General features: G+C 39.5%; 6 protein-coding genes across 7 annotated transcripts in view; 4 read left to right on the plus strand and 2 right to left on the minus strand.

Moving 5' to 3' along the window:
• The first annotated feature begins 1,280 nt into the window (after positions 1-1,280).
• CALHM6 (calcium homeostasis modulator family member 6) lies at positions 1,281-5,473 on the plus strand. The gene is made up of 2 exons (XM_068184314.1): positions 1,281-2,117; positions 3,969-5,473. Exons 1-2 carry the CDS (start codon positions 1,584-1,586, stop codon positions 4,383-4,385), a joined length of 951 nt encoding a protein of 316 aa, XP_068040415.1. The 5' UTR covers positions 1,281-1,583; the 3' UTR covers positions 4,386-5,473.
• A 1,545-nt stretch (positions 5,474-7,018) lies between these two features.
• Positions 7,019-24,514, minus strand: TRAPPC3L (trafficking protein particle complex subunit 3L). Its single transcript, XM_068184313.1, has 5 exons — positions 24,176-24,514; positions 22,487-22,584; positions 19,733-19,832; positions 9,000-9,185; positions 7,019-7,956 (listed from the first exon to the last, which is right to left on the minus strand). The coding sequence occupies exons 1-5, from the start codon at positions 24,215-24,217 to the stop codon at positions 7,837-7,839; spliced, it is 546 nt and encodes a 181-aa protein (XP_068040414.1). The 5' UTR covers positions 24,218-24,514; the 3' UTR covers positions 7,019-7,836.
• On the plus strand, positions 9,823-13,977 carry CALHM5 (calcium homeostasis modulator family member 5). Its single transcript, XM_068184312.1, has 2 exons — positions 9,823-10,417; positions 13,204-13,977. The coding sequence occupies exons 1-2, from the start codon at positions 9,878-9,880 to the stop codon at positions 13,591-13,593; spliced, it is 930 nt and encodes a 309-aa protein (XP_068040413.1). The 5' UTR covers positions 9,823-9,877; the 3' UTR covers positions 13,594-13,977.
• Positions 24,515-29,878: 5,364 nt separating the features above from the next.
• Positions 29,879-32,661, plus strand: CALHM4 (calcium homeostasis modulator family member 4). Its single transcript, XM_068184303.1, has 2 exons — positions 29,879-30,568; positions 31,340-32,661. The coding sequence occupies exons 1-2, from the start codon at positions 30,011-30,013 to the stop codon at positions 31,742-31,744; spliced, it is 963 nt and encodes a 320-aa protein (XP_068040404.1). The 5' UTR covers positions 29,879-30,010; the 3' UTR covers positions 31,745-32,661.
• A 2,938-nt stretch (positions 32,662-35,599) lies between these two features.
• RWDD1 (RWD domain containing 1) lies at positions 35,600-44,550 on the plus strand. Its single transcript, XM_068184304.1, has 7 exons — positions 35,600-35,756; positions 37,413-37,478; positions 38,698-38,828; positions 39,837-39,980; positions 40,963-41,095; positions 42,206-42,268; positions 44,006-44,550. Exons 1-7 carry the CDS (start codon positions 35,684-35,686, stop codon positions 44,116-44,118), a joined length of 723 nt encoding a protein of 240 aa, XP_068040405.1. The 5' UTR covers positions 35,600-35,683; the 3' UTR covers positions 44,119-44,550.
• Positions 44,551-48,216: 3,666 nt separating this feature from the next.
• ZUP1 (zinc finger containing ubiquitin peptidase 1) overlaps positions 48,217-51,470 on the minus strand; it is a 10,281-nt gene continuing 7,027 nt past the window's right edge. The window contains exons 5-9 of one of the 2 annotated variants that reach the window (XM_068184306.1): positions 51,189-51,377; positions 50,704-50,872; positions 49,913-50,064; positions 49,354-49,574; positions 48,217-48,322 (exon numbers count right to left, since the gene is read on the minus strand). In XM_068184306.1, coding sequence (XP_068040407.1) covers positions 48,275-48,322; positions 49,354-49,574; positions 49,913-50,064; positions 50,704-50,872; positions 51,189-51,377 — 779 coding nt within the window. In that variant the 3' untranslated portion in view covers positions 48,217-48,274. Of the gene's footprint in view, positions 48,323-48,573; positions 48,835-49,353; positions 49,575-49,912; positions 50,065-50,703; positions 50,873-51,188; positions 51,378-51,470 lie in introns of those variants that run through there. The other variant, XM_068184305.1, reaches the window with a different exon arrangement.

A 51,470-nucleotide genomic window follows, 5' to 3' on the forward strand; every position in this document is an offset into this window, starting at 1 on the left:
CTGAGGTTATATCTCAAGGACTGAAGGGCTTTTTATTATAATGCATATATTGTTAAAATATAAATTCATGGATGATTTAAAAAATTATAGAAATTATTTCAAGGAAATAGAAGACAAATGTCAGTATTCCCTTGTAGCAAACTGTGATTCAGTTGCATCTTCAATGCACTAGAAATCTGGTATACTTCCTGTTTCTTCTCATGTGAAAAATGATGCCTGAATCCTAGAGAACAGTTCAGATAGCAACATAGATAAAGAAAGGATACGAAGGTATACATCAGATGAGGAATGACTATATTAGGGTTTCCCCAGCCTGGGAAAGAGAGGGCTATGGTGAAGGTGTACAAGACCACAAGGTGATGGAGATGCCAAGGATCCATTCTTTTTTCTCTTTCCCTTCCAGATCTTGGAGACATCAAATGAGATAGTGTCAGGTTCTAATGAAGGTTAAGCACGCTTGCAATACAGTATTTTGGATGTCAGTAAGTCTGCATGGGTTAAAACAAAAGGCATTAGATACAAAGGAAATCCCTGAAATCACACAGGGTGTGAGGGCATTACCAAACTTCCTCTCCCTGTCCCTGTGCTCCCCACTCAGCTAGTGGCTGTAACTGACATGTGGCCAGACTAATCTTCAGTCTGACTAAGTCTTTCTGGTTTTACATCCTTTTTTGATTGCTATGTAATTGTATTGTACTGCTGCATAATAACAAGGGCTCCTGCAGGCCAAAGCAAGCATCTCATTTAGCAGCACGTTCTCTGCAGCAGCAGCAGCAGGTTGACACTGAGCATGGCACATCTGCTCTAAGCCCAGCAGCCACCTGAACCAGTGCTGCCTGCCCTGGAGCTTCTGTGCCAACCTCTCAGCTGCCCAAAGAGCTGAAATGGGAACTGTGAATTTTCAAATTCCTGACCTCCAAAACACCTTTTTTTTTTTTTAATGGAGTTTATCAGGCCTTGTCCAGCAAGACCCAAAGCCTCAGCAGTTTAAAAATTAAACAAACAACAAGGTCCAGCTGCCCTTCCCCTTGGCAAAGACAAATAAATCCATGATTTAATGTACTTTAAAGTAAAAAAAAAATGTAAGAGTTATATAATTTCCAACATAACTACTTAAAAAAAGATTGTATTGAAAAATTGACATGATTATAGTTGAATTTTCTTCCATAAGAGAACAAGCCATATTGTATAGCTAAAAATAAGGCAGGATAAAAATCTGTATATGGTTCTGGGTGTTTTTCTCACATTTTATTCACACTTTGAATCTGGTGATGAGGTTTAAGCCATTGCTAGTTACAATGCATGTGTGGACAAACACAAACTATTTTTATAGAAACAAATCTCTTCATTGTCTTGCTGTTGATAACTGGAGTGGTTTTCCAGTGTGGTTTCTGCTTGACTGTGCACTGACTGTTATTTCCTCTATGAAGGGATATTTCTGTGCCTCATTACAACACCACCACCAACAGAAACTGAAAGCTCTGCAAGCCTCTCTAGGCTGTGGGAGCTGAAGGAGACTTGTCTCTCCTTTTTCCTTTTCTGACGGAGATTTTGCTCTTCTCAAAGTAAGGACAGGCAGAAAAATGGATAGGTTACATAAGGCATTGGATTTCTGCATCCGCCACCAGACCACTCTGAGTTACAGCATTGTGTCCCTGCTGACGGCTGGCAGCGAGCACATCTTCTCATCTGTGGTGTTCAAGTGTCCCTGCAACTCTGGGAATATGCTGTATGGTTCTTCCTTCCTCTTAGCACCTGCCTTCGTCCTCTTGCTGCTCGGCTACATGGTGAGTGCCAGGACATGGCGCCTGTTTACAGGCACATGCTCTCCAGAGAAGCATCTCCAACGCAGTCCCCGGGGAACGTGTGCCAGCTTCTGCCAGCTGTTGGTGCTGATGACAGCCAAAGCCTCGGTGGCCCCGCTCACCTGGATAGCGGTGGCCCTGCTCGGATCCAACTTCTACGAGTGTGCGGCCAGCGGGAGCAACCTGACAGCGAGCTTCTTGTCTAAAGTTAATGGAAATTACAGCCAAGAAATGCTGTTCAAAATGCCCTGTGATAAGGAGTTATCAGCAAAGATATCAAGTGAATGGGTCAGCCTTCAGGCTCAGTCCCAGGTAAAGCTTCGCTGCTCTTCTCCTCACACTATAGGCTTCAACCCTGGCTGCTCAATGCACAGTGGTGCCTGCTGGGGACTGTAAACAGTCCTTCTCTCTTATGTTATATAATATCATGTACCAAAAGCAAATGGCTAGCCAAAATTCATTGGTAAAAAAACAGCAACAGAAAAGCAATAGGTGTATTTTTACAATACTTTCTGGTTTTGCATGTTTGCATGGTAATGGTTTGGCACTGCCATTTACAAAAGTTCATGGACTGGAAACCAGCCTAGAGAACGGGACTTTCCACAGCAAGTTTTCTTCTCAATTAACTTAGACGTGGTGTGAGTTCTTCTCTTCTCCACTTTTATGTCTCTGAATACCTCAAACTTCTGCAAATAGACATTAGTTGAGGGAAAGCTGAGATCACTAACAAAGAGGAAGCTGATGTCTCCTTGCAACAGAATGGTTGCAAGGAGATGTCTGGAAAGAGAAACAAATATGAACAGCTTGTTTGACTATAAATCTCAATGCTTGAAACTCTTAATAATTTTACACTTGTATTCTAGAAGAATAGTTAAAATATATATATGTCTTGTTACAGTTTCTTATGTTGAAGGCAAATTGCATGATCAAAATGGTAACACTTGTGGATTGTTTTCTGTTTGGTTCGTTGGTAGCATTCCAGTTTTATTTCTCCATTTGTGTGGATTTTGTCTTAACTCCAGTAGGAAAATCACGTTTTGCAACTTTTGCTCAGGAAAACATTAAGAGTTGGTTAGGTGAGTTAAGTTGATAAGAGTTTATAATTACTTGAATTTTTGTAAGTTCCTGTTTAGTACAAATACCTATTAAAACAAAAATGTGTTTATATTTGTTAAATACTTAGCATGCTGCTTCTCCAAGAACAAGGCTGGAAAGGGGCAAACTCTATATTGATTTTAGATAGGGTAAGAAAGGAGCAAAACCAAGGAAGACTGACTGACATTGCAGTGGAATCTAAAAGAAACATCCAGACAAACAAAAAAAAGTGTGAGTGCATTTTTATTACTGACCACTATTTTTAATATCCAATCTACTTTCAACAAAATTAAGAACCAAAAAGAACACAAACTTCTTTTCATTTAGCACTCAATACTTTATCATTAGAAGAAAAAAGTCATCCTGAGGTAAAAGAGCATGTTGCAAGATCTCTGCCTGGAACTTCCAGGTAAGTACCCCTGGGTAGAGGAGGGACCAGCATCTACTAGGATACTGGTTTTGATGGGACCTCTGAGACTTGTCTAAGGATATTAAAATCAGGTATAAAACAAGAATGAATTCTCATATTCAATAGCTAAATCTGTGTCCTGCCTACAAAACATACAGGACACAACCTTTCCTCTGCGTTGTGCAAAAACTAGCTGTTTTTGCAGGCTCAGACATCAGGGAGAGTAAATACATTCCATGAGAACCTAGCCAGCAGGAGCTCTGATTTGCAGCACAAAGCACACAGAGTGATTCTGCACTCTCTGTACCATAAATGTGACCACAACTGCAGAAACTGATGGTCACTATCTTGCCTTAAAACTTCAAAAAGCTGGATATAACTGAGTAAATAACTTCAGTCCGTCTTCTCTTTTTTTTGGTATTCATCCTTAATCTGACAAGATCAGCTGAGGGGTGCAGAAGTATGTAGGCTGTAGCATGAAGTGTGTAGGGTATGTTTGGCTGAATTGCATGCATGGGATCCCCTCTTTTGGCAGCAAGAAGACACATGCACTCCAGGGTGTCTTTGCTTGCAGTTTTCTTATTTTTTCAGAGTTATGTTCTATACTCGCACATAAGACCATGCAAAACCACCATTAACCTATATATTCTTTTTTCAAGCTGATAGGATGGTTCCTGATAGCCAGCATCATGACTGTGTCACTGATTTCAACATGTGTCACCCGCTGTTGCTCCCCAGTCAGCTATCTTCAGCTCAAGTTCTGGAAAATTTACTCAAAAAAAGAACATGAACTCTTTGAGATCAAAGCCAAAGAGCATGCAACCAAGCTAGCAGAAAGAAATACAAATTGCTTTTTTGAAGCCACTGACCCAGCACCATTTCATACTCCCAGCAATGAAGACTGGCAGAAGATTTCAATCTTGTATACCTTTAATTCACAAGAGCAGTACTACAGCATGATACACAAGTACGTGAGCACCAACAGAGGCAACAGCACCAAATTCAATGAAGAAGGCCAGGATCTCACTGTTTTAGCATTTGTGGATGAAACCCAGACAAGTGTTTCAGGGTTGTAATGAAACAAATCCATTGCAATGTTGGCAGTCTTTTTAGCTCTACTGTTACAAGAAGAGTCTTATTCTGTGCTCTTACTGAAATCTATGCAAACTGAAAGTGAAAGCTGATAGTTGTTACCCTCAGTAGATTTGCTTTTAAATACATTTTAATCCTTTTCCTTTAGTACATTTAAATGGGAGTTTTCTTATGTTGCTGTCCATTAAGAAGAGTTGTATGTAAAATAATCAGAATCCACAAAGATGTCAGCACATATTATGTCAAATTATTACCGACACCTTAAAAGCACTTGGCAGGTGGACTGACAGTACCAAACCTTATCAGAGACAAAAAAAAAGGAGTGGAAGATTTGATCAGAAATTCGGCTTAGTTTATTAGCTCTCTCTTTACAATGAAGCTTTCAGAGAAGCTTAGAGCAAGCTGTAGATTAAAAAATTTAGCTTGCCTTGAGGGGTTAGGCTCATGCATAACATGGCAGTGTAGGTGAAGTTTATATAATAACAAACATTAAAAGCATATTCATACATTTAAGGATATTAAAAATCTGCAATCCATATTAGCAAGTAGTAATATTCTTATCAAAGAAAATCTTATTATAAGAAATAAAGATACAAGTTTTGAATGAAGAATAATAAAGTTCACTTTTCTTCTGAAAAGCTGTTGTTTAAGAGAGCATTTTAGATCTGTAAGTCAGATTTTTGGTCTGGGCTGTCCATTTACTTCTCCCAGAAATTCTCTCTTTCTACACAATAAACTCAGAAATTATTCAGACAGACAGACAGGAATCCCAAGAAGTTATTTGTTACATTCATTTTGCAAGGAAGGAAGAAGGGAAGAGTCTATTCTAACTAGCTGAATATAACAAGTTTGGAAGCTTCTTTCTCACTATTAACTAAAAATATAACACATGAAGGCAAAACTAGATTTAATTCTGCTTGTAGAAAAGAATTTTTAAAAAATATTAATCACAGTCACTTACTTGATCAGTGCTCTTTTCCTTCCAAGAAACTTGATGATTATAGAGTAACATGCAGGCTGGGGGCTGACCTGTTAGAGAGCATCTCTGTAGAGAAGGACGTGGGTGTCTCAGTGGATGACTGTGAGCCAGTAGTGCTCTGGTGGCGAGGAGGGCCACTGGTGTCCTGTGGTGCATTGGGAAGAGTGTGGCCAGCAGGTCAAGGGAGGTGCTCCTCCCCCTCTGCTCAGCCCTGGTGAGGTCACATCTGAAGTGCTGTGTCCTGGTATGGGCTCCTCAGTACAAGAAGGACAAGGAGCTACTGGAGAGGGCCCAACAGAAGGGCCACAAAGGTGATTTGGGTCTGGAGCATCTCTCTTATGAGGGGAGACTGCAGGAGCTGGGCCTGTTTAGTCCCGAGAAGAGAGGATTGAGAGAGGATCTCATTAATGCATCTCAAAGGTGGGTGGCAAGAGGAGGGTCCCACACTCTTTTCAGCGGTGCCCAGCAACCACAGGAGGAGCAATGGCCACAATCTAAAGCACAAGAAGTTTCACCTCAGCATGAGAAGGGTGGCAGAGCACTGGCACAAGCTGCCCAGGGAGGTCATGGAGTCTCCCTCTCTGGAGACAATCCAGACCAACCTAGATGTGTTCCTGTGTCACCTGCTCTAGGTGACCCTGCCTTGTCAGGGGGGTTGGACTGGATGACCTTCAGAGGTCCCTTCCAACCCAAACAGTTCTGTAATTCTGTAAGAAAACAAGGACAGTATAGGTTATTTACTTTCAAGATAATAATAATTTTTAGAAAGGGAATGTTTGGATAGTGTTGCTAGAAAAAGTAAAAATGGCCATTGCCAATAAACAGCCTTTATTGTGGTCAGCCACATGTACATCTCAACCATCAAAAACCCCACTGAGGACTCTTCTCTTGCACAGGTAGTGAAATTCCACAATACATTTCAGCTCTAATTTTAAAAACAGTAATAATATTTTTTTTTTAAGTCAGGGAAATTTGTTACTGGTTGTAACATATTGTTACACATATATATTGCCACTTCTCACTGGTAGCAGGTAACAGCAGTTGGACTGAGACCAAGGCAGGGTAACAAATAATTTAGTTTTTGTTCCCTACAAAATTGCTCACTTAAAGCTCCATTCTGCTATGCCACCACTGTACCACACCATTAAGACAAACAAAAGGAGAGAGATTATCATGAGGACCATATAGGTCTAGTGAGAATGAACCCAAAGTAAAAGATGCCCCCACTTAGGAGGATGAAAATGTAAACAGACTGAGGGAAAAATAGGAGAAGAAGGTACAAAACACAGTGATAAAAGCAGAGTTAACTTGGGGCTACACTGAACTTAGTTGCTGGTATTCCAGTTTAAAACAAGCATTTTGGTGAGAAGAGGGTAAGCTGGCTTTGTGGGTAGAGTGCTGTGCTAGGACCTGTGGCTCTGTCCCCCCCTTATCCAGACATCTTGCGTTACACGAAACAACTTTAAACCTTTCCTATAACTTGGACTTCTCTGAGGCTGCTCCTTCTCTACTTCCCAGTCATGTTGTGGTAACAAGTTCACGGCTGTCATCAGGGCAACACACTGCCAAGAGGAAGATGTTCAACAGCTAGTGATGAAGGCCAGGTAAGAGCAGAAAACACAACCACCAAACCAGCTGTGTGGCAATCTCAGAATTTTAATTCAAGTTTCCTTAGGCAGGTACAGATCAACAATGGCTACACGTTAAATACATCATGCTTTGTTCAGTTTGGTCACGAGACCGGTGCTCTCGGAGAGAAGGCTGACATGAAAAAGCCCATAGCTTGGTGAGACACATGCATTGCTGCACTTGTCAGAGTGCTGCAGCCTGGCATGCGCACAGGACTGAACAGGAGTGACAGCAAAACCGTCACTGCATGTAGGGCCTGAAGAGCTGGAAAGAACATAATCAGCATCAATGAAGACCCATCCCTCCCTGGTTTCAAAGACAGCAGGATGTCCAATGTGGAGGACAATGAATGGCAAAGCATTACACATCAAAATGTGCACCTGTAAGCTAGACACTGCATACAGCAATCACAGCAGAGGAAACCTTTCTGGATAACCACACACAGCCAGGGAAATAAAATGCCTCTAGCAGCCATACTTTGAAACAATACTGACAAAATGGGAAAAGGTCATCAGCTTTACCTGAAAAAAGTTGATATACAGGTGAATATTTACCACACACTAAATACTGAGATAAAGCTTCCATTAAGCTCAAGAGCCTGGGTCTGTGAGAAGGAAGGGCAGATCTTTTTGATCTTTTTACTGATATCTGTGTCACGACATTTAACACTGCTCTCCCCTGCCCTGCCCTTCCTCTTTGCCCAGGTCTCTTCACCTTTCAACAAGGTGACTAGTGCAGCTGACTCAGCAAAGCCGTTTTTACCCTGTCGTCTTCTGAAACAAAAGGCACAAAATATCCCCCAGCAAGGGTTTCTCCCAGTATTTCTTTCATTTGTTCCTTCTGTGCTTTCTGTCTTCAGGCTTCCTTAAAAACGTAATTCCTATTTCTGTCACAGCATCACCCTTCAGCCTGTCTTGCAGGAAGGAAACTTCTGCTGCTAAGTGAACCTGGAAAGAATCAGGTCTGATCAGTTAAGCAAAGAAAAGCCCAGATTCCCACCCTCCTCCAGTATAATGAGCTTTTTCTCTCTCTCTTACCACAAGAGGACCCCCTTTCTCAGGTTTCATAGGAAACAGATATCTAGATTGTTTTAAAATAGCTTTCCCAACTAAGCTAATACAAAGGAAGTTTATAGACACTGGAATTTATAGAGCACATTACCCCTCTCCCCAGTGTTTCTGAGACCCTAAATTGCATACTTGATGATTTTGTGATCACAGAATTTCCTAGTCATGTACTAAGACTTATTATATAATACTTTTGTTAATTAGTATTGTATCAGATACTATAATTCTGAGACTGATGTATGTACATAACACCACAGGATTGAGTCTTTTGTCTCTTGAAATATAAGATGTATGCCAAATTTGATATTGACAAAAACATAAAGGAACCCAAAAGTAATCTTCCCAAAGAAGCTCTACAGGTCAGAAATTTTCAAATTATGCCCTTTATTTATTTATTTCTTTGCAAAAACCTTAAATTTAAGAACAAAATTTGGATTGCCATCTGGTACACTTCTGATGCTCTGGTTTTAACATTATAACCATCCACACTTTGTTCTCTCTTTCAGCAGGTACCACAGTAACCTGAGAATATTATTTATCTTGACATATTTGGAAAGAATCAGGGATGACTATTACCGGCTACAGCTGTGCAGGGAAGTGTGAAAGGCTTCAGGAACAGTGGAGGAACCCAACATGCCCCTCTTTCCCTCCACTTTAATTGTTACCTGGCTTCCTGATCCCACCTGGCTTTTGCACCCAAGTCAGCCACTGAACAGACTGAACAGCCAGGTAAGGACAATGTAGAGGTGAGATAATCCATGTGCTTCTCTACCTCAGGATCCAGGACCGGCCTTGCCCTCTTTTGTCTAGATATAGACATTTAACCCGAGAGGTTAAACAATACTGTATTTCCTACTTTTATCTGAACAAGTGATTTTGTTTTCCTATGCTTCTGTGAATTAACAAAGAATGTTAATTCTTACCATTTCCAAGGCACCTCGAATCACGCCACAGAGGAGGTTACAATAGCAAAGTGACGCTCGTTCCACTGGCAGCTCCTCCACAAAGTCCACTAGTGGGTTTTTGTCCAGGATTAAGGAGAATTCATTCCCTGTGGCACTATTGCAGCTCACACTAGGAGTGACCCCAAGGTACATCTTGAAAGCAACCTGCAAAAGAATGAAACTGCTGCTTAAATGTGTTGCGTGCAAACCAGAGGTGAAACTTCAGAAAGAAGCATCCTGTAGACAAATTTTAACCCAGGAAATAAGGGGGGAGAGCCAGACAGGCTAGAAATCAAAGTACATTTGTCTCTTTTGTGATCAGCTTGAGCTAGCAATGCAAATCTAGAGCTATGTGATGCTCCAGGAAAACACAGCACAGAGCTGTTCTTCTTTGAAGTTCCTACATTTACAACCCCACACAAAGTGGTTTTACTGTTATCACTCGTCTGCTTTCAGTCATGTCATACTCCCTTGGGACCATTAGCATCTATATTAGGTCATTCACTACCTCACCAGCAACTTTTATAATCACAGCTCAAGATCTCCCGCAACTCTGATCTCTCCACCTGCAGTCACCTCAAAAAACAAACAGCTCACAAGACTTCCAAGACTGCAAACTTGGTCACACAGAGTGCTGCTTGCTTTCTTTCCACTGCCGGCGAATGCTACTGTGAATGTGCCCCATCTGCCCTGCCAGCGCCATTCTGCAGCAGTGACATCACGGCGTTATCTCGGCAGGGCGTGGGCAGGCGGGAGAGCGCCGGGCTGCGCCTCCTCGGGAGAGCTCTGCCCCGCCGCACACCGCTGCCAACGGAGAGAAACTGTCTCGATTTTCACCTCCTTAGTGACTACCAGACATGGATGCATTCCAAACAATCCTGAAGTTCTTTATGAACCGGAAAACCGCTATAGGTTACAGTTTTATGGCGCTGCTGACAATGGGAGGTGAACGTGTGTTTTCTCTTGTTGCTTTCAGATGCCCTTGCAGCAGTGAAAGCTTCAGGTACGGTTTGGTATTTCTCTTCTCGCCAGCTCTTGTTTTGCTGGTTATTGGATACTTCTTGAACAGCAAGACCTGGAAACTCTTTACAGGCTGCTGGGTGAATCCCAGGAAAATATTCCCCAGAGGAAATATCTGCCATTTCTTTTACGTCTTTGGACAAATTACTTTAAATGCTCTGGTAGCCCCAGTGATGTGGCTTTCCGTGGCTTTGCTCAACGGGACTTTTTACGAATGTGCCATGAGTGGCTTGAAAAATCCTGCCTACTTACAAGCACTTTGCCACAGCAAATCGGAGAACTGCTTTGAAGAGCTACACCTGGTAGCCTGTGACAAAAGCTCGCTGCCCTTTTCAGAGAGTGATGAACTAAAAAGAACACTTCAAGCACAGTCCCAGGTAAGAAAAATGATAAACGAAGAGCATTATGCGGGTTGTACTGCTGCTGAGATTTATCTGTGGAAGATCCTGATGTCAGAAGTTTCCTTAAAACTGTTGGCTTCGTGTAAACAATGTTTTGGCAGCCTTGCAAAATACAGTCAATCCATCTTTTGGTTCAGTTTGAGCTGTTCCATATTTCTTAGGGGTCCTCACTGGTGGTGGGGTCAATAAGACCAGAAAACATAAAGCTTTCTTCCTGAATGGAGATTGCGCTAAGGAGAGAAAAAAAAAAACAAAAAAAAACAACCAAACAAACAAAAAAACCCCCCAACTGTTTAGGAGGCTGAATTAACAGATGTCACCCCATTAAAGGTGTCTGTCCTATTAAAAAATTCATGCCACACTCTCACACTTTAAATCGTTGTGATAACTGCAGGAAATCTTTAAGTCACTAACAGCAGAAAAATACTGGAAAATAAGGTTTCTGAAATAACTTTTGATTGCTTACATAATGCATTTCTATTTGTGTTTCTCATTTTCATGATGCCAAATGTAAGCATGTTTTTGTCCTGCTTGGAGGAAGTGTGAAACAATAAAGCAAGCAGATCATGCAAAGCTGAGATCTTGCTACATTCTACAGTGTTTGTGCAGTACAGTTTTGTTCTCTGCATTGTAATGCAAATAAATTCAGAGTCAAAAAAATCAAAACGGTGGAGAGAATTAAAAAAAAAGCTACAGAAAAGGGAAAGCACTCTGTGGAGCCAGCAGGTTTTTGTCAGGAATTGTATCCATCTGGAACAAAATTTCCTTTCCAGAAGCTGGTTTTATTTTCAAGTCCTCATGTAAATAAGACAAACACTGCACTGCTGACAAAGCAATTTGATAGTTTTAGAAAGCAAAAACAGACCGTGCTTAAGACTTCAAGTTGTATGTATAGGAAATACTGAAAGACCAGGGATTCAATTTTAGCATGAGAATATATGAGTTCATTTTCCAAGGTGCAAGAAAGTGAAACACTACTAAAAAGAGCAATTTCTCAAATACCCATAAAAATTGCTAGTCAGTACAAAGTGATTGGAAAAAATAAAGAAAAGTTCTAGCTATTCTTCCATACCAGTTCCTAAGAATAGTTGTTTGTCAAGCCTCTCTGTTTCACAGACTTCCCTGAAGACATTATCTATATTCCATCAGCTAAACACAAATTTTTACTGGTGGCTATTTTTTTAACATCAGTGCAAGAGTTCACATGGGAAAGGATGCAGCTCTCCATATCATCACCATTAGAGCATGGGAAATCAGTTCCAGTTCATACAAGCCTCTGAGCCCTGGAATATTTGTCCCACACTGGAGCTTTTTCCAGTGTTTGAAAAAAAGTTTAATTTTTTTTTTTTTAACACATTGCAGTGGATTAGTCAAGTAAAACCTTTGGCTAGGCCAGTGGCACAAGGCAGGAAAAATTGTGTCCACACTGCTGCTCTCCTTAGAGGAGAACATCCTACAGTAACCATTTCAAGAACCTTTTTCCATTCTCTCCCCTCGCTGAGGAAGTAATTATGGAAGTAGCTCTTTCTTTCAAAATGTTGCTGACAGAATTTTGTCCAAATCTGAAGCTGCTACAGAAAAAAAAAGTTGAGTAATGCTGGTTAATTATGTAGTTGTTCTGTTGGATGTTTTTTCCTAATAAAAAGAAGTCAGAAAACAAAACATCTAACAGTGGTCACAGTTTAAAAGGTTGGTTGATCTGGGATAAAAGTTACTTGCCCTTTTTGGTTTTGTAGTTCTTCATTATTCAAAATTAGTAATTCTTGTTGGGTAGTTGTATGTAATGCTTTCAGGAGTTAGAAAACACTTCACCCTTTACCAAAGAGACACCAAAAGGAGCAGTATTTAGAAGCCTCTATGCTGACAGACTTACTCTTTCTCTTCAGTCCTGTCTCGGTTTGAAAAAGACAGGTGTCTGCTAAGGAAGGCAGGAGCCTTCCTTGAAATGGAAAATGTAAACCCCCTCCCTCCGAATTATTATAATTTTGAAATTAAGGGGCTCTCAAGCAAAGATGTGGGAATGGGTATAACAGTTCTTTACTAAGAAAATTAAAAATACAAATGTAACAGTACAAAAAAGAAAACAAACCGCTGACAGAGTCAGAATACAATTTGACATCCTGTGGGTCAGGTTGTTGGTAGCAGTCTGATTGTGGCTGCAGTCCTGGAGTGACAGATGTGGTTCTGTTGAAGTTGTGATCCTGTAGAAGGGTGTAGGCTTCCTCTGAAGGCCTGCTGGTGGTGTAGATGGGCCTGGTCTTCCCCTGGGAATCCAGAGGAGAAAATAATTGCTCCCTTGGGGATCCAGTGGGAAAAGGCTGCTCCTCTGGGAATGCAGTGGGAAAAGGCAGACTGTGGTGTTCCAAATCTCAGATTATATCCAGGTAGAGGAATACTTGGCTATTCCCCCTGGGCAGAGCTTCTCACAATGGGATGATGTAATTTTAATCAGTCACGCAGTGAGACTCAATGGCCCATTAACAGAAGATATCTCCCAGAGGGTGGATTGTGGATTGGTTGTGGAAGAGATAAAGAAAAACTGTCCAATTAACAGAAGATAACTGACCCACCTTTAACAGATGGGAATAGAATACACATCCCCATTTCCAATCTAAGGCAAGTCCCCATATGGACTTCCCACTAACATCAAGGCCAGCACCAAATGGAAACAAAGTGTGGTCACTTTGTCAGACATTCGTGATTCAAGTAGCATTTTCACTTGGGTCTTTTTAACCTGAAATTGATTTCTTTTGCTTTCCCAGATTTTAGGCTGGTGTGTGATAGTTACCACAGCTCTCCTGTCCCTGCTAACCACTTGCTGTGCCAGCTGCCAGTCAAAAGTCAGCCACCTCCAGCTGATGTTCTGGAGAGTGTATGAGGGGACGGAGAAGGAGCAACTGGAGCAGATTTTCCAGCTGTATGCCACCAAGCTGAGTGAGCGAAACTTGAAGTGCTTTTTTGAAAACAAGGAACCAGAACCCATTTCCCTGCCAGCTTTCCAGGCATGGGAAGATGCTTCCCAGCTCTACTCTTTCAGCAGCAGCAAACAGCATTATAGCACAATTCACAGGCTAGTTGAAGAAGGCCAGAAAGGAATCAGTGAGGAAAGAGAGACAATGGTGGACTTTGCGGACAGAAGGGAAATACCATAGACCAAGTATATTTTCAGCTTTTTAATATCTTGTTATATGGCATACTTCTAGCTGGTTTCATCTCTATATTTTTTCACAATTTCCCACAATTTTTTCACTCTTTCTTCTTCATCATGTTTCCTCCCAGTTAGATATTTGCTCCAAAAGGATGGAATGAAATTATTTCTCTACACAAGTGAAAAGGCTGCAGTACTCCATGGCACGCAGAGTTCATGTCACTGGCTCAGCATCAAGAGCTGACAGCACAAAGAAAGGAATAATGGCTTCTACAAGAGGGTTTTAACAATATGCTGTGCAAAATGTGCTGTGGTGTGCTTGTCCTATGTAAATCTACAGATTGTCAACAAGTAAAGTCATTTGAAGTGTATGAATATAATAACAAGATACATGTGGCTTTCTGACAGCCCATAGAAAGTAAAGGTTTTCCATCCAGGTCATTTCCAGGCCAGTTGCAGATACAGCCTTGTTTTGAGGCACCAGTGGTCCCTCAAGGCTTCTCTTTGTATGGATATATCTTTCTCTTTGTATGGATATAAAGTTCTAGTTTTGAGTGAGTTTCAGGCACTGGATGCAGCCTGTAGTGCTATGTAATATTGTTGTTTCTGGGCTTGCAGCCAGTGTACAACAGAGGGCCTGGAAGGAAATTCCACTTTTTAAGACAAGAAAATATTTTTCTGGAAGACTTTCATATTTTGAATATCCTAGGAAAACTTTGTGTCTGGAGCAAGAAGAACCAGCAGGTGAGGCAACTGCACAGTCAGTACCTCGGACAAATGCATTTCACACCAGAGCCCTGTGCTTTACCTTACCCACTTGGAATTCATCACATGCCTTTCAGGGTATTCAGAGTATTTGCAAACGCTGTATAAAAGAACAGTTACTTTCCCTGGAGTGGCTGGGCAGGCTTTTGTGCAGCATTTTATTGCCAGTCTCTCCAAGTCTGCAAAGAATCATAGTTTTGCTGTGCTTGAATCATGCTCTTCTCAACAAACCAGGATATCCTGCCCAGCTGTTCTCATACACATTGGGCTTCTTCAGCAGGTAAAAGCATCTATATACAGACCATTACTCTTTATGAAATAAAACACAAGCGCTAATTCAACACTCAGCTCAGAATTTTCTCCTTATGTTTTCAAGAACTTGTGACCTTTGAGACAATGTTTTAAAGTTCTTTCATCCCAGATGACCCACTTAGCAGCACGCTTAAAACATGTTATATGTTTAAATGAGCTTGCTGCAGCTGAAAGCACAGATGCAACACTGCCAAAATGAAAGTCACAACAGCAGATGTCTGACAATGTGCCTGGCACATACACCAACCATTTTCTTCCCAGGATCCTCTCCTGGTATAACATCTACCTACTTCCAGGCTATATGACCCTTCCTAATTGTGAGAACTGCCCCAACATCTTCCATCCAGCCCCATTTCACCTCCTCCTTGCACACAAGGGGAGATAGCACACCCTCTGAGAGGACAGCCCCACTTCCTGGGCCAAACTTCCCTTTCCAAAACTGTCTCTCCACCTCTTCCCTCAGAAAATCAAGGCAAGTAGGGAAGCAATGGGGAGGACAGCAAGTAGGTTAATGAGTTGATCAAAGAAATATGGGAAACAAGTAGGTTGATGTAAAAGATAGGGCCTCCACTGTGATATAATAGCTGGGACACAGAGGCAAAAGCATAGCTGGTAGAGGGAAGGGTAGGAGGACAGAATGATCCCACTTAGAGCTTTTGGTATCCTCTTTTCCCTCAGAAGAAGGCTTAGGGCTCTGCACCTGAGTAGCCCAGGCCATCTGAAACAGCAGCACTTCCCAGCCCTATCTGCTTTATTGTGGAGGGGCAAATCCAAGATGAATTTCCCTCTCCTCCTCCTTGCCTGCTTCATGTTTGCAGGTAGCTCATGATGAGAATGTCTCCACCCCCAAGAGCAGCTGCTGAACACTTTGTGCTGCAATGTGTGCCTGGTAGGAGCCCATCTCTCACTGATCCTCATTCCTAGGGCTGTGTGACTCTTTTATCTTGCCAAAACGCCTGTGACTTAATGCAATTTCCATGTGGATCCTAGAATACTTCTATAAAAACAATCTGAAATAACAATCAGTTTGCCCTTATGTTTTCAAATGGAATGTGGGTTTGGCAAATTTTACTTAGTCCTTCAAGGGGCTATTGCAAAAGCTGTTTCCTATCAACATTGTTCCTGAATCCAGCTGCCATAGCAGCTCAGAAAGAGACAGGCTGTTGTCAACACTGTCCAAAACAAACTGGAGAGAGAAAAAAACACCCAACAAATAAAACCAAACAGCAAGATCAACATTTTCTGCTGGAAAATTTAGAGTTTGCATTAATTCTGATACCCATCAAAATATGAGTATACAAGAAAATAGAAAACTTATGTTTAATCCTCTGTGGTCCGTCCCTCAGTTTAGTCTTTAAATTCTCTTAGCTCTTCTTCCACATCTGCTGCTCCATCAAACTTGAAGCCTTTGTTATAAGAATAAAGACTTTTAAACCATGCTAAGCCCTCATATGCTCTCAATTTAGTTTCAGCTGTACTTTGCATTATGGTATGATGAATCTGTCCAAATTCTATTGTTAAAAATTCCTGTGTAAAAGAGAGCTTGCATGGAAACTATGCAAAAGAAGTAGCTGGTTTGCAATGGAGCACCAAATTGCAAAGTTATTAAGTGAAAATTGTGAAAATGTCTTGTCAGGAACAATAATTTAAATGCATAGATAAGCAAATAAATTAATATAAAAGTTTTTTTTTTTCTTAAAACCAGGCTATAACTGAACAGCAACTACTTTAAAACTACCATTTACAGCTTTTCAGAGGATAAAACAAAAGTCTTTTCAGTCTTTGAGACTCCAAAAGACTAGAAGGTAAAATGAAAGAGGTGGTTTAAAATTTGCATCACATAAATCTGTCTCGTTTTTATCCATGAAATGGAAGAAAAAAGAATATCTGTTTAGACATGTACATAGGCTTGCCAGCAAAATTATGCCCATATAAAGCAAAACCTCACTTTTGAAAATGTTATTTGCAACTCTATGACATTATATATTGCTTAATGAGAAAATAAGATCTATGCAGTCTGAATTAAAAATGTATCTCTGCCCTTTTTCAAAAACTCAGCATTCTATCTCTCTCAAGCAGCAAGAATAAAAATCATTAACATTTTGATGGTGCTCAAACACAGCCTAGAATTACTGAAATATTTAGGAAGCCACTACCTTTTCAGTCCCTCTACATACTACTGGGGACTTCTCACTTCCAAATTTTTTATGCATAAGTCATGACACCAAGTAAGTAAGTACAGACTGTAAAAAAAATGGAAATCATTATTTCAGACAGCATAATAGCAAGATCAATGAAGGACGAGAATTCATCTGCTTAAAAGGGGAAAGGCAGCCAAAATGATATTTCTGCTAGCATACTTTTCATTCTTAGTATTTTTCCAGTCAGTGTTTGGAAAGATGAAGATATATTAAAGGTCTTGGCATCTGTTGCTGACTTCAAACTTCTCTTCTGACCTTTTCTTTACTCTGCACAGTGCAGGACTTCAATGTCCTGTTTACTGTCTACCACAGTAGGCTGTATTATTTAGCACAGCAACCTGCTTATGCATTTCCCTCTCCCTACTGAGATCTAAAAACCAACATTTACTAGCTTCATAAATTCCGCCAGTTTCTGTCAGACCTTCAAACTGGCCCTAAGTCAATATACAGGGACCTTGTGTGGCAGCACCTTCCATGACAAGGGGAAGGACTTTTCCTGTCCTACAGCTCTAGACAGGGTGGTGGCATGGTTGGATTACCCCATCCTTTGTTATTCCCCCCACCCCCACCAATCGCCCAGGGAGCTCTCTTCAAAGAGCTCCAGAGATGTTAATTTCCTGCATTCACAGGGTACTGGGTGTCCACAATAAAGAACATCTCAGCCACTGCTTTTCAGGAACAGATGTGTCCTCAGGCACAGCAGTGTTTAATCCAGCAGCAGAGCCTGTGAACCAGCATCAGCTTGCTGTGGACCAGAGGGTGTGATTGGGCTGCTTCCAACTCTGGCGCACACAAATAGCTCCTAGTGCTAGAGAAGGCAATATAAACATTAGATCGTAAACCATAAGCTGTTTTTTGCAACTCATTTGATCAGATCAATTACATCAAGGTCCTTTGAGGAGAAATTGAATTAAAATTTTGATTTTGCAGGACTATAGAGGAAAATTATCAACCTAAAAGTAATCCTCATTTGTATTCAGATCCAAATTCAGAATCCCATCTTGGACATTTGTTCTTCAGCTGGGCTTTGTCCTTAATATCATTCCTCAATTGGTTTCCATTTTTTACCCGAATTTGCCAGAAAGCCTACTTTTACATGTCCTGTTTCATCTCTTTTTTAATTCAATCCCAACTGTAATCCTGCCAAGTCACAGGACCAACATGAGAAGACAGTGAACACCATGGGAACTCAGTGTAGAAGGGCTCACTTTGGCTCCGTGTCAAAACTTGTTGGCCCTTCTCCAGGCCAGTATAAATTAGCAGTAAAGCCCAGGCTTTGCAATCTGAACCAGTGGTGGAAGTTTTAAGCTCCCAGTCACTGCTTTAGGTGCACCTTTCCTCCAGTATTTATTTCTTAATCTGGGAAGCTGGCTTTGTAGTCCTCTTTTTTTTTTTTTTTTTTTTTTTTTAGCCTTTTGCTTCATCTCTTTCCATTTCCACAGGGAACATCCACAGCCTGATCTTACAGACTTCTTTATTTTCCAAAGAACTGAAGGATAATAGCTATGTTAACAGGAGGTTTGGCTTTAACTACTTGAATTGCTTAACTGTCTTAATTACTTTAATTTTGAACTGGTTTTACTCATCCTTAAACATCCTCTGAAGACTTAATGCAGTTAAGTATTTAAGCACTTTCTCCTGGCTGGGAACACTTCTGCTGAAGAGTTAAGGAGATCATGTAAACAGCTTCATGATTCTGAACTAAAAAGTTTAACAGAGTATTTGTAGCTCCTTACTGGGTCACTTTAGACATGTTTTGTTGGTATGTGTCTCAGACAAATGTGCTTGAAGATTATTTAAAAATTGTTTTGCCAAAGAAATGTGAAAATATTGTCCATATCAGATTTTGTCTCAGAAATGTTTTACTCCTACTACAGAACTCCTTTTTGTTTGCTAAAAATAGTCTTTTAAAGGGACAGTGTGTGTTTTAATGTTTGCTCTAATCTTTCCAAGTGATTTTTTACTTCTCTTAATAAGTCTCTTTGGAAGTGCAAGCTGCAGAGAAATAGTGTCTTTTTCCATTGTTAATTTCTCACTATACTTTGATGATGAATAGCATGTACTTAAGAATGAAGGTTCAACTGTAATAATGCATTGGTAAAGAAGGGAACTATGAGGAATAAGACCCAGAAAACCTGTTATCTGAAAATAAAGTACCAATATCACCTGAAGAAGAATGTAAAAGTGAACAAAAATGTGATTTTGCAGCCTGGTATCATTTTTTTAAATGAGGCAGTGTATTTTAAAACAGTGACTGAAATGCTGCTTATCTCATCAGTTTCATTCATCTGTCTTCACTATTTCCAATGGATCATCTACCCCAGCTCAGCTGCTTACCAGGAGGAACTTTGTTATGTATTCTTATTGAAATTACTCTTTGAAACTCCCTGGAATTCTAACTTGCCAATGGGGGCAAAAGTACATCTTTAGAGACCTGTGTCTTTCTTGTCTGACAGAAGTGTGAACAGCTACTCAATAAAAGGGAAATTTCCATCAAAGTAGGTGAAAGTACTTGCTCTGATTTTATCTTTTTGATTTTATAATTAGATTTGTGGGTAGTCAGGAAAATATTCCTCTCATTTTCCTTTCTTACAGTTCTTCTTTGCTACCACTGAGCTTTTTCATTTTGCACAAAATCCTGCAGCTTATTCTTAATATTACCATTCTAAAGTAAAAAGATATCTAAGAAAATTATGGCGATGATGAGAAGAGTCAAATGGCAGAAGTAAAAATATCAAAGTTTAACATCTGTATGAGACACTTAAGACTTATGCTCCTAGGAAGAGAAAAAAGGAAGGGAATATATGATTCTAAGCTAAGATCACTGAATCTGATGACGCTTTAGAAAATGCAAATCTTATTTACCTGTGCAATGATGTCTGCAGTTTCAGAGTAACTACGGCACTTTTTCACAGCTGAACGAGCCAAAAAGTCATCAATCAGCCTTATGCCAATGCTGTATCCCCTGAGGAGGAAACAAGGAAAGGCAACATTTAAAATAGGGAACTTCTTTCCACCTGCCATCTCCCTAATGCATGTCTCGCGCTTCCTCAGCAAAACAGCTGCATGATCCTAATTGAGGGACTTTCGTGACAACACATTTTGCTGGTCTACATTCTTATTTCTACCATATTTTACAGTACACTGGGGCTGCTGTTCATGTAGTCACTTAAGGAATCATACTTCTTTAAGCATGATAGTCCTGGCAAGGATGATATGAATTGTCTACACAGTTTGTACATTGTCTATATGTATAGACACCAATCCTGGGCACCCCCATTGCAGCATTCAGCTGCCATAGGAAATGCACTCACATCTGATCTCTTTCACTTTCTCCTCTTACCTCTTCACCTCATTTTTCATTCTTCTTTCACAATTACCTGTTTGTCTTTTTTTCTAACATGTTATCTCCCTTCATCTAACTAGCTGACGAAAAAAAGTCAAGAAGTTGTTAGTTAACGCATGTTACCGATAGGTCAGGCTTTATAAAGGCAACGCCTTGCAACATGGCTCCAGACTTTACTTAGGCTAAGTAGAAGGGAAATACGGGAAAGTGACTCAGCTGGAAGAAGGGTAGAGAAACATCAGAGATGAGAACATGAGAAATGTGAGACATGCTGCTTGACTGACGCATGTCCAAAGCATGTCCACATCGTGGTGTATGGTGGCTGGTTGACTTGGGCTTGTTGTGCCTTAAAACTATGAACTGTAAACTGGTAACAGGCTAACTGCTTAAAAAGGCTGGGTTTTTGGCACTAAGGGGCACTCCTTTGTACCTCCCTGGGTTCCCTGTGTCGCTCATTGCCACAACAAACCCAGAGGTTTTGTACACTGCACCTCCATTTTGTATTTAAAATACTACAATTATTTTAAAAAACAAACAAAAAGGGATGGAAGATAATGGAATTTTTATAAACCAAATATTCATTCCTAGCTCTCACACATTAACAAAGGCCAATAACTTCTTAGTGTGCAAAACAGCTGTGACTGCAAACATTTTCTGAAAAACTGAAAGACATCGACACAAACATCATGTAAGAATGGGTACTTAGCTCAGAAATGTTTTTAGGAAATTCCTCATTCCCAGTTATGTGGATATTGGCAGTGTCTGCTTTTTTGTTGGAGGCCCTACGCCCTCAGTGAAGCAGCCTGAACTCAGTGGAGTTTCTTACTGGTTTGTGTACAACATCTTTGGCTAGAAGACAAAGAGTGAGCTGATGATGAGGCAAAAAAAGTGGATTTGGCAGCGTGAAGATTAAAATTGCAGTATGTCATGTGTCTAGAAATCATTAAATATTTATCTATTGCCTAAGTATCAGTATCAATAACATTGGCAAATGTGTCATCATCATTTAGCAAGGTATGCATTAGTAACATACGAGACTACTTAGATACATTTCAACTTTTATGCCCTATATTTGTGAAGTCAAATTAATAATAGACTGGTAGGCAGCTACTTGGCAACTGTACAGTGAAAAACACCCTTCTCACTACAGACTATATATGTACATGGAGAGAGAGGTAAGTACATGGTCCCCACATGTCACAGGTCTGCTGAGATGTGAGGATTCTTTGTAAAGCTAGGCTGTTTCATAATCACAGAAGTAAAGAACACATTGTTTTAATGAAACCTGTCATTATATTATCAACTCTTCCTCAAAACAAAAAGATTTTATAGAAACAACTGCAAAAATGAAAACATAAGGAGGAAAATCTGTCTCCACATCTTCCAAAACTATTCTCTAGTAATTTCTACCATGGCATTATTGAAGCCTGTGCATATTTTAAATGTATGATTTTCACCAGAGCTGAATGAGAGATGAATTTAAAAACTATCTGAGGGATGTTATCCCTTATAAGTTTGTGAATAAATTACTTTTCTTTTTCCCAAACAATGATTTTTTTTTTTTTTTAGTTTACTCTCATGGATAGTTATTAGACTACAACTAGTTTGCAAACTTTCAGGTTAATAGTAAAGTGGTCAGGGTATTCTGTCCTCTGTGATTTTTGTAAAGTCATTTTGCATGTCCACTTTTCCCAGAAATATAAGCCTTACTGTTCTGACCAAGGCCTTACTATATGTTCTTGTTGACCAGATAAAAAGTTGTTTCTTGCTGATTCTCCATTGTATTGTTTTTTTTATGATAGTAATGCCTAGGAATCTCAGTTAGGATGACAGGGTTTGTAAACATTGGATCTTCATTTTCCAAGGAGGTTATCCATGTAAAAATCCACCTTCACTGATGTGCTATCTCACTTATTGCTGTATGGTCTTTTAAGGGTGAGAGGCTCATTTGCCCCTGACCCAGTGAGGGATATAGGATATAAAATTTAGATTATATTAATAATTAGCATAACTAAAAGATCAGCAACGAGCAAGCATAAGCTATGAAAACATTCCTCATGCTTTTCCTCAGAGAATTAAAAAGCTAATTGTTGATCTTAATTCACAAATTAGTGTTGTTTCTGTTGAGAGAATATTGAACCTTTTCCCTGTCTTCTCTGTAACCACAGACAGAATGCTGGAACTTGTGAGATAACAAACAAAAAGTTGAAAGGTAATATATATGTAAACAAGTACCATTATGGCTAAAACTGAACATTTAAAGCAGTACTTACATTCTATCTAAACAGGCATTGACATCTTCATCTTTTTCATAGTCCTTGCACAGCTGGGCTACCAAAGCCCCATATGTGAGTACAAAAAGTTCTCTGCTCTGTCAGAAAAGAAGAAAATCAAAAATGAAGAGAGCTAAAATCCAAATCTTCCATGTTTTTAAGCTGCTGCTCATTAAAAGCAAGTAAAAATATCATTTAAATTAATAAATAAATTTTTGTCCATGGATGCATAATCACTGAAATCCACATTTCAAGCATGACAGAGTCTATATTGATCCTCACTTGAGTTTGTAAGGGATTTTGGTTGTTAGATAAAAATTTAGCTCAAAATAATTAAAAAATACTATAAATCAGTACAAGATTAAAGAATAACAAGATGAAGGGGATGGTGAGGATTGCAGCCCCTTGCCTGAGGAACATGGAGAGCAGCTGAAGATGCCAAAGGTATATCTCTGCACTGGTCCTGCCACAAGCACTAATGAGGGGTCTTCAGGTGTGCAACAATTTGGAGGAGAGTTTCCTTCTCTCCCTGCCCTGTCAGATCACATCCATGCACTGCAGAACTGTCTGTATTTAGCAGGAGTAGCAGCTGTCCTTTAAGTGAGAGATTGGGTTGACTCTTACTAAGCTTCTTGGACAGGAATTAATTAAAGTGCTACAGCCCTGTGGCATGGGGTCAGACCAGAGGTGCTTTTTGTCTCTAGCATGTAGAAAAAAAAATAGTGAATACCACTAAAAACAACAGAACGAATCACACTAGCACAGTAAGAACAGCTAGGTGGAAAGATTTCTTCCTGCTCCCTTTGCATCAGAAGTTTGGAGTTTAATCAGTGTTGCTGTTTTAACAAGTCACTGTTCAAAATCTTAAGCAGAACCATTTTCCAAACTCATTTTAGTGATAACTCCTGTTTAAAATAATATTGTACCCTTGGCCCAATTCTCAGTAACAAGTTTTCAATGGAGTAAATGAATGTCATACAGGTCCTCTATTGTTTTGTTATTATTGTTCAGCAAAAAGTCTCATTTGCAACAAGAAAATTACCTCAGAGAAACTTCAGCATAATATATCAATGTAATCAAATTTATCAGCCACACTTGCAATCCACTGGAATACTTTTTGAGAGTGTAATTATATTATACTCTTCCATTTATTTTTCAGTGGAGACCTCTGTCCTCTTTTCAGAAATTGATACAATATTGTCTTAAAGCCTTCTGGAATTTTTCCACTGCCCAGTTCCTGTCAAAAATCACCATTCACCATAGAGAAAGCCCTAAGGCTCTAAACTCCTGAAGAAAGGTTTGTGTGGAATAGCACCATTCAAGCATAGAACAGAGATCTCCTTCTCTGTGTTTCATTGAATGACCATCTAACCACAGAGGTACATAAACTTACCTGGAATTTATATCTTAGACCATAAGCACTTGAAGCACTTAGACTTCTGCTTCTGAATAGATTGGAGTCTCGGAAACTTTGTGCCCCTCTTTCCCAAGCCTGTACAGAATCCCAGCATTAGGAATAGTAGCCATAAATGCTGCCTGCAGCTCTGCTCTTGTACCACCAACCTTACCCCTATCCTTTCAGTACTTTTAGATTGTTCAGAAATAGGAGTGTATAAAATGCATCAATAAAATAATAGGTTATTCTTACTCCATGCAAAATTTTAATAACACATTACAAAAATGTCTTACTATTTTGTGGTTCTCCTGCTTTCTTCCTGGTGACAGAGACATGCTGCTTGTGTAATTCCTGATATATTTGATTGTCAGTTTATATCTTTCTTCCTCAAGCAGCACAGTTTTATCTCAATCCTCTTTCTCTTCTCTTTTCTCCTCTCTGCTCTTCTGTCTTTTGCATGAGATGTGTTTGCTGCAGTCTGTAATGCTGCTGATGCTCCTTCTATTCTCTGTGTGCACCGAGCCCTTTGGGAGGAATTTGACTGGCAACAGATCTGCCACCGTCCACAACACAAATAATCACTCTGTCCATAGGAACGGTTTGTAATCAAATACACAGCTAGCACACATGGGAAGTCAAACAGGACAGGTCTTACACTTTTAGGGACAGTTGTTGTATTTTGTTGTTTTTATCAGACTGTGTTTGGAGAGCTAACAAAAACTTCCGCTCTAAGGAATAAAAACACAATTGCAAGATGCTGCTGTACAAGGAAAAAAAAAGATTGTTTTTAATCTAAAGAAGCTATAGTAGTCTGCCAACTCTGACTGCTGTAGTCTGGGGAGTTAATATCTGCCTAAGCTGGGGAAGTGTGGCTTTTACTGCTACCACCATGTTTGTGTAAAGCTGCCAGGGCAGATTGAGAGAACTCAGCTTCCCAGAGGAATAAATTCTGTACCTGTACAGCTGCCAGCTTGTGCAAATGGCACTTTCACTAACCATGTTCCTAGGGGGTATTCTATCATTCTTAACCTGTTATAGCCCCTATTTCTTTATATCCTTGCAATGAACATCCAGGCTTATTTCATCTGGTTTTGCCTGTGGTAAATTTGGCCTATGTGGTAGTTTTGATTTGCAATGAACTTCAACGATGGCCACTGGTGAATTTAGAAATTAATCAGGTAGTGGTCATTCCTAATAGGACTTACCTGCACATACATTCCAACTCTCAGGAAAGGAAGCAAAAATAAATGGCCTCCTCTGAATGTCATGCTGTTATTAAATTTCTATTAACTAATAGATCCAGTGCTAGAATAAAATTACAGATATTTACTACTACAGATACACAGAAGGCATTCAGATGTGATTCATTTGGGATACGGAAGATTAGTTTATTTTAAAAAATGGTCATTTAAAGTTATGACACAATTCAACCAGGAAAAATAGGGATTTTCAGCTTTTTCTGTGTAAAGCTCAGTCATCTTAACTGCTTTTATTTCTCATAGAATGAACTTGTATTGACAATTTTACAATGTAATCGCTTCTTCCATTTTTTTTTTCAGGTGCTTTTCTGATCCTGTAGAACCTTATTCCATTTTATAAGTGAAACAATTGTAGGTACTTCTCATACCTAAATTTTAATAAATCTTAAAAGCCAGGCATTACAATTCTCTAGATAGTTACTTGAATTTCTAAACTGAGTATGAGATGGGTTTTTTTCTCTGATTGTCTCCAACTGGTGACAAGCACCAAATATGCCCCACATTGCAAGAGTAATCCCATATTCCACAAGAAAGTGTACTGCATTACATTAAAAAAAAAACCCAACCTGTAAAAGATTATAATTAGCATAATTCAACTTTAGTGAACCCACCACAAAGCACTTAAGACTACTTATAAATGAGCACAATTCTACTTATCTGGTTTGGAATACATATGGATTAATTACTTCAGCCTGCATTATTAATATCATAATTACATGGGAACCCTGTGCACCAGACAGTGCAATGCGTGGCAAGGACACATCAACATTCTTTGAAAAATACAGACATGCCCACATGCACACAAGCAAATTCACACATATACTGCTATGTATTGAGTAGAATGTACTGCATTTCAAAAGGTTTGCAAATTATTGAGAAAATTAAGCTGAAATGGTGTGTCCAACTAAACTGGAGATTCAATGGCTCCAGTGAGGGAAACAAGTCCTTGGTGGATTGTCTTGCAGCCCTGTGAAAAGAGTAGAGGTAGGCACACATCTGGCACCTGTTTTAATCCTGAACATATACTTCTTAGAAGTAATCCAAGGCAAATTGAATAGTGAGAAAGTTAGAATCACCCTCCACTTTCCTTTCTGTACTGTTTTTCAGGAGAGAAATTTAGCCTTCAGACCCAAGGTCAGTCTTCACAGTACTTGAGCATTAGACTACAGCAGTTCTCTTAATTCCCATCAAACTAAAAAACAAAAACCAAATACAAAATATACCCCAAAGCTCAAAAGTACAAATAAAAGCATGCACCAGCACTCTGTCTCTTGCAACGGACTGGTTATTATGGGAAAGCTGATACCTGTAGAGGTAAGTACATGATAAGTGCAACATAAAACTAAATAATAAATTAGTTATTGCCTAATTATAAAGACTAAAAAAGAAAAATAGTGAAAAAAATTATTTGACCCAAAACAAGAATGCATAAACCACAAAAGGCAAGTGTCCAAATTAGTAAAATACAAGGTCAAGCTTTTGTTTGCTCTCCATTTTTCACATGGATAGACCTTGTATTAAATTTTCTCTGACAGAAAATAGAATTCTTTCAAATTAAAAGAAGGTAGGTCTTGAGGATTTGAAGCTATGTGAAAAAAAGAACTTGAACACAGATTTCTCATATCACACATGAATGCTTTTACTAGAAGTCTAGTGTGGCTCCTGTTCTCACCTGGCAGATCACAGGACATGGACAGTGCTCCCCTCTAGTTCCACGGGAAATCTGGTACTTTCATACCATGCTTTCTAACATGTACAGGTGGACTTGACATCCATGCAAAATAGAACACAAAATACAGCTAGAGGAGCCACAGAACATCATCCTTTTGACTGCTAACTCAGTGATGGAAATATGTGTACGGGACTAGAGAGACCAGGATTCAGTCTCCTCCAAACTTCAGATGGAAAATAGAAGATCACTTCCTTCTTCCTCCCTATGTTTCCCTGGCCATAAGGTAACAAAATCCTGGTCTTTTTTTTTGATCCAATAAATATCAAAATCATCTCCATGGCGAAACTAAGCGCAGCTGGTAGAACTATGGCAGGAAAGCTGAAGAAGTCAGCTTCTTTGCAGCACAATCACATCTCATCACTAATAATAACTGAGCTTGTGGAAGAAAGAGATGAGTTTTTACTAGATCAGGTGGAGAAGGGAGCTGAAACCAATCTCTCTATTCTGCCATGGTTGCTTTATTTCAATAAAAAGGAGAATAAAAGTTGTTTGCTGTGTATGGGAAGGTGAAATATCTATTCCAATAACCATGTTTTAAAAAAAATGACAAATGATTCTCACGCCTTAAAAAAAATATAAAAATCTCTCCTCATAAGTGAGATTACTGGCAGTGAGTTCAAGCTGACAGAGCCCAGCAATATGAAAAGCAAAACCATGACTAAGGTTTGTTCATGGATCCTATTTGCCTCAGATATCAGCTATAATCATCTTTTTGCCTCAAAGGTCAGCAAGCTGTCACCTCAGGTAATGGTATTTTGGATTGCATCCAGTCCTAACTCTTCCTTGGAATTGGATAAAGAGCTTAAATGTCTACCTTAGGACCCTGGGTTCCTCTGCAAAGGCAAGTTACTTAAAGGTTTGATGTGCCACCTACACTCTTAATTGAATCCAACCCTGCAATTTGTTCCATTATAGAATGACCCAGCAGGATCATTTACAGCAGAGCATGAAAACAAATGCCAAAGCATGAAAATGCAGAAGTGCAAAGCTGTTGTATTGATTGTATAAATTGCCTCATTCAACAGCCTTAGGCTGACTATTAATATTTCAGTGTTGGATACCACTTCAGTTTCACATCTAATGTGTTTCTTGAGTAAACAAGAGATGCTTGGGAGAGCTTTCTTCCCTTATAAACAAAATAAGACACAGATTCCAAAAGAAATCTCAGAAGGAATCAATCAGATATTTTAAAATTAACTGAGGCATAGCGGAAGATTCTTATAAAATTATTTTGTAATAGCCTGATAGGTTTATTCCACTGATTTTTTTAAAATATAATGTCACTAGTGCCAAAAAAAAAGTTACTGTAAATCCTGTGATACTGAAAGAAAATGAAGGTTTAAAACGGCAATATTCAGACAGCTCTGGGATTTCATTGTGCTGTTACTCTGTCTAAACAACTAAGAATGTAACAAGTTCCAGAAAAGCTGTGACAAAGTGCTGTTGGATGTTTCAGCATGTTTCTGTACTGCTTTTAATTTTGTGTAACAGTGTCACATTGTTTGAGAGCCAGTTACCTGCAAGGACCTCCTTCCCAGATGAGGACTGGGGATGAGACAGGCAGGCGTCCACCCTAACAGTGCACTGGAGGAATAGGGTCCTGCCTAGTGAACAGGCAAGGCATGTGTAACATGCCATCCCTGTGTACAACAGCTGAGAGAGTGTCGTCTCTGCCATCCAAGCTGACACCATGGGTGCTAAAACCACTGTTTGAGATCAAATTTATTATTAGCAACCTTCTCTGCAAGGGGAGAGAAGAAGATGTGCAGACACTATTATATCACACAACCAAGTCCACACATGCTGGAGACAGACATCTGTAATGGGAAGGCAAATTTCCCCATAAACTTTCTGGCTAACTTTTATTTTTTTTCTTTTCTTGGTAAGAATATTTATATGACAGACTGCCAGACTTTTCAGTCTTTAAACGCAAGTATTTGCATATTCAGATCAGCCTAGGTTATGCAATGCATAGAACTACTGGATAGCGTGACCATAGAAAAAGTGCAATCCAGAGATAATCATCAAGAGTGAAATGTTTTCAGTTTTTCAGACCCCTGTTTAAGGCTTGATTTGTGAGAGATGCTCAGAGCCCAGGTCATCTATCCCAATATCCAGAAGCCAGCTGTGGAAATGTTTAATGAAAAATTTTTATCTCTGTCCATGGAATAGGACTGACTATACTTGCAGAAAATCTTAGAACTCGTAATCACAAGCACACTATAAAAATACCAGCTGGCTTGACATTTTGTGACTAGCAGATTATATATATATTATAAAAAAAAAACCCACTGCAAAAAAACAAACAACAACCCTCCCCCCCCCCCCAAAAAAAAAAACAACAAAACAAAAAACCGAAAAAAAACCAAAAAACCAACATTCCAAAGGAAACATTCAGCACTGTCATGAAAAGAGACACACTGGCTTCTTGCCACCTACAGGTGAAACACTAAAATCCTCATGATCCAGCAGCTAACTACTTCTCAGACTCCAGTGCTTGGTCAATGAATTACCCCAGAATGGACATCAAATGCAAACAGCACTGAGATTCTAAACATTGTGCAACTTATGGAATATTTTATAAGTTTATTTTAAAGTGGAAGCATTTTTTTTAATCAGTCCATTTGTCAAGGATTTGTTTGGATGATCTTTTATGAAGAATAGCTGGAAGGCTCCTTTTTTTTTCCTAGTTTCATGCCATGTTTCTGCTAATTACTGTTGATTAGCAAACAGCTTGGCAATTAACCCTGACAGGTTAGCCATCAGTTTGGTAGCACTGCATGTCATCCAAAAGGTAGGGGGAATTTATTGTTACTTGCAGGCAATTAGCAATGGGCTGGCAGAGCTCACAACAGCCTAAAAGCTCAATTTTCCCAAACAGCTGAGATAAATTACTGAATCAATTAAAACACATCAGTGATGTCTGCAAGCATACTTAAAGCTAGCTCACAAGCCACTGGAAATTAGTGGGAAGAGAAAGACTAGTAGGGGGGTTTTGGGTGTTGTTTGGTGTTATTCAGTGTTATTAATTTTAAGCTGTTGCTGTTTATTCCACTCTGCCATTGATACTAGTTAAATGTAACTAAAAGCTAGTACTTACTTAAATCAAAAGAATCTGGTAAAGAATAGGATCTAAAATGACTTTCCTTCCAAAGTGGTTAACTTTTCTAAAAGGCAAAGAGGTTGTTATTGCCAATGCAATAATTGCAATATTGACAATTGGTGGGCAGCAACTTTTCTCTTTTTTCACATTCAGCTGTCCTTGTCATGTTGGACAGAACCTTATCTATGGGCTGGCTTTCCTAGGAGTGCCTGCACTGATTCTTCTGATTGTTGGCTATGCCCTGAACAACCAGACTTGGAGGCTGGTTATGGGTAAAAGGTCTCATTTTGAGAGGGAGACATCATCAAACTGGCTGCTGAAATGCAAATTAGTCTGCTTTGTCTTGTGCAGCATCACAGGGAGGGCACTGGTTGCTCCAGTCACGTGGCTTGCAGTCACCCTGATAAATGGCTCATATTATATCTGTGCTGTGAGCGAGTACGTCCCTGTGTATTATTACGGAGCTGCTCCTAACGTTACCACTAGTGAACGCAGTAGGATATTGGCTACATTTCCCTGCAGGCAGCTGGTGCCTCCAGAGCTGACCCGGGCAAGAGATGAAGTGATTCTCCTCCTCCGATACCAGTCACAAGTGAGTAACTTCTGTTGCCTGTAAACTTGATGGTAAGAGGTGAAGCTAATTCAGCAGGCATAAAACAAGATCAGTGTCCTCTGTCTTGAGTGCTAAATCTCTGTGTGTTTTGAAGCATGTTCTTTTCTTTTAAGTGGAATGGAATTTTAGGTATATAAATTACTATATCTGCTTGTCCCATTTGTTACCTGCTGCCTGAGGATATGTTCTTCCTTCTGTAGTATCTTGAAAAGTAATACCAAGTACAACAAATAGAAGTTTAAGAGCCAGGGAGGGTATGAAGTTTCTTCACTAAAGCAGAAGAAATGTGACTAAGAGGCCCAGGCTGTGAGAGCTTCATGTGAACTCATGTAAAATCTTGGGGTTTAGATCAGACTCAATTTTAAAAGTATGCATACTGGGTAAATAATAGGAGAAGCATTAAGTTGCCACTTCAGAGAAAATTTTTTTAAACAGGCTATAAGCTAATATAGTCTAGAACCTGCATGGCCTATCTTATAACAATAATAGCTGAGAAAGCAATAGTCTTAAAAGTGCACAACAGAACTTTCTTGAACTTGAAAGGAACAAGTGATTTTACTGTATGGCTGCCTCCAGTAGGCATGGACTGGGTTTGGTTGTAGCAGATGCTTTCCAGGCTTATACCTTGTTAATGCTATTATTTAGGAAAAGCAAGTAAAGTTCCTCTTATGGATTTTCTGGTGCTCAAAAGTTTCCACTGTGAGTATTTTCAGGTCTAACAGTTATTTTCATTTTTTTTCTTTTGGTAAGGTGGCTGGCTGGCTTTTGATTGCTGTGGTAGTCATCACTGTGTTCCTTTCTTACTGCCTGGCAAGCTGTTTCTCCCCGCTCAGCTTTCTACACTTCAGATACTGGAACAGCTATGTCCACAATGAGCAGGAGCTCTTTGATGAGGCAACAGAGCAGCACTCCAGGCTCTATGCCATGCAGAATGTAAAGAAGTTCTTCGGCTTTGTCCCAGGAAGTGAGAATGTAAAGGAAATTCGTATCCCATCTCTCAGGGAGTGGCAGGCCATTTCTGGACTGGCCTTTCTAAAACGAGTGGATGAGGAACACTATGATTACAGCCTCCTCCATGACTGGGCACTCAAGGAGCGTGCAAGTGGAAAGTATCTGAGGATTGATGAAGACCTTGGGATCATAACACAGCTCTGAAGATTCAAGACCCCACAATACTTCTCAGAAAAGCAGGAACCTGTCTAGCTCTATATCAGATCTGAGCTGTGCTAGAACTTTCCAATACAGTATTACATTGATGTATAAATTATTTGAGCAAGTGCATCTTGTTAGTGTAGTCCTTCAGCATCTGCTTACAGATGCCTTTACTGATGATATTTTGATTCCTGTGGGATGTGGTGATCTATGCCTAGGTAAGGGTGGGCTATTTCAAGCTTCAACTCTCTGCTTTCTAATAGTTGTGCTGAAAGGATAAGTACGTACTGAGAAAGTTATTTACAAATGCTGTTTTAGTTTTCTTTCAATTAAAAGGATTTTTAAGATGTAGATCTTGATTGGATCCTATCAATTGGTCCATTCTGTATGGAGCAAGGGCACCTATCCAGCTTTTCCTTAGTGACACCTAGAAGAAATTACTCATTTCTCCTCTTCTGCTTTTTTTAATTTTTTTGTATTATATAAGGAATCTACACTGAGCTAACTACTAGTTAAATCTGGGGCTACAGTAGCATGCAGGAAACATATGGGGAAGTTTTATCATCAAAGGCTGAGTTTAGATACAAGGATGAGAGAACTTTAAATTCTGATAAGGAGATAAAATCCCCACTGAGGCACATGGTGGGAGTGTGTAACAAATAGCAGCTATATGAACAAACACTTGACATATGGCAAACTGAGTTGAAATGTATTCTGGCTGAAAGAAATAGCAAGGTCAACTTGGAAATACTTCAAAATCTCCAAGGTGTTTGTGTGCTTGCCTACTGTACAAATAGCAAATGAGGATGGGAAAAATCTCAGTCTGTACAGTAGGGTTTGCTTTGCCTCTGTAAACATGTAATTTATACTGGGCCCATGAAAATTATTGTGATTAAAAACTACTGAATTTTGTGAAAGAAGGCTTAATGATGTTTTTGTGTTAAGTCACTTTGGTATGATGTGATATTGCTCATCTCATCTCTAACCCTCTGTGCAGATGCTTCTAAGTGGGAGGGAAATGCATGCCATAATTTTTTTAATGCTTCCTGTATTGTCCTGCCATGTATATATATATACATGTGGGCTCCAAAGCCGTATGCTACACTATAGGATGCTATCTGCTACTAACAAATGACCCCAGGGGCTTGAAGTGGAAAAATCTAATTATTTAGTACATTTTACTAGAAAATGCAGGAGTCAGAACTGCTCTGTCCCTCCCCTCCTCATTTGGATAGGGGAGAAAGACTATAAGGAAAGGCTCATGGGTTGAAATAAGGACAAGGAGAGCTCACTCAGCAATTACTGTCAAGGGCAAAACAGACTCCACTTGGAGAAATTAGTTTATTTTATTACCAATGAAATCAGAGTGGGATAATGAGAACTAAACCTAAATCTTAAAGTACCTTTCCCCACCACCTTCCTTCTTCCTGGGCTCAATTCCACTCATAAGTTTTCTACCTCTTTCTCTCCAGTGGTGCAGGGGGTGTGAGTGAATGGGGGTTGTCAGTTCATCACATGTTGTCTCTTCTGCTCCTTCCTCCTTGGAGGGAGGGCTCCACACACTCTCCCCCTGCTCCAGCATGGGATACTTCCTCCCAGGATGAAGTATCTGACTTCTCCCATGTGGGTCCTTTACAGAAGCTGCAGTTCTTCATTAACTGCTCCAGTGTGGGTTCCTTCTATGGGGTGCAGCCCTTCAGGAACCACCTGTTCCAGGCTAGGTCCTCTGCAGGGTCACCAACCCTGCCAGCAAACCTGTTGCAGTGTGGGCTCCTCTCTCCACAGGTCTTGCCAAGAGTCTGCTCCAGCACAGGCCCCTGGTGGGGTCACAGCCTCCTACAGGCACCCATCTGCTCTGGTGTGGGTTCCTCCAGGGGCTGCAGGTGGATGTTTCACCAGGGACCTCCCTGGGCTGTAGGGGCACAGCTGCCTCACCATGGTCTGCACCAGGGGCTGCAGGGGAATCTCTGCTCCAGAGCCTGTAGCACCTGCTTCCCTCCTTCCCCAGTGGGCTTGGAGTCTGCAGAGCTGTTCTGCTCACTCCTCTCTCTGACTGCAATTTCTTTTGCTCAGGATTCTGACTGGAATTTCTGTTGCTGCGTTTAGCGCCGTGGCCCTTCCTAAATCTGATATCCCAGAGGTGCTGCCACCATTGCTGCTGGTGCTCAGCCTTGGTCAGCAGCAGGTCTGTCTTGGAGCCGGCTGGCATCAGCTCTGTGGGACACAGGGGAAGCTTCTGGCAGCTTCTCACAGAAGGCACCCCTGGTAGTGCTCTTACTACCAAAATCTGGCCATGCAAACCTAATAAAAGGTAATGGGGCTGCATTGTTTATGTGAACTCCTTAGGAAATAAAGTAGTAAACACAATTTCTGGTTTAATTTTTAAAATATTTGTATTTTTTAATTTAAGATGGAATACTGTAATCTGGAACACATGCAACTGATTTGTGTATCTGAAAGCTTGGATAGAAAACCCCTATGCTGATGTCTGGATTCAAATGACAAAAACCTGCTGTCTTTAGTCCATTTGAATTCTTTCCACTTCTATTGTTTTACAGTACTACTGCAAAATGATGCAATATTTGCAGTTAAGAGTAAGCTGTCAAATTCTTTTTATATCTTGCTCACCTAAATTTTAAATTAGGCTTCATGGTTTCTGAATTTGTCCTGATTACTACTTGCCCTGTATTTTTCACAACAGTATGTAATTTAAAATACGGACTGGAAATACTATATGTCACTGTGAAGTCAGCTTGCCAATATACTAACAGACTATCACCTTGTTAGCATATATTAATCCATAGTACTACAGCTGTAGTATTTTAAGTTTTGGGGTATTTCCCTTTACTCCTCGGCTCTTTGAAACATGTCATGGATTGGTACTGAATGCACAGCTTTTAAATTAATTCATGATTACAGACAAATCTATGAGTTGGTACAGTTAAACAGTCAAACTGCGCCTGCTGAAATGAGTAATCTTCTACCCAAGAATCCACTTAGAATTCCAGTTTGCTCACTTGAAAATTATTTTATTTATGCCCACGGTAACTTTTCTGGAAACCTTGGGCTTATAAAATAGATCTGTGGGAAAATTGCCAGCCATGTGGCCAGGAACGGGATGCACCTTACAACCACTCTGTGTACCCATCAGGGTCTGCTGCTGTTTAACCCTCGACAGTCTTAAATTCATCCTGGCAGGCTCCCAATACCGTTATCCTTGACGACTCCTGTTCTGCACATACATCAGGGCAATGCCGCCGATGTGATGGGACTCCTGAAATCCCGGTGAACGTTTCCTGGGAAGTTTGCAGGCGCTGTTTAACTTAAGCTGCAAATCGCCAGCGCCATCTAATAAACTTCCAATTTCTGGCAGAAATAGCATTCAGCTGCCTTCACGGTACCCTTACGCAATACCTAGAGCATCGGGTTCGAATCCCCTTTAGTTTGCTGATCCCTGTAAATTTTCAAGGGAAGAACGTCCAAAAATGAACCATCCCATCGCAAGTCTGTGTCACACAGGGACTGCGGACCTCAGCTTTGCCAAGGCCGCCGCTCCCGGGAGGCGCGGGAAGCAGCGCGGGCGATGCCAGCCGGATCCCTCCTGCACGCCAGGTCCTCCGTCCTGCCTGGAGCTGAGCGGCAGGCAGCGGGTGCCGGAGCTGACGGAGCTGCGGGCACCGCGGCTGTGAAGGCGACCGGGAACCAGCCAGCCGGGCCGCCCGTGCGCGGCCTCCCGCCACGGCAGCTGCGCCGCCTCCGTCCCTCCCTCCGTCCCTCCCTCCCTGTGTCGATGCAGCCCAGCCCAGGGGCGGCATTCCCGCCTATCGCGAGCGCGAAGCACGCTAGGAAGGGCCGGGACGGGGCCGGGACGACGCAGGCGCGGGCGGGGGTGGCGGCAGCGTCGCGGTGCGGGCGGCCCATGGCCGAGGGCGGCGGGCCGCGATGACCGACTACAGCGAGGAGCAGCGCAACGAGCTGGAGGCGCTGGAGTCCATCTACCCGGACTCGTTCACGGGTGCGGGGCCGCGGCGGGGCCGCGCTGGCAGCCGGCGTGCGGGGGGCGGAGCGGGAGGCCGCGGCGGGGCTCGGCGGGTCCCGCGGGGGTTCCGAGCCGCGCGGCTTGGGTGGGTGCTCGGGATGTGCTTTGCGCTCCGTGGCCGGGAAGAGCAAAGCGCTTGATGGCCCTCGTGGCCCGGTCCGTGGGCGCTGCCCCTGCCGCGTTTAGCGCCTGGCACAGCAGCCAGCCCGGCGTGGGCAAGCCGGCCCCCTGTGCTGGAAGGATGCTCTTCGGAAGAGCCTTTCAAAAGATGCAGCCCTAGGAATTAGTTTGTGTGCCGACCGGTTTTCCTTTCCGGCAACAAGCTTGTCGCGATCCTGAGGCACGGGATGTTTTGGGGTGCTTAAAGGTGCTGTTTCCTCCGTAAATGTATTGCCAGTACCTGCCTCACTCCATTGCAGATGAAAAAAAAAAAAAAGGCAAGCTTTAATTCCCTGCATGTTATATTGCTGAAACTTTCATGTTGGGGATACAATGGTTCATCAGTTTTTCAGGATTTTCAGTTTACCATCAAACAATTTAGAGTGTCTACCGTGCTGCCTAATCCAACATGATTTTTGGCATTCTGTATCCAAGGAATGTTAACAGTGGAAACATCGAGGCATTTTTTATTTCCTTCCTGTACAGTATCTACTCTACCTGGAGTTCCACAGCATCTTACTTGGCAGTAACTTCACCACACAAACATTTGTCCAGTACAATTCCCTGTTGTTTCAATCTGAAAATTTTTTCAGGTCTTTGGTTTTATGTTAAAGATTACTTAAAAGTATATTAATTGATCTCTGGTAGCTGGGGATGCTGGCTATCTGATACTGATACGGAAGTCATATTCTTTCATACAGCCTTTACTCTGATGCTTACTCAGAGTTATTGTTCACTCATGTAATGTTTTTATGCCCAAGAGAAGAGAGGGGGATAAAGATCGTAGTAGTACATTAGCAGCTAGGCAAAATTCAGTTGATACTTAGAGAGCATGTACACTAAATTGGGCATAGGTTATAACAGACATGCAGAGCAGTCCTTACATGATGATGTGGTCTGCAACCCACAGTTGTGCAATGAGGCTTTTAGCCTGTGAAACACAGCTCACAGCTTTTCCTTTGTTGTGTTGTCTGTCTTCTAGCTGCCTGATTCACATACTTTCATTCTAGTACGTTGCTTGGTTAATAGCATTTCTTGCATTAAGCTGCTTTAAATATAGGTTCAGTCATTCTGTAAAAATAGTCCATGGTCAAGAGTGCACTGGATGCTCATCAGACACATTTAGTGCAGTAAAGCAAATTAGCTTTGGTGGCTTTCTGCACGCAATCAGTGCACTACCAGAAGTTGTGTGATTTGATTTGCCCTTTCTGGAACACTGAAACTTCCAGAAGAGAAAGTTTTCCAAAAGTGGTATTGTTTGATGTATGGTCTCATTCAAAGAGCACTCCAGGCATCACATTGTATGGAAAATAGCTCTTAATTGAAAAGTATTACCTTAATAAGTTAAAAAGGCCCTTAACACTATCAAGAGCTTGCTTTCTTTATAAGTCTTTAAGAAGTTCAGTTTCACTGATGTGAAGAAGTAATTGATTTAAGGACTCTCCCTGACTCTTGCTTTTTTTCTTTGAACAGTATTGTCAGAAAAGCCAACAACTTTCACAATCACTGTGACATCTGAAGCTGGAGAAAATGATGAAAGTAAGTTGATCATGTCTTACTCAGAAACGTCTCCTATATATGTTTAAATCTAATTCTATCACCAACAGCTATGTATACCTCCACTTAGATCCTTGTAGGGGCCTGGTACAGCAAACATTCCTTTGCAAATATAGTTCAAGGATTTGGGTGATCCTCATTTAGTTTGCAGAAACGTTATGCTGTCAATGTAGCACTGCTTTCTGCTGAATCTCAAAGGCTTTGTAGCATAGCTTCAAAAAGTATGGGTTGTCACCATCCTTACAGTGGCTTACAGACACATTGTGAGGGGATCTGTTTTCTGGCAGCTGTGTGTGTGCCAGCTATGTGGGAGATTTGAGTCTGTGTGCTGTGAATGTGCAGCCTTTAAGGAGCAGTTCCAGAGCAGAAGACTCTGGGTCCCAAGTCCCTGCGTATTTGTTAAATATCAACAATTGTGTGGTCATATTGTAAGCAAGCCTTACTGCAAGCAAGTTTGAAAGCTGCTGTTTGGGATACTATAACAGAAGGAATAAACTGGTGCTGCCTTATTTAGTTTTAAAGGAATAAGTCCTGCTTAGAGCAGGTGTCTGTGTTGTACAGACTGCTGTGCTGCTGAGAACTGTGAGTCTGGAACTAAAGGAAAGCTTCTCCCTGGTATTCTGGGAGGATGTGTAAAAGGAACTTGATTCTCTTTTGCCTTGCTTCCATGTTACCCTGGCTCTGGACAGCTTCAGATTGAATGCATTTTTCTTAGGCAGTTCTCTGCTTAATAATTTCTACTGGACATAGTATGTTGTTCCACAGTATGGAGCCCTGGAACCCAACACAGAGGTTGATACCTCAGCCAGGCACACAGGATCTGAGGTGTTAATATGCTGAGATTTTCTCTAGTTCTGTTATTACGACTCTTGCTGTGTTCCAGCTTTAAGTAGAATATGAGGGAGATGACTGCTCTAGTACCTGTCACAGAAGGTTTTTCAATCTTTCTAAAGACCTTTCAGACATGAGAAGGTTTTAATAGCTTGTGCAAGTGCAAACTTTATCATCTTAATTTCTTTGAACTCTTAGGTTATGTTTAAATCTGTTCATATTGTTTTAACAACTGTGTAAGAAGACTGTCCATTTGGGGCAAGAATATTTTATATTCTATAATCTTTAGACTGTTGATGCAGTAGGAAAACATACCATTTAAGTTATACAGAGTTATCACCATAAGAATATTTGTTTCTTTATCTTGTAGCTGTCCAAACAACCCTTAAATTTACCTATAGAGAAAAATACCCTGATGAAACTCCACTATATGAAATTGTCTCACAGGAGAATCTTGATGATAATGATGTCATGGACATAATAAAACTGCTAGAGCAGCAGGTAAGGAAAACAGAGTATCTTGGAGTAGCTTGATACCATTTCACACATTGGCTGAAATTTGTCTCTCAAATCAGTTGTTTTTGGAGGTATCTGCTACTGATCTGAAAACTGTTCCATACTATAGGGACTTACTTCGTGGTTTGAGTGTGGTGAATGACATCACTGAGGTAAGATACAGGGCTAATTCAGTGTGTGCAATAATTTAGAATAATGAAATGGAAGTGCACTAGGGCTTCCCTCTTTTTCTCTTCTAGCTTAAGGTGAATTTGTGTGTGTATATATATATATATATATATATATATGTATATAATTTGTGAAAATAAGCCACCTCAGTTTCATTTGGAAATATTAAAAAATGCCACATTGATTCTTGATTCTTTTTGATAACATAACTGTTTGAGGGTGGATCTCATCAACCTTTGGGATCAGTGAGAGTGCATTGTGAAGGAAAGAAGGAAGCACTTCTTTGGTCTCAGGAATTTCTGACAAGTCCTCACTGCCTTAAAATTGCCATAATATCTTTAATGGACATTTTTTTAATTTTCAGTTTACTTCATATAAACTTCCTTCCATCAGCTGATGTTTTCTGATTTTCCTGGGAAAGTGTCTCACTTCAAAGGAGCATGTAATAGAATTAAGGAATAAACTGTTCCAGGAGAAGAAAGGTTCTGAGTGACTTGTCTCTTATGATTTATGGTATTAAAATTTTAGAGTTGTGTTTCTACTGTAGGTTTTGTTTTATTCGTAAAAAAAAAAACCTTTCAGAAGATGTCTGTAATGTGTTAATAGCCTGATCACAGACATTCATCTTTGTGTTTTGCTGCACACCTATTTGCGGATCATTGACTGGATTAACTGGCTAGTGGAATTTGAAGTTTACAGCAAGCTTTTGAGACTGGTGCAGAATGTGTCAGCTGTGCCCTCTGCATTTGCACAACATCCTGCTTTCTATAAACATATTGATGCATTCGGGTTCTTCTGTTTGAAGTTGCCCTCTTTGTGTTGTAGGCAGAAGAAAATTTAGGAATGGTAATGATCTTCACTCTAGTCTCAGCAGTACAGGAGAAATTAAATGAAATAGTGGATCAGATAAAAACACGAAGAGAAGAAGAGAAGAAACAGAAAGAAAGAGAAGCAGAGGAAGAAGAGAAGGTATGTAAAATAATGTCTTAAATGAAAAAGACTTTCAGCTTCTTTAAAATACATTGGTTTGATGCAGGAGTAGTTCTCAGTTGCAGTGGGAAAGGAGCAGCTATCCTAAAGAGGATTTAATTGAAACATAAGATTGTTTAATGAACTTAAGTGATATTTTTTCCCCTTTTTTCTTATGCAGTCTTTTTGGAGTCTAACTGCATGTTCACAGTCTTCAAGCATTACTTCCTAAGGCAGGGATTTTTCCCAAATGAAATCAGATTTGGTGTAGACAGTGCTTTGCTGGAAGATGGGGGAGCAAGAGGGAATGGGGAGCAAAAAAGGCTAGAATATGTCATGCTGCACATGGGCTCCATGGTTTGAGGAATGCTGTTTTCCTTGGAAGACTGAGTGGATAGGGTGGAAGCAGTGGGACCAATCTTCAAGACTGCTTTGCCCTCCTGAAAATAGTTTCACCGTTCATGGATCGTGCTGTAATAAGTCCAACTAATGATTCCTCACTCACTTTCTGAGAAATAGCTGGAGGGTGATGGGACTTGGAAGGTTCTGTATTTCTGAAAATTGGAAAAGAAATGTCTGAGAATTTTTTTTTTCTGTTTCAGCAATACTAAAGGATTAATGTATTTTAATGGGCAGTATTTTGGTGTAGATTGCACTTAAGGGTTAATAAGAAGTGCTGCCTACTTATATATAAAATATACTAGTGGGGAGTTTTGAACTATTGCACTCTAGGTCCAAAAGGAGTATGCAGGGTTCTTCCTTGAGAGTTTCCACCTCAGTATAGTTCTCTAAGGGGACAGTCCCATACCAAAAACCACAACAATGTGTTCTTTATTTACTCTCGGAATTAAGATTAATTTCTCAGAATACTTCACAGCAAGCAGAGTTTCTGGACTGTTGTAATTTAAATAATTAAGAGAATGCTTATCTTCACCTGTAGCTTTTCAAGTCGTGTTTGCAGCCTTGTTTTCTATTCTTCCAGCAACGTTTTCATGGCACTCCTGTTACCATTGAGAATTTCCTTAATTGGAAAGCCAAGTTTGATGCAGAGCTTCTAGAAATAAAAAGGAAAAAAATGAAAGAAGAAGAACAAGCGGGCAAAAATAAGCTAAGCGGTATGTTTTAATACTGGTTGTGAAATTTCTGCAATGCTACCAGCCTATAATGACAAGTCTAAAAGTAATTTTTACACAGATTATAGGTCTTGGCATCCTGCTCCATAGTCTACATGGTTTAGTTTTGAACTGGTTCTCCTGTGATGCTGGATCTACTTTTGACCTGATTACCTGAAAAAACATAACCACTGTGGTCATGCTGTACCACTGTTCTGTTTTCTCCTCACTTCTGGCTAGTTTTGATGAATTTTGACAGAGATGGAAATTTTAGTGGTATTAAGCTTCATAAAAAGCTGTACAGGACAGGGGACATACTTGATTCCTCTCTGAAGGATATGCGTTTGGGAATCTGCAAAGATAACAGAAGTCAGGCTTCTAATTTTTCTGTTCTTTAAAGTATTGTTAGTATGTGGTGTCTGTTTTCCTCCATACAAATGTAGTTTATAAAAGCTTCCCTATAGAAAACCAAAACCAAGCTTATTCTTGGATGTCATTAGTGTAATTCCAGTATTACCATGGACACCAAGCAGTCTTGTTTGTGGAAGCTTGCATGAGCAATGCAGAGGGAAGACAGATGATGTATGTGGAAAGAGTCCTGAGCTTTTCTTCCTGTCCTTCCCAGTCAGAAAGGCTTCACTCTTCTGTGTTGTTGTCTTCAAAGCTGTGTGTGTGTATAGGAGCTGGTGATTTGTGTAGATCCAAGTTGCTTTTTGAATGGAAGAATATATGAAAAAAGGTGGAGGAGTCAGCTGATTTCCTTTCCAGTTCCCACAGAGGATTTCTTGTGGAATGCAAGATGAAGAGTAAATCAATAAGGACTGAACACAGGCTGTGGGGTGTAAATATTTTCTGCCCCTCATTATTAAAGTCTTAATAACATTACAGTGACCCATTTCACTTGTTGGCACGGATGAATCCTGGATGAATTAAAAAAAAAAAAAAAAGAATGGGGAGCTTACAGAAATGAGCAGTTAAAAACACAAAAGGCTGCTAGAATTGGTTGTTTTCTTGAAAAGACTAAAATATACATGCTGACTACTGTTGCCTTGGGTTGATAGTTGCTTCAGAACTGTACTTGCTTATATATATTGGTTTTTATTTTATTTCTAGGTAAACAGCTGTTTGAAATGGATCACAACCTCGACACCTCTGACATCCAGTTCTTGGAGGAAGGTAAATTCCTGTTTGATTCCACAACTGAAAATCAGTGGCTTAAAAAGGCCAAAATTCCTAAGCAAAATCTGTGTTATATTTCTGACTTAACATCTTTTATCAGAATCCCTTTTACATTGGAAGAACTTTCTGAGAAGTACTGCTTTGCAGAATGAACAGAAGTAATTTTAACTTTTCTCAAAAACAAAACCTTTTCAAGATGATGAAGTGTCTATATTTGCAGCCTTGTGCTTGAGGTGATCTTATTTACATTGCTTCTATTTAAATGATTGGACTGGGAGCAAAAGAAAAAAAAAAAAAAAAAGCAAAAACAAACTAAAAAACGTCAATTCAACCCTGATTTTTCTTTTTTTTTTCCCTAATAGCCAGCCTGATTTCAACCCCTGATTTCAAGCATAGGTCTTGAACTTTTGTCACTTTTTCTCTGAACCTCAACACCAATTATAAACATCTTGCACGTCAAAAAAATGTTATTTGCTTCTGTGCAGTGCAGTTCTTTTTCATGGTTACTGCAGATATGCCTGCCTAAAATACAGACCTGGTGCCAGATGAAAATTCTGTAAGCCTGTGCCAGAAAAATATTAAACTTGGAAAACTAGTTGGAGATAAAGCACATAAAAACATATATACTCACAGTAACTGTTTAATTTGCTGTACTGCTTTTTAGTATCCTAGTTTAAAATACCTGAGTTTTGAGGTAAAACAGTTCTTTAATACAGCTGCATTATCTACTGGAATCATAAAACACAGACAGAAGAGGGTCAAGATTATTCTCTGCAAGTAACAATTAAAAAAAATGTTTATGAATGTCAGTGCGTATAAACTTGAAATGGTAGTAATAGGGAAGTTTAGTTTCTTTTACAGGGAATAATTTAATCTTGTCTTCCTACAAAATACCTAACGTGAAGATGGTTTGTTGATAGCACATTTGGCTGCCTTAAGGGAGAAACAGACCTCTACCTGGGCTCTGGACCCAGATGATTTGGGATTAATGCAATAATTTGTAATCCTGTTGCTACTGGTGATTAAAACTCCCATTCTTATTGCTACTTGCATTGTGTCATAGATGCAACAGGTCACTAAGTCTGTTTTAATATTACAGTAGCATGTACTACTAATTTTTAGAGGATAATGGCATTTAGGTGCCTTCAAGTCCAGTGAAATAATAGAAACTATATTTGATGACCAGAAGATGTCACTGTTGATACATAAAAATAAAATAGCAGTCCTCAAGTTTTATCCTTAGGTCAGCAGCATCTCTTTCAGAAGAAAATGTGAAAGTAGCCAGAGCTTCATCTTGCTTGTAAAATTTAAATATGAAAGCAAATACATGTATGTCAGCATATGGTGTGTAAGGAATTTTTTATGAATCCTGTGCATTTATCTCACTAGGATAGTAGTAATTATTGCAACTGTGAGGTCCAGAGCTCCAGCTTTGGCTGTCCTGGGGAGATAGAATCTCTGCTTCCAGTAAATATAAATGTTAATTTCATCCTCCCAGTGAATTCTGAGGTTCTGTGTGACATTTCTCTTGATTGGGTTTTGATACAAAGAACAAGAACTTCAGCTGAAAAAAGATAAAATTTGGCATTTACTTTTCCATATCTATTTGATGTATAAAAGCCAAGTTAGCAGCTACCTACATTGAAGAACTAATACAAAAAAATCTTTTATGTTTTGTTGTTGTTAATGTTTTCCTTCTTGCATGAAAATAAAGTATCTTTCTATTCCTTACAGCTGGAAACAACGTGGAAGTTGATGAATCTTTATTCCAAGAAATGGATGATTTAGAGTTGGAGGATGAAGAGGATGACCCTGACTACAACACTGTTAATTTAGATAGTGATTAGACTTATTTGAACTGATTCTGTCATCAGTATGGACATATGTAAGAAGAGAGGGGCAGGCAGGAAAGCCACAGCATCTGTGGTTTTAGTAATGTGTATTGTTTTTCTTTTTTCTTTTTTTCCAAAGAAAAAAACCAACATATTTTAATTCCAGGAGAATGGTCTTCTGATGACTTTCACTATAAATAAATTTAATATTTCAAATGAAAAATTTGAGAAATATTGATATGTCTGAAAATGCTTTTCTATTTTCTCTAATTTTTTTCCTCCCTACTTCTGTAATTGTCCTTTGAAGAGATGTGGCAACATGCAAGATGGAAAAATGTTACAGCAAGTACTAAACACACCTGCATCTGAATGCTGAGCAGCTTTTCTGCTGTCTTCCACCTGGGATAAACATGGGCAGCTTTGGTGAATAAAAGGGATCACATACTATGCAGTTATTTATTTTTTTCTTTCTTTTTCCTGTGGAATTTTTTAATAATTCAAGTCAGTTCTGATGCCCCAATTTATCAGCTGTAGATAGACAGCACTAGTCACCTTTCTTGTATAGCCTTATTAAAGTCTAATGGAAACCATTTCATACAATTAGAATAAAATTTTTTGCCATAGTGATGAACAATATTTTCAAGATGGTGAATTCAGGTCAGTAGGGGAAAAAATCATAATGTGAAGCCTCTTGAAGCTTGGTTGGTTTGTTCAGAGAGGATTTGGGTTTTTTTTGAATGTGTGCCTCAATGAACTTCTATGAAAAATCAAAACTCACCTTAGGAAGATTAGTTTGCTTTTAGCAGCAGACTGTATTGAAACACTATGAGTGGAGCACACATTACAGCAGCAGGGTTTATAGAGTGCTCTATAGGTTTGAATGTAACTGGTGTAGTTTTAGAAGCATTGTGTTGGCAGCCTGTGAAGGTTAGCACAGAATGCAGTAAAGCTACACATCAACTTGGGCATGTTGCCCATCCTTCAGAGTTGTTTCTGGAGCTAACAGCTGTTAGACTCCTCCCTTACCACCTCCAAAAAGCTCAAACACTGCAAGAATTGCAGTGTTTAAACATGCTGTGTTTGAAACTGCAGCGCTAGAAGGATGATGGTGTCAAAAAACAGCTTTCCAAATAGAAAGGCACCTCAATGATTAAACACTGTGTGCTGAATTTTAAATACTGTTAGTAGACTGCCTTAATTGTGCCAGCTTCAATCTTTGAAGAGGGTTGCACTAAAGTTATCACATTACTTAGAGGAATAATAAATTTATGAATTTTAGTATTTGAAAACTCCATAGTCAAGATGAGAAGTTTAATTATGGAGAAGTTTAATTTAATGGTTATAAGATTCTCTGCTCATATTGCTTGAGAACATCTGTTTAGGATGACCTCCTTTAACCTTTTTTTTCATTCAAGGTAAATGAATTTCTAGTAGACAGAAATAAGTGTTCAAATACCCTGTAAATACTTTTATAAATTAACTATGTGCCTTTGTTCCTTCCATCGACCCTTTGATCTTTTTAATTTTGGCTACTAAGAACTCTAGATAAGCATCTAGGTTTCAATGATGTTTTATGTTTCAAAGCAATAAGCAGGATCTGTGCTCTAACACAGTTACCAGATACATTAAAAAAATTGTGAGCTAATGTGATATTAAATCTTGTCTTTTCCAAAGAGACAGTTGGATTGAAAGCTTCATAGTTACTACATCCAGCTTCCTGTGTAATTGCTAGGATGCTTTAAAATGCTCTTCAGCACTGAACTTAATTTATTTCTTGTATGTCTCAACTCAGCTGCATAAAACCCCATTTAATTCCTAAGTCTGCTTTCCATTTCCAGCTTTGTATGTTTAAAACTGGTGTTTTTTCATAAAAGGAGTGAATTGGAGCTCTCTAAATTTGGACCAAATCCAAGAATCGTGTGTAGTCTGTGCAAATGTGGTAATCAGAAAATTTTCAAAGTGGATCACTGATAAGTCATCTACATATGAAAGTTTCTCATGCATTATATTTCTAGAATAATGACATTTTCTAGTCTGTTTTCACACTAACATATTTATTGGTTTTCATGCAGAGAACGTATAGCTTAAAAATGTTAAAATTATGTAAAACAAGTTAAAATGTGAAAATGTGTTTTTGCTGTTAAATTTCAAAGCAGAGGAAATAGTAAGGGTTGAAGTGACAAAGAAATTGCATAAAGTCTGTTCCTCCAGGTCTTTGGAAGAAGTTGCAGCAACTCAGTCTGAACTGCAGATTTGTTTAGCTTTGTTAGCAATTAACATCTGTGAAATAAAAAGGGAATTTGAGAACAACCTTGGCTCTGTGTGTGTGTTAGTTTGCTGAAATGAACAGAGAGAAGGGGTCTTTTGCTGGAAAAAGTTTAGCTGGGATATTTAAATTTGCTTATCTATTTTGGACTAAATTTAAAACTAATTTGTATTAACTGATTAAAACCCCATTTATAAACTTTGACAGAATTACAGTAATTTAAAATCCTGGGGCTGACAACCTCTTTTGTATATTGTTTTTAATTGTCTCAGTCCAAAGCATGGAGGCAAGAGTGAGTTGCAACACTGCAGCTTGACCAGAGCGAATTTAGTTTTGATCAGGCTGAATGTTTTGAATAGTTGGTGCCAGAGCTCTGTTAAAATTCAGAGGATGGTGCCTACCACATCAAGATGCTGTGGGTAAAATCTCAAGCATGCTGCAAAGCCTAGGATTTTGCATCTAGATTATGACTGCATTATTGGCATCTCTCCTTTTCTTTCCTTCCTTGCATTTGTTTGACACCTGCATCACAGACCAGGGCTAACACGGGAGCTGAGAGTCCACCAATTCCCAGGAACTCTCTTCCCTAGTCTGAGCCCCTCTAGTGTCCTAAGTATTTAAACCTTTCACAGCTTAAAGGCCACTTCTACATACCTACTGAATGAATGTATTTTCATAACTATTTTTTTTTAATTTTATGTGTATTTCAGAAAAATCAGTGATTCATGGATTGTAATATCTGTACATGTTTACATGTTTCACTGCTTCCAAAAATGACAAGTTCTTATTGCCAGAGCACATGAAACATGAGAGAAAGCAGTTATTGGTAAGGCTCTTATACCTGTATTTAGGTGTCAGCACAGAAGGCAGTCTAAATGAAAGGGATGTATCTAAATTTACTCCAATTACAAAAGGTGAATGCCTGATACAGCTGGTAAAGCAAAAACACCCTGTGCTACCTGCAGCACACTTCACCATCCCTCCCAGCCTTCAGCTCCTCTCCTGGAGGGCCAGGGCTCTTACATTCAACCAGAGCAACACGTACTTAAGTACAGTAAAGTGCCTCAAACACCCAAGACACTTGTTTCAGCAGACAGCTCCAGTCTCCTAAATGGCATTTACCCTGCACAACAAAGGCACTAGTCAAAAAGCAGTGTCCTTTTGGGATATACATTATAAAACACACAAAACCCAGAAATTAAAAAAAAAAGATGAAGTGAAGATTAAATAAGCACTTTAAAAAATATATTCATTTTATTAATTCATGGTAAAAAAGGAATATTTGCTTCCTCTACCCCAAAGGATTGCCTTGCACAGCATCTAAAGCACACACACTCTTATTCTGGGCACCACTTTCTTAGACCATTTAGCCAATGCCAACACTGCTCCACTTCCTAAGCGCATGTATTCAAGTGATACATCTAGAGAAGCCAGCTAATTGAAAAGAAGTTTACTAGTAAACTAATCCCTGGTGCAACAGACTGAACTGTGAAGAAATAGAGGACTGGTCACAGTGGCAACATATACACATTTACAGAGGTAAACCATGACCAGGAACTCCAATGAAGTAGCTCCATAGTATCTTTATCCACTGCTGAGTACCAACTTTAATTTGCTACAAGATAGTAGGTGTTGCTAATTCTAAGCAACTAAGAAAATAATACATTTTCTAGTAAGACAAGGACCACAATACTTCAGAATTACATTTGTATCAGGGTGCCAGAATTGTCTGAACACAAAAACTACAGGTTTACTCCAGTGTTGTGCTTTCCCAGAGCTCCCAAGCTCCCAATATGTCCCAAATTATGGAGACATAATTTAAGTCTAAAAATCGTTGAGTTAGGGTCCACTGTCCAGAAGTTTAATATTTTGCACCTAGCAAGTTCCAGGTTACAAAGGTATCATTTAAGGAATCTTCTCTGATGTTAAGACCTGAGAAGCACGGCAGCGAGCCTAAAAATAGGTGGGGAGAGAGGAAAAGAAAATACTTTAATGAACAAAACCAGCACTTTAAAGAGCTTGTTCCAAATTATCAGTTTAGTAATCTTAATGAGTGTTAGGGATTACATTCCAACTCATTTAAATGGGAGCTTCCAAGACAACATTCTAAACAATGGATATTTTAAAATATAAATCAAATTTCTGAAAAGAATAAAAAAGAAGTGGCAAACCAAAACCAAATGAATACCACCACCCCCACCAAATCCCAAACAACACCTTTTTTACAATGTGTCCCGAATTTAAATGCTTTTTTTCCAGAATGAGGAGAGGATGGTCATGTTTCACTGATATTTCTGACATGTTCAGGGCCAGAAAACACTTAAGACAATACCTCATTTCAACATACACATTAAATATAGCTGAGCAAGTGATTCAGTTACTTCATAGTTTAAATAAAAGTGTGTCCTGAAGCTTGAATATGCTGAACAGTGCTGATACAACACCACAGAATTGGAACATGGGTCCTCAGAATCAATTTTTTAGTGTAGGAAAGAAAAAGCTTAAGAAACAAAAACCACATTTGACAATCTGCTGAAAACTTCTAAGGTCTTAAAAAAGGTAAAATGCCGCAAAGTCAAACACATGGATAGGATTTATAAAAATTTCAACATCTCAAACCCCTGAAAGTAATTTTGCACTGTGAGTCTAAGTAACTTACATACTCACAGTCAGCTATTTAGGAGAAAACATTGTAAAAAAATGCAAAATTTAAAAAAGCCTAATTTACATCTGCAAACAGCTGAAAGATTCATATAAGACCTAGAAGTTGTCAGTTGCATCAAGGTGGCATCCATTTATATGCAAAATGTTTTTGGTTTTGATATCCTGGGATTACATAAGCAGAAAGCAAGAGAGAAAAAGATCAAGGAAAGTGAAAAGATGCAAAAAATTCACCATGCAGCCATATATGCATAAGCGTTCAAAGAAGAGATGCAGATGGTCTTAAATTTTCACAAACAGAAACTCTTTTCTGAGATACTTACATCTTTCTCTTCCAAAGAGAGCACCCCATCTACAGCCACTATCTGATACTGCTTTTCTTTTAGGCTACCCACAAATTTCCGAAGTAGTCTGAGACCATTTCCATCACTGTTTTGTTTCAGCAGTTTCTGCATTTGTTGGGAAGAACATCCTGGGTCAAACAGTAGCAAACATAAGCTTTTGTTCTTCTTCTCCTCTATTCCAACAACAGTACGACTATGACCTATTATGAAAACAAGAGTTTCAGTAGTTTAGAAACACATAAATCCCATTTACTACCTTGTAACTTACAACTGATTTTCAGATCAAAGAAGGCATTACTCAAAATTTATGAAGATCATTGTAAGAGTACATGTCAAAAAGTTGAGATCCCAATCACATTCAGCTCTTCCATCCAAAAAAATACAAACTTTAATGTTGCTCTTACTAAATAGGAAAATTACAGGAAATAAAACTATGCCTTCAATTCAACGAAGAAGGACTAAAAAACGCTGTTCTGAACTGCAGTACATATAAAGAGAGATACAGAAAAGCAAGAAACCAGCATATTGTGACACTGACCTTGATGTTGTAAATAGATAGGCGGTTTGGAAGTACACACCACCTTTGCACCACCTTCATTATCTGTAGAATAGTAATGCAAAATCCACTCAAACAAGCGAGGGTGTGTACCCATAGGGCCAGTGGGTTTGTGAAAGTCAATGATTTGGCACCTACAAAACATTGAGAATTAAAACAACAATAAAATTTCAAGCAGGTTGCTTCTTTTCACCTCTGGGTCCCTGCCTCCTGTACCCAGTGGTCCTTACTACTTTCTTATTTTTTAATACAGGAGTAGGGGACACATAATTACAAAGCAGTGAAACATATACTGTCACAAACTGGAAAATTTATTACATAAGAAAGAAATGCTCTACTCTGTTCAGTCTAACAAGGACTTGTGAAACTTGCAAAAATTAATGTTACATTTTTTGGTATGTTATACATGTACACTAGAGAATCCAATTAAAAGCCATAGAAAATAGCTGAAATTCAGATTCTTCTTGAGAAGAAACTTTCAGAGAAATTAAGTTTTTAATCAATGCTTTAATTTATGCATATGTGGCACAATTCTGCATCAAGTCTCAATGATCTAAGCAGTTACTCAGTTTATGTACCTCCTATAAGTAGTTACATGTACCTGTAAGTAGTTACACAGCTTCATGCTGCATTAAATCAGATTTGTTTATATATGGTTAAATTTAGTCACTAAGGTGGCTTTGTCATCACACAGCTGGGAATTCTAACCTTTAAAGGTACAGCATTTAAATCAGCAGTTAATAGTAACAACCACAACAAAAAGCAATATTTACTTTATCCTGAGACTGGTTAACAGTGAATAAATTTCACATGCTCCTATCCATGCTTTGGAACCATGTAATCTGTTGTTGAAGTGAGATGCCCCATGAGGATCAAAACCTTCTCTCCAGGCATCTTCAATCATGGACTGAATCTTTGGGATACTAGGAATTAGTGTAGTATCTGGAACAGAAAAGCTTGTGAATTGTTGTTACAGTGACAGAAATAGTCTATTCATTAAAACTATTCAGCTTCTTTTATAACAGGCAGTTGATGTTACAAAGTTGATGCACCAAAAAAACTAAAGGTAAAACTTCAACCACATCATTTCTTGCCAGTATTCACCTCTGACTCTTCCACAGTTAAATTCCAGTGGTATAACCACCATTTAACAGGTATCATTGACCTTGTAAGACTTGATGTGTAAATGAAAAAGCTCAACATCAGTCAGCAGCTTGTCAGCCAAGGTACATGGAACAAACAGCATTTTGTTTAATACCTCTCAGGCAGTCGTTGTAGAAGCTGTTTTGCAACAGTGAGGAAAGGAGCATTTGGAAATTCCTGTAACCACAACCCCAGCCTCTGTCACCCAAAGATGAGTGGAAGTGATCTACTCCCGCTGAAAGCCACACACGCCTCACATCTTTGTTCTCATTCTGATAGTACTTGCACAATGCTTCAATGACTCCTAAAGAAGACAAAATAAGAAGCTTATCTGTAAAATGATCTACTAAATATACCAGAAGATTCCTTCCCCAACTTGGAACAGATACAGATTAAT

Source organism: Anomalospiza imberbis, chromosome 3 (genome assembly GCF_031753505.1).
Source record: "Anomalospiza imberbis isolate Cuckoo-Finch-1a 21T00152 chromosome 3, ASM3175350v1, whole genome shotgun sequence".
In the NCBI taxonomy this organism is placed as follows: domain Eukaryota; kingdom Metazoa; phylum Chordata; class Aves; order Passeriformes; family Viduidae; genus Anomalospiza; species Anomalospiza imberbis.

Excerpts from the sequence above, each read along its gene's own strand:
- TRAPPC3L (XM_068184313.1), bottom strand. The coding sequence starts at position 24,217 with ATGTCTCTGTCACCAGGAAGAAAGCAGGAGAACCACAAAATA. Across the intron at positions 19,833-22,486 it reads AATGCCTGTTTAGATAGAAT|GGGATACAGCATTGGCATAA; the intron begins GTAAGTACTGCT and ends TTTCCTCCTCAG. Across the intron at positions 9,186-19,732 it reads CTGCAGACATCATTGCACAG|GTTGCTTTCAAGATGTACCT; the intron begins GTAAATAAGATT and ends ATTCTTTTGCAG.
- CALHM4 (XM_068184303.1), top strand. The coding sequence starts at position 30,011 with ATGACTTTCCTTCCAAAGTGGTTAACTTTTCTAAAAGGCAAAGAGGTT. Across the intron at positions 30,569-31,339 it reads TCCTCCGATACCAGTCACAA|GTGGCTGGCTGGCTTTTGAT; the intron begins GTGAGTAACTTC and ends TCTTTTGGTAAG.
- RWDD1 (XM_068184304.1), top strand. The coding sequence starts at position 35,684 with ATGACCGACTACAGCGAGGAGCAGCGCAACGAGCTGGAGGCGCTGGAG. Across the intron at positions 39,981-40,962 it reads AAGCAGAGGAAGAAGAGAAG|CAACGTTTTCATGGCACTCC; the intron begins GTATGTAAAATA and ends CTATTCTTCCAG. Across the intron at positions 42,269-44,005 it reads CATCCAGTTCTTGGAGGAAG|CTGGAAACAACGTGGAAGTT; the intron begins GTAAATTCCTGT and ends TATTCCTTACAG.
- CALHM6 (XM_068184314.1), top strand. The coding sequence starts at position 1,584 with ATGGATAGGTTACATAAGGCATTGGATTTCTGCATCCGCCACCAGACC. Across the intron at positions 2,118-3,968 it reads GCCTTCAGGCTCAGTCCCAG|CTGATAGGATGGTTCCTGAT; the intron begins GTAAAGCTTCGC and ends TCTTTTTTCAAG.
- CALHM5 (XM_068184312.1), top strand. The coding sequence starts at position 9,878 with ATGGATGCATTCCAAACAATCCTGAAGTTCTTTATGAACCGGAAAACC. Across the intron at positions 10,418-13,203 it reads CACTTCAAGCACAGTCCCAG|ATTTTAGGCTGGTGTGTGAT; the intron begins GTAAGAAAAATG and ends TTGCTTTCCCAG.